Source organism: Tachypleus tridentatus, chromosome 12 (assembly GCF_004210375.1).
Source record: "Tachypleus tridentatus isolate NWPU-2018 chromosome 12, ASM421037v1, whole genome shotgun sequence".
Taxonomy (NCBI): domain Eukaryota; kingdom Metazoa; phylum Arthropoda; class Merostomata; order Xiphosura; family Limulidae; genus Tachypleus; species Tachypleus tridentatus.
Genome location: NC_134836.1, coordinates 130,445,507 through 130,517,595, shown reverse-complemented (window position 1 = coordinate 130,517,595; position 72,089 = coordinate 130,445,507). Strand labels below are relative to the sequence as shown.

General features: G+C 32.9%; 2 protein-coding genes across 2 annotated transcripts in view; both read right to left on the bottom strand.

Moving 5' to 3' along the window:
• Nucleotides 1-3,601, bottom strand: part of LOC143234699 (uncharacterized) — a 20,215-nt gene extending 16,614 nt beyond the window's left edge. The window contains exon 1 of the mRNA XM_076472257.1: nucleotides 3,458-3,601. The gene's annotated coding sequence lies outside the window, so the exon portion shown is untranslated. The remainder of the gene's footprint in view (nucleotides 1-3,457) is intronic.
• Nucleotides 3,602-18,686: 15,085 nt separating this feature from the next.
• On the bottom strand, nucleotides 18,687-70,663 carry LOC143234698 (integrin beta-PS-like). Its single transcript, XM_076472256.1, is given in 23 exon segments — nucleotides 18,687-20,222; nucleotides 21,707-21,873; nucleotides 22,354-22,470; nucleotides 22,618-22,744; nucleotides 22,875-22,973; nucleotides 28,014-28,126; nucleotides 29,660-29,741; nucleotides 31,531-31,603; nucleotides 33,604-33,667; nucleotides 33,670-33,745; nucleotides 34,180-34,335; nucleotides 43,157-43,208; nucleotides 44,240-44,319; nucleotides 50,502-50,765; nucleotides 51,066-51,149; nucleotides 51,404-51,575; nucleotides 52,616-52,844; nucleotides 55,485-55,569; nucleotides 62,085-62,192; nucleotides 65,841-65,882; nucleotides 65,967-66,019; nucleotides 66,826-66,906; nucleotides 70,540-70,663. Coding segments are annotated over 23 exon segments (2,409 nt in total). The 5' UTR covers nucleotides 70,556-70,663; the 3' UTR covers nucleotides 18,687-20,153.
• Between the last annotated feature and the right edge of the window lie 1,426 nt (nucleotides 70,664-72,089).

Below are 72,089 nucleotides of genomic sequence, written 5' to 3'. Positions count from 1 at the left end.
AGTTAGTTGTGGTAGTAGTGTTTAATACATTACAACACTACAGTTAGTTGTGATAGTAGTGTTTAATTCATTACAACAATACAGTTAGTTGTGGTAGTAGTGTTTAATACATTACAACAATACAGTTAGTTCTGGTAGTAGTGTTTAATTCATTACAACAATACAGTTAGTTGTGGTAGTAGTGTTTAATACATTACAACAATACAGTTAGTTGTGATAGTAGTGTTTAATTCATTACAACAATACAGTTAGTTGTGGTAGTAGTGTTTAATACATTACAACAATACAGTTAGTTGTGATAGTAGTGTTTAATTCATTACAACAATACAGTTAGTTGTGGTAGTAGTGTTTAATACATTACAACAATACAGTTAGTTGTGATAGTAGTGTTTAATTCATTATAACAATACAGTTAGTTGTGGTAGTGGTGTTTAGTAAATTGGAACAGTACCATCAGTTGTGGTAGTGGTGTTTAATACATTATAACAATACAGTTAGTTGTGATAGTAGTGTTTAATACATTACAACAATACAGTTAGTTGTGATAGTAGTGTTTAGTACATTACAACAATACAGTTAGTTGTGATAGTAGTGTTTAATTCATTACAACAATACAGTTAGTTGTGGTAGTGGTGTTTAGTAAATTGGAACAGTACCATCAGTTGTGGTAGTGGTGTTTAATACATTACAACAATACAGTTAGTTGTGATAGTAGTGTTTAATACATTACAACAATACAGTTAGTTGTGATAGTAGTGTTTAATTCATTACAACAATACAGATAGTTGTGGTAGTGGTGTTTAGTAAATTGGAACAGTACCATCAGTTGTGTTAGTGGTGTTTAATACATTACAACAATACAGTTAGTTGTGATAGTAGTGTTTAATACATTACAACAATACAGTTAGTTGTGATAGTAGTGTTTAATTCATTACAACAATACAGTTAGTTGTGGTAGTGGTGTTTAGTAAATTAGAACAGTACCATCAGTTGTGGTAGTAGTGTTTAATACATTACAACAGTACAGTTAGTTGTGGTAGTAGTGTTTAATACATTACAACAATACAGTTAGTTGTGATAGTAGTGTTTAATACATTACAAAAATATAGTTAGTTGTGATAGTAGTGTTTAATACATTACAACAATATAGTTAGCTGTGATAGTAGTGTTTAATACATTACAACAATACAGTTAGTTGTGGTAGTGGTTTTTAATACATTACAACAATACAGTTAGTTCTGATAGTAGTGTTTAATTCATTACAACAATACAGTTAGCTGTGGTAGTAGTGTTTAATACATTACAACAATACAGTTAGTTGTGATAGTAGTGTTTAATTCATTACAACAATACAGTTAGTTGTGGTAGTAGTGTTTAATACATTACAACAATACAGTTAGTTGTGATAGTAGTGTTTAATTCATTACAACAATACAGTTAGTTGTGGTAGTGGTGTTTAGTAAATTGGAACAGTACCATCAGTTGTGGTAGTGGTGTTTAATACATTACAACAATACAGTTAGTTGTGATAGTAGTGTTTAATACATTACAACAATACAGTTAGTTGTGATAGTAGTGTTTAGTACATTACAACAATACAGTTAGTTGTGATAGTAGTGTTTAATTCATTACAACAATACAGTTAGTTGTGGTAGTGGTGTTTAGTAAATTGGAACAGTACCATCAGTTGTGGTAGTGGTGTTTAATACATTACAACAATACAGTTAGTTGTGATAGTAGTGTTTAATACATTACAACAATACAGTTAGTTGTGATAGTAGTGTTTAATTCATTACAACAATACAGTTAGTTGTGGTAGTGGTGTTTAGTAAATTGGAACAGTACCATCAGTTGTGGTAGTGGTGTTTAATACATTACAACAATACAGTTAGTTGTGATAGTAGTGTTTAATACATTACAACAATACAGTTAGTTGTGATAGTAGTGTTTAATTCATTACAACAATACAGTTAGTTGTGGTAGTGGTGTTTAGTAAATTAGAACAGTACCATCAGTTGTGGTAGTGGTGTTTAATACATTACAACAATACAGTTAGTTGTGATAGTAGTGTTTAATACATTACAACAATACAGTTAGTTGTGATAGTAGTGTTTAATTCATTACAACAATACAGTTAGTTGTGGTAGTGGTGTTTAATACATTACAACAATACAGTTAGTTGTGGTAGTAGTGTTTAATACATTACAACAATACAGTTAGTTGTGATAGTAGTGTTTAATTCATTACAACAATACAGTTAGTTGTGGTAGTGGTGTTTAGTAAATTAGAACAGTACCATCAGTTGTGGTAGTAGTGTTTAATACATTATAAAAGGACAAGTAGTTGTTATTTTCTATATACACCTTCAACAGTATGTTATTACTATTGTTTTTATACAGTATTCTATTACTATTGTTTGTATATAGTATTTTATTACTGTTGATTATATACAGTATTCTATTACTATTGTTTATATACAGTACTTTATAACTATTGTTTACATACAGTATGCTATTACTATTGTTTATATACAGTATGCTATTACTATTGTTTATATACAGTAGTTTATTACTATTGTTTATATACAGTACTTTATAACTATTGTTTATATACAGTACTTTATAACTATTGTTTACATACAGTATGCTATTACTATTGTTTTTATTCAGTACTTTTTACTATTGTTTATATACACTATGCTATTACTATTGTTTATATACAGTGTGCTATTACCATTGTTTATATACAGTATATGCTATTACTATTGTTTATATACAGTATATGCTATTACTATTATTTATATACAGTATGCTATTACTATTGTTTATGTACAGTATGCTATTTTTGTTTTTTAAAAATGATACGTTTTTGTTTTACTATTAAAGTAACTTTGTTCGCAGCTGGTATCGAACACCGGTCGTGACCTGATTGTTAGTGTACCATTACAGAAGATCCAAACTTCCATTAGACTATATCCTTGTAGTGGATAGTGATTGGCTGCCTTTACTGTAGAAAGTAGTGGAAAATTTGGTCTTTGTTTTAACCCTAAAATCTCTGACCTGGATATGTCGATAGATAACAACACAAAATATTTGCAGTTGTTTCAGACTTTCATACACCCTCTAACTTACTACTAACACATAGTTTAGGGTTTCAGGATGTCCTTGAGGTGTGATAAATTGTTAACTTATGAAGGGGACCGAGAGTGTCTGTTGCTAAACATAATGGGTCATTTATGGTGCGCCCAGCCCAGATTTGGAAGTTATAAAATATAAAGCTGGCCTGACTTTGAAATTGAAAAAGTGAGGCATTATAATAGCAGCGAGTGGAATAAACATACGCGATGAAATAGAGATCTAACATGTTTAGCAAAGCTCAGTGAACAATGATTCGAAAACCAATGAAACACAATAACTGGTACACAATTGCTCAGTTAAATAAAGTAAATTACACTCACCTTTAATAATATAGTAGGTGCTTGTGTACCCCCTGTGTAGCGGCTCTCTCAGCCGGTATAGGATAGAGTCCTTTGGGGTAAGAACATTTCATATGGCAAGGCCGTACTGTGATATGATTGGAAGGCATACTGGTGTGCATCTACTCTAGAGGACAGATGGCCAGTTTTGTGGTATTTTGGGATTAAACGCATTCGGTTTGTCATTGTGTAAACACGAACTCACCGTGCAAAACAACGTCACAAATGGAGTCACACATATATATATATATACACTTACACACTCAATATATATATATACATACATATACTTACTACACATATACACACACATATATAATAACAAAATACAGTTAAAATAAGGAAATATAAGTAACACTAAGATGATATAACTACAGTCATAGTAAGACACAATAAGTTACCCTAAGGTGATATAACTACAGTCAGGGTAAGACACTGTAAGTAACACTGAGGTGATATAAGTACAGTCACAGTAAGACACTGTAAGTAACACTGAGGTGATATAACTACAGTCACAGTAAGACACTGTAAGTAACACTGAGGTGATATAACAACAGAAACAGTAAGACTGTAAGTAACACTGAGGTGATATAACTACAGTCACAGTAAGACACTGTAAGTAACACTGAGGTGATATAACTACAGTCTCAGTAAGACACTGTAAGTAACACTAATGTGATATAACTACAGTCTCAGTAAAGCACTGTAAGTAACACTGAGGTGATATAACTACAGTCATAGTAAGACACAATAAGTTACACTAAGGTGATATAACTACAGTCTCAGTAAGGCACTGGAAGTAACATTAAGGTGATAAAACTACAGTCACAGTAAGACACTGTAAGTAACACTAAAGTGATATAAGTACAGTCACAGTAAGACACTGTAAGTAACACTGAGGTGATATAACTACAGTCGTTGTAAGACACTGTAAGTAACACTAAGGTGATATAACAACAAAAACAGTAAGACACTAAATAATTCTTCGGTTCATGGTATGCCTATATTTTCTCAAGTTTGCAAATTGAACTTTATTGCTGTACATATATGGAGTTAGAGTAGCTTTTAATAGAACAGTGGAATTTGAAGTAGTTTATTGGTTGGCGGATGGCTTTGTTGTGTAATTTTCATCGCCTTTGCCTCCTAGTGAAAAGTCGGGAACGACTACAGCAAATAGTTCTTTTGTTATCTGTTTCTGTATCATATGTTTAAATAAAGTGATTACGGAACGTCAGTGTAAGGGGTAACTGATCTGACCACTATAATGTAACTGTAAGGGGTAACTGATCTAATGATTACAATGTTACTGTAAGAGGTAACTGATCTGCTCATTACAATGTTACTGTAAAAGATAACTGATCTAATCAGTACAATATTACTGTGAGAGGTAACTGATCTAATGACCATAATGTTACTGTTAGAAGGGTAACATGACCTAATAACTATTAATTATCTTTAGGATAACATTTCCCGTAAGTACAATATTACTGTGAGAGGTAACTGATCTAATGTTACTGTTAGAAGGGTAACATGACCTAACAACTATTAATTATCTCTAGGATAACATTGTACACTATACATGACATTTCCTGTAAGTACAATATTACTGTGAGAGGTAACTGATCTAATGTTACTGTTAGAAGGGTAACATGACCTAACAACTGTTAATTATCTCTAGGATAACACTATACATGACATTTCCTGTAAGTACAATATTACTGTGAGAGGTAACTGATCTAATGTTACTGTTAGAAGGGTAACATGACCTAACAACTGTTAATTATCTCTAGGATAACACTATACATGACATTTCCTGTAAGTACAATATTACTGTGAGAGGTAACTGATCTAATGTTACTGTTAGAAGGGTAACTTGACCTAACAACTGTTAATTATCTCTAGGATAACACTATACATGACATTTCCTGTAAGTACAATATTACTGTGAGAGGTAACTGATCTAATGTTACTGTTAGAAGGGTAACGTGACCTAACAACTATTAATTATCTCTAAGATAACACTATACATGACATTTCCGGTAAGTTTATTTACTTGAGAAGGTGTTGCGACTTTTTCGAGATTTGTTCTTTTGTGAATCAACTAGGGTAGTAATTTATAGCAAAATGAAAACGTTTCTTTAGGTATTTTCATTAGTGACAAAGTTAGTTTTACTATAACCAAGTTATGCGATGTTTTCACAGTGATACTTTTGAAGTGGAGCTATTTTGGTTCTCTGTCACAAATACAAAATGTGCGAAAACATTCCAACCGAAACGCCACCTTTCCATCAATCGAAAAAGCTTTTTCGAGTATTACATTCACTTGTGTAAACAACACTACAGCTGCGGAGAATGAAACCTCACCTGTTCCAAGTGTATTTGGGTTATTTTTATCTCGAAGAAGCTGGTTATCCTTAGATCACCTGAAAAGTCCCACATCACGTGTGTTGGGCATAACTATAAACATTCGTGTCTGTTTTTACACCTTACTTTGTTTACCTCCACCTGTGACTAGTCTCGTCTCTTCGTTACTTGGTTCCTAAAAATATCTTTGAAATTTTCTCTATGCATGAACATATTTCAAGAAGTGCATTGTATTTATTAAGATAGGTGTTGTACAGTAGTAAATTATTAAAATAGGTGTTGTACAGTAGTAAATTATTGTTTCGTTAAGAATTTGTATCACGCAAAACCGTTTGTTGAATTATTAAATGTTGTGATTGAAACGAATGGTGTTTAGTTTTTTATTGTTATGTCAGCTCGTTTTGGGTTGTTAAATGAAATATATATAGTTTTATTACAAATCATTCAGGTCAGTGGTAAGTTTACTGGCTTACAACATTAAACTTCGGGATTCGATTATCCGCGATGGACAAAATGCAGATAAGCCATGAACATTCTTTGTAAACAACAAAACACCTTATATTGATAAGTCAAATAATTTTTTAGTATGAAGTTAAATTGTTTTTGTTTGTTGTAACAGCGTTTTATCTCCTCTTTATAAAAGTTTGGTCGAAAGAAGTGATTGTTATGAGATATTTAAGGAAGTTGACTGAAGGTTATGAAACTATCCGTTGTTTTAGGCTATGAAAGTAATTAAAGTGTAAAGAAAGTCGTACATAACCAGAACTTAGAGAGTAAGTAGTCCAAACTGGAACTGAAAAGAATCAAAACAGTCTCAACAATTCCGTTTCCTCATTCAGTCACTGGTTTGGCTTAAAGTTCAAATAAACACCTAAAAGTGTAGTCTCACTGTTTATCTATGAGTAGAACAAATAAGTAAAGATAAGCTTAGATGGAACTGTGATTATTTATAGATAATATCCTGTTTTTATCTCTGAAAGTTGTGCTGTTGCTAATGTAACTTAAGTTGTTCTTTTAGACGGAAGGAAGAGTTGTGTGCTTTGAACATGACAGTCTTACGACTGAGCTTCTTACAAAACTAATTGTTAAGACGCACGATAATGAGATAGAAGAAAGCTGAAAGCGGGCTATAATAATGTTTTATTGTTAGGACGCACGATTATGAAATAGAAGAAAGCTGGAAGCGGGCTATAATAATGTTTTTATTTAATGCACTCGGTCTCCTATCATATTAATTGTCAAGATGCACGGTTATGAGATAGAAGAAAGCTGGAAGCAAGCTATAATAATGTTTTATTGTTAAGGTGCACGATTATGAAATAGAAGAAAGCTGGAAGCGGGCGATAATAATGTTTTATTGTTAAGGTGCACGATTATGAGATAGAAGAAAGCTGGAAGCAAGCTATAATAATGTTTTATTGTTAAGGTGCACGATTATGAGATAGAAGAAAGCTGAAAGCGGACTATAATAATGTTTTTATTTAATGCACTCGGTCTCCTATCATATTAATTGTTAAAACGCACGATTATGAGATAGAATAAAGCTTGAAGCGGGCGATAATAATGTTTTTATTTAATGTACTCGGTCTCCTATCATATTAATTGTTAAGACGCACGATTATGAGACAGAAGAAAGCTGGAAGCAAGCTATAATAATGTTTTATTGTTAAGGTGCACGATTATGAGATAGAAGAAAGCTGGAAGCGGGCGATAATAATGTTTTTATTTAATGTATTCGGTCTCCTATCATATTGATTGTTAAGACGCACGATTATGAGACAGACGAAAGCTGGAAGCAAGCTATAATAATGTTTTATTGTTAAGGTGCACGATTATGAGATAGAAGAAAGCTGAAAGCGTACTATAATAATGTTTTTATTTAATGTACTCGGTCTCTTATCATATTGAACTGGAAATCAGGAGTGTTTAAAAAGTTGTTTTCGAGTGAAAGTATATTTCAGGTGAGATTAGAATCTAATGATCAAAATTCAGATATCTGGACTTTAGAAAATATATATTAAAACAGTCTGAGATTACTGCAGTTCATTCTGAATAAAAACAAACGATTTTTTTTTTTGGCTAATGTTAAAAATCTGTCGAAGCACACGTCGTTTTAAACACGTTTCTGTAGATGTTTATTGGCAGAATGTAGAAACAGTAAAAAGTTATTTATTGATATGGAGTTGTTAAAAACTAATAGGTCAGTGTAAGCACCTGGAAGATCTATATCTAAACTAGCTAATTATTGGTTGTAATTAAGCACAGAGTAACATAATGGGCTATTTGTGCTGTGCCCACCACCATTATTGAAACCTGGTTGATAGCGATGGACGTCCGCAGACATACATCCGTGCCACTGACGGGGGGCATTTTTTACGCATCCTCTCTCTGTTGCAGCAAGAGAATTTTGCCAATATACATAAGCACGACTACCCTTGCTGAGTTTTGAGTTCACCAATATACATAAGCACGGCTACCCTTGCTGAGTTTTGAGTTCACCAATATACATATGCACGGCTACCCTTGCTGAGTTTTGAGTAAACCAATATACATAAGCACGGTTACCCTTGCTTAGTTTTGAGTTCACCAATATACATAAGCACGGCTACCCTTGCTGAGTTTCGAGTTAACCAATATACATAAGCACGGCTACCCTTGCTGAGTTTTGAGTTAACCAATATACATAAGCACGGCTAACCTTGCTGAGTTTTGAGTTAACCAATATGCATAAGCACGGCTACCCTTGCTGAGTTTTGAGTTAACCAATATACATAATCACGGCTACCCTTGCTGAGTTTTGCGTTCACCAATATACATAAGCACGGCTTCCCTTGCTTAGTTTTGAGTTAACCAATAGGCTACCCTTGTTGAGTTTTGAGTTAACCAATAGGCTACCATTGCTGAGTTTTGAGTTAACCAATAGACTACCATTGCTGAGTTTTGAGTTAACCAATAGACTACCCTTACTGAGTTTTGAGTTAATCATAACTTTTTAGTGGCTGAAATATTTCCCTTTCAGACAAACGTGACATGCGCATTGAATGAATCGCTAGTTCGGAATTAGTATGTTACTCATATAAACCAAGTGAATGAATAAATTTCATATTCAGTAGACACTAATCAATAAATAAAAATTACGAACATAAGAAGATAAAAAACAAGAAAAATGGACAAAATATATAGATGCACGTAACGTGACCACTAAAGCAACAATGTTTCTGATCTGGTCCATTACCATCTCACAATTGTGGTGCCTAATCACTCACTGAAGATCCTTAAACAAGTCTCTCTGCATAAGAAACACGGTGGAAGCGAAACAATGTCTAACAACATGTTGCAGACCTTCTTGAAAAAAGGAATGCTACAATTCACATGTGAATCATTTCCCAGTGGCTGCTCAGGTTAACATCAAACTGGGTTAAACGTGGTGACCTGTAACATCAACCACAAGCTATTGAACCATAATGGAGATGGTATTCATAAAATCAACGACTTGGTAAATTTATTTATTTTAAGATACAACAATTTACTAAGTTGTATTTATAGGTCAGTGTTTAACACCGTTTCGATTATGTATTCATCCTGTCAAGTGTTTAGAAACCAGTCTTTAAGAAGATAAAAACTAAAGAAACTACAAATAATAATAGGTTAAAACGTAAGTAAAGTTTAGAAGGTCTTAAAAAATTAAAAACGCAGTTAAGGTGGACGGTGTCACTGTCGCCAATAACACTGCCCGGCGTCAGGGGTGAATCCGTGGTACAAACAAATCAAAAATGGTGTGGTCGTAACAATGGCACAACAGTAATATGTTGTGACACGAGTGTCACAAAGGCCACACTTTAGTGCATCAGCCTCAAATGAGAGAAAACGGTGAGTTAAAAAATTGTGACTAATACATAGCTTAGCCAGAACAACTTCCTCCTGTGACTAATACATAGTCTAGCCAGAACAACTTCCTCCTGTGACTAATACATAGCCTAGCCAGAACAACTTCCTCCTGTGACTAATACATAGTCTAGCCAGAACAACTTCCTCCTGTGACTAATACATAGCCTAGCCAGAACAACTTCCTCCTGTGACTAATACATAGCCTAGCCAGAACAACTTCCTCCTGTGACTAATACATAGCCTAGCCAGAACAACTTCCTCCTGTAACTAATACATAGTCTAGACAGAACAACTTCCTCCTGTAACTAATACATAGCCTAGACAGAACAACTTCCTCCGTCTGATCTTTATGGCCAAAGAGCAACTGGCGCGGAGTCGAGCCTTCAGTATAAAACCACGGTCCGTATATGGGATAGGCACGGCAGTGATAGAACCAGAGCAGGCGGACTTAGCTGCGGTGTCAGCGAGCTCGTTCCCGCGAATACCAACGTGGCCCGGCATCCAGAAAAACTGGATAGAAGTAGATGACAGAGAAATGGGCCAGTCGGTTTTGAATATTGGTGAGAACTAACATGAAACAATTCCAGGGCCAGTAGAGAACTAACAGAATAGTATAAATAGTGCAGTTTGAGTACTGACTAGCTACTATGTGATCCAGGGCAAGAGAAATGGTGCACAGTTCAGCACTGAACACAGAAGTTGTAGAGGGGATTCTGCACACAACCACTGAACCACAACAAACCATGGCAGAGCCCACACAGTTACTGATTTGGAACCATCCGTATCAATAGGAATGGAAAGATGGTTTGAAAGATGTTCAACAAATAACAGACAGCATTTTCAATCAGGAGTGTCTACTTTTTTCAGATGACTTAAAGATAGGTCACATTTGGGGACTGTAAGAAGCCATGGTGGGATGAGCTGACCAGTGGATACAGCAATGTTATCCATGGACATACCCAATTCAGCCAACTGCACCTGGTTAAGAAGGCCAAAAGGAGCATGACAGATCGTCTGTTCTGAACAAGTATGGTCCGCTGGGGAAAGAAAACACAACCCCAGGTGGGATGCTGTGGTAACGATCGAAGTTTTGAAGTATATAATAAGGGCAATTGCAAACGGCGGAGGTTAAGAGGATGTTCATGAGACTCAGTGGACAAACTCTGAACTGGAGTAGTGCAGAAAATCTCCGTGTAGAGCTGAAGCCCCAGATGGTGAACAGGATCCAAAATCTTAAAGGCTGAGGTCCTGGAAAAAACCATAGACCAGAAATCCACAGTCCAGTTTGGATTAAATGAGGCCAAGAGAGATCTTTAGCATAGAACATCAATTTGTTGGTTTACTGTCATCGAAACCCACACTGGGTGAGCGAGAGAAGTTGTTTGATTTGAGGAACCAAACAAGACAAACATTAACCATCCTCTCTAAGGTCTTACAGAGATAGCTCATTAAAGCAATTGAATGGTAGTTTGAAGGAATCTTGGGATCCTTCCCAGGCTTAGAGAAAAGTAGAACAACAGCCTGGCATCAGGCATTAGGATCCTGCCAGATCTGGTTAAAACAACCAGAAGAATAGAAAGAGAGGTAGGAGAGAGATGGCGCAGTATTTCGTAGTGAATATCATCAGGTCTGACCAATGTGCTGCCAGGCCAATGAAGAACAAACTTTAGTTCCACCAGTATAAAGAAATAAGATGATAGGCCTGAAAGGAAAGAGGCGATCACTTTGCCTGAAACTCGATAGCCAAAGAAGGCAGGGGAATGAAACAGAAGTGCTAGATGCACGAGAAAAGCTTTTACCGTGTGTTTGGTGATGTTCTGAGCATCAGCAATTTCTTGGCCATCAAAGCGCAAAATATAAAGGGAGAGAGAGGTATAATGCCCACTCATCTTCCACATTTTGTCCCATATGACTTTGGAACTGGTGGTAGAAAAGATGCTGGTTGTGAAGTTAATCCAAGATTCCTTCTGGCTTTTACATCTTACCAAAATGGCATGTGCACAAGCTCCCTGAAAAGCAATACAGTTTGAAAGTGGGGAATACCTACGAAATGTACCCCAAGCCCGTTTCTGAGCCTTCCGAACAGAACAAGGATACCACAGAAAGCAAGTTGAGGTTTAAGGAATAGATTGAACATCTGCCTCAACAATACAATCAGTCACTGCAGTTGTCTATCAATGGTAGGGTGAAGTTCTGATAGAGCAATGACCGAAAGCTAGTTGGACTGGTACAGCTTCCACCGAGGCACGTTGCATCGACCACAGCCAGTATCCCTCAAATAGACAGGAAAATGAACACTGTCCCGTGGGTCACTGTCAACCCCCAAAAGAAGTAAGAAAAAAGTGAATGGAAACAGATATAGATCATTAGCAGTAATAGACTGACTAATTTCATAAAAATAAGTGTAAGAAAATTTATTGAAGAAAGAAAGGTTGTGATCCGAGAGAATATACTCTATGGTACGACTCTTTCCAATAATATCACCACCACCCCAGAGGAGATTATGTCCATTCAAGTCCCCCAAGATTAAAAAGGGAAGCAGCAACTGCTCAGTGAGAGAATCAAGGTCTAATTGATCATAAGTCTCTCCATGAGACAGGTAGAGAGAATAAACAGTGATGGTATGACTCAAGGAAACACGGATGGCTACGGCCTTGAAGGGTGTATGGAGTGGCAAAGACATGGCAGGCACATGTCAGAAGTACCACCCCTCCCCTCTCCATGCACTCGTCCATCACACAACCTGTTATTCTGGTATAAATAAAACTGCTAAAATGTAACTATATCGACAGGTTTCAAAAAACGTTTACAGTGAGGAGAGACACAAAGGATGACAAGAATCAATCATACCCTTAATGCCATAAAACGAAAACCTCGACAGTTCCACTGTATCAGTAGCCATGTTTACTTACGTGGAGGAAAACTGGGCAGAGAGCCATTCTGTTTCCAACCATTTTTTTGTTGTTGTCAAAGCAGGTCTATCGACCTCCATGGATTGTTTCCTGGGTTGAGTGGGCAGGTCTCTGTCAGTAGACTAAGATTCCAGCGAGTGAGGGCATGGACAAATATTCATTCTGCACCTCGTGTTCAAAAAAGATGGACTCGAGGAAATGTCAGAAGCTGGAGCAAAAGGAAGATGACTCGGGGAGCCACTGAAAAGAATGGTAGGAACAGAAATAGAAGTTGACTCATCAACTTTCTTAACATTGAAGGCAAAATACTTTTCACACGGTTGAAAAACGACTTTGTTGGAGGCATGGAAAGATATGTCTCCATTCCCACAGTGACAATGGAACATATTTCAACAGCACATGTCTGAGATGGAGTGGAGAAATAACTTCTGAGCTTCAGGGTAGGAAATAGTTTTCAGTTTTTAAATGTTGTACCTTCTCCCACACAGAGCAAGAACAAGAGATGTGAACACGTAACACAGTGAGGTTCCAGTTCACACTCACAGGTTTTTACCACCACAACAAACACATGTCAGGGAACCACAACAAGATGCCTTTGAATGAATGAACTGCTGACAGTGGAAACATCAGAGAGGGTGTGGAATATATGGCTATAGCTTACAGTTCAAGTAACCTGTTGTGATAGTGGCAGGTGGGCGTGGTAAAGTAAACGTTAGAATTGGAACATTGGTTGGCAGCATTATATCTCACATATGAATGGAGATAATGCACACTGCAGAAATTCTTGGCTAGAGAAACCAGCAAGGATCTCCGACTCTGGAATGCTCTTTAAATCCCTCTCAACAGTAACTCCTTTTGAGAAATTCAAACTAGCATGAGGAGTAACTCAATGGGTATATCCCCAATGATTTTAGAATTCAAAAATTCAAAAAAAATTCAAGGTGTTTTGGTGTAGATGTTTCCACCAATGTATCTCCAGAGCACAACTTCGTTACTGACTTGGGGAGCCAGCAAGCCCCTCTAACCCCTTTTAAATAATAAAAAGGAGAAATCAACCCTAAGAATTTCTCAGATAAGGAATGATGTAGAACGAAAAATCAGTCTCGTTTAGGTATTCACAATAAAGACTAAATTTCAGTGTCTACTTACCCTACCCACCAAGAAGCCCTACAAGAAGATGCACTACACTGTGAAACGAAAAAACTGCAGCAAAGCAAGGGTATTGTGAACATAATACCCAAACACCAGCATTGCACACACAGTGTCCACAAGACTCGTTGAAATGTTCAACACTGGCACTCAGTTAACCTTAGCCGTTTGATCCTAGGAGCTACCCTAAGGCCGTACATCTTCAAGAATTCAAGGCCCAAGTGGCATTTTAATTTTGGACCCTTCAACCACCAGGATCCTCTCCTCTCCTTCACAGATCGCCAAGCAAGGAAACTTCTCTTGGAGGTCTCCCTCACTACCTAACATGAATCCATCCCGACGGGTATAGACCAGTGTTAAACACAATGTTGATCCTGCCAAAAGTGTTTATAGACAAGAGTTTACCACAATGTTGAGCTTGTCAAGTGTATACAGACCATGGTTTAACACAATGTTCATCCTGTTAAGTTTATAGACCCCTGTTTAACACAGTGTTATTTTTGACAAGTGTTTAACACAATGTTGATTGTTACAAGTGTATACAGACCAGTGTTCAACACAATATTGATTGTGACAAGTGTTTATAGACCAGTGTTCAACACAATATTGATTGTGACAAGTGTTTATAGACCAGTGTTCAAACAATATTGATTGTGACAAGTTTATAGACCAGTGTTCAACACAATATTGATTGTGACAAGTGTTTATAGACCAGTGTTCAACACAATATTGATTGTGACAAGTGTTTATAGACCAGTGTTCAACACAATATTGATTGTGACAAGTGTTTATAGACCAGTGTTCAACACAATATTGATTGTGACAAGTGTATACAGAGCAGTGTTTAACACAATATTGATTGTGACAAGTGTATACAGAGCAGTGTTTAACACAATATTGATTGTGACAAGTGTATATAGACCAGTGTTCAACACAATATTGATTGTGACAAGTGTATATAGACCAGTGTTCAACACAATATTGATTGTGACAAGTGTATACAGAGCAGTGTTTAACACAATGTTGATCCTGTCAAGTGTTTATATGCCCATGTTTAACACCATATTTCTGTTATTTATTCCACCATAATAAAAAATATATATTAGTGGAAATCTTTATTTATCAAAACACATTCAGATTAAAATTCCTTGTTACATATTTCTGCTGAGTGATTTAGTTTCCTCCAAATACTTATTGTTAGTTTTTTAAATAAACAATCAAGCTGTTTCTACTTAATCTCACTTTAAAAGGTTCTTATTACATTGTACAAAGATTACTCGCTGAAACTCAGTTGATTAGAACAGAAAGATGTTTTAATCATGAAATTCACCTATTTTATAAAAGAAACACTGAAAAATGTTAGTAAAATTATCTTTTGTTCAAATATAAACTTCACAGAGGTTACCACTATCAGTACAAACAAGCTGAGCAGTAAATCTGATTCACAGAGACACATAAAGAGTCCCACAGGTTATAACACAACCACTTTCCCTCTAAACACACAATAACCAGTGAATCTGACCAGTAAAGACACTCATGTTACACGTGCATATGAGCAGGTAGTGTCCATTTATAAAAATAACAAAACAACCCAGTGTTTGTCACAACAATCTTTTGTGTTGGAAAAAAGGTTCAGATCTGGTAAAAAAAAAAACAAGGGAAAAACTGAGGATGGCATGGGAAAAACTGTTTCAGATACCATAAAATAACACAGGACAAACTGAAGATGGCATGGGAAAAACTGTTTCAGATCTGGTAAAATAACACAGGACAAACTGAGAATGGCATGGGAAAAACTGTTTCAGATCTGGTTAAAATAACACAGAACAAACTGAGAATGGCATGGGAAAAACTGTTTCAGATCTGGTAAAATAACACAGAACAAACTGAGAATGGCATGGGAAAAACTGTTTCAGATCTGGTAAAATAACACAGAACAAACTGAAAATGGCATGGGAAAAACTGTTTCAGATCTGGTAAAATAACACAGAACAAACTGAAAATGGCATGGGAAAAACTGTTTCAGATACCATAAAATAACACAGGACAAACTGAGAATGGCATGGGAAAAACTGTTTCAGATACCATAAAATAACACAGGACAAACTGAAGATGGCATGGGAAAAACTGTTTCAGATCTGGTAAAATAACACAGGACAAACTGAGAATGGCATGGGAAAAACTGTTTCAGATCTGGTTAAAATAACACAGAACAAACTGAGAATGGCATGGGAAAAACTGTTTCAGATCTGGTAAAATAACACAGAACAAACTGAGAATGGCATGGGAAAAACTGTTTCAGATCTGGTAAAATAACACAGAACAAACTGAGAATGGCATGGGAAAAACTGTTTCAGATCTGGTAAAATAACACAGAACAAACTGAGAATGGCATGGGAAAAACTGTTTCAGATCTGGTAAAATAACACAGAACAAACTGAAAATGGCATGGGAAAAACTGTTTCAGATACCATAAAATAACACAGGACAAACTGAGAATGGCATGGGAAAAACTGTTTCAGATACCATAAAATAACACAGGACAAACTGAAGATGGCATGGGAAAAACTGTTTCAGATCTGGTTAAAATAACACAGAACAAACTAAGAATGGCATGGGAAAAACTGTTTCAGATCTGGTTAAAATAACACAGAACAAACTGAGAATGGCATGGGAAAAACTGTTTCAGATCTGGTAAAATAACACAGAACAAACTGAGAATGGCATGGGAAAAACTGTTTCAGATCTGGTAAAATAACACAGAACAAACTGAGAATGGCATGGGAAAAACTGTTTCAGATCTGGTAAAATAACACAGAACAAACTGAGAATGGCATGGGAAAAACTGTTTCAGATACCATAAAATAACGCAGAACAAACTGAGAATGGCATGGGAAAACTGTTTCAGATACCATAAAATAACACAGGACAAACTGAGAATGGCATGGGAAAAACTGTTTCAGATACCATAAAATAACAGGACAAACTGAGAATGGCATGGGAAAAACTGTTTCAGATCTGGTTAAAATAACACAGAACAAACTGAGAATGGCATGGGAAAAACTGTTTCAGATACCATAAAATAACACAGGACAAACTGAGAATGGCATGGGAAGAACTGTTTCAAATACCGTAAAATAACAGAACAAACTGAGGATGGTATGGGAAAAACTGTTTCAGATACCGTAAAATAACACAGGACAAACTGAAGATGGCATGAGGAAAAACTGTTTCAGATCTGGTTAAAATAACACAGAACAAACTGAGAATGGCATGGGAAAAACTGTTTCAGATACCATAAAGTAACACAGGACAAACTGAGAATGGCATGGGAAAAACTGTTTCAGATCTGGTTAAAATAACACAGAACAAACTGAGGATGGCATAGGAAAAACTGTTTCAGATCTGGTTAAAATAACACAGAACAAACTGAGAATGGCATGGGAAAAACTGTTTCAGATGTGGTTAAAATAACACAGAACAAACTGAGAATGGCATGGGAAAAACTGTTTCAGATCTGGTTAAAATAACACAGAACAAACTGAGAATGGCATGGGAAAAACTGTTTCAGATACCATAAAATAACACAGGACAAACTGAGAATGGCATGGGAAGAACTGTTTCAGATACCGTAAAATAACACAGGACAAACTGAGAATGGCATGGGAAAAACTGTTTCAGATACCGTAAAATAACAGAACAAACTGAGGATGGTATGGGAAAAACTGTTTCAGATACCGTAAAATAACACAGGTCAAACTGAAGATGGCGTGGGAAAAACTGTTTCAGATACCGTAAAATAACACAGGACAAACTGAGAATGGCATGGGAAAAACTGTTTCAGATACCGTAAAATAACACAGGACAAATTGAGGATGGCATGGGAAGAACTGTTTCAGATACCGTAAAATAACAGAACAAACTGAGGATGGTATGGGAAAAACTGTTTCAGATACCGTAAAATAACACAGGACAAACTGAAGATGGCATGGGAAAAACTGTTTCAGATACCGTAAAATAACACAAAACAAACTGAGGATGGCATGGGAAGAACTGTTTCAGATCTGGTTAAAATAACACAGGACAAACTGAGGATGGCATGGAAAGAACTGTTTCACATCTGGTTAAAATAACACAGAACAAACTGAGGATGGCATGGGAAGAACTGTTTCAAATCTGGTAAAATAACACAGGACAAACTGAGGATGGCATGGGAAGAACTGTTTCAAATCTGGTAAAATAACACAGGACAAACTGAGGATGGCATGGGAAGAACTGTTTCAAATCTGGTAAAATAACACAGGACAAACTGAGGATGGCATGGGAAGAACTGTTTCACATCTGGTTAAAATAACACAGGACAAACTGATGATGGCATGGGAAGAACTGTTTCACATCTGGTTAAAATAACACAGGACAAACTGAGGATGGCATGGGAAGAACTGTTTCAAATCTGGTAAAATAACACAGGACAAACTGAGGATGGCATAGGAAGAACTGTTTCAAATCTGGTAAAATAACACAGGACAAACTGAAGATGGCATGGGAAGAACTGTTTCAAATCTGGTAAAATAAAACAGGACAAACTGAGGATGGCATGGGAAGAAGTGTTGCATATACGGTAAAATAACACAGGAAAAACTGAATATATCACAGGAAGAAGTAAAGATAATGTGGGAAAATTCACACACACACACACACAATCATGAACACAGATTTTCTAGATAAATGTTGTTAAACAAATAAAAACATTAATAGTAATAATAAAAAATTCCATAAAAACGTCAGCTTATATAAAAATCTCATCATAGCTGCAGAGAACAGTAAAAATCACTTTAAGAGTTAATGGCACTTGGGTAGATGCTAAATAAAAGAGTTAATGTTTCTACCACCTCATAAATATTAATACCTTGACATGAATGTAGGTTTAATAAAACATGCAATATTTTTGTACAAATATCCATGCAGTGTACAAGTGATCTACACTAAAATATAGCTACAAAGAGCAGAGTTGGAAAAATCTATGCTGGTTAAAAGCTAACTTGTTTAAATACAGTAAAGTTAAATATAATATGCACATTAATTGAAAAAAATATTCAAATGTCAGTAAAATTACAACCTAATAAATAAGACATGATTTTTGAAGTCAACCTGCTGATTATAATATCATTAGTTTCAGGTTTAAAAAAGATAAAACAACACAATGATATAATCAACCTCTAACAATAGAACACAACATACAAGATATGAAGAAACTCTTCAAGTATTGTTAAAATTAACTCAACGCCAATGAAATACAAACCACGTGACTGATGAAAAGGTACATACTTTAGAAATATAAAATCAACATAAGCAACATGGTACTTATGAGTTGTTAAATCACACACCTTCAGAACATTTTAAGATATACCATTTAAAATATTAGCTACTTTTAATTTACTGTTTCAGCAACACTAACTTGTATTTTAATAATTTTAGTATTTGAAAATCATAAAACAAAGTTAAATGGTTACCATAATCACATCTGCTCAATAATATAATACTGAAATTAGGCTAACAGACACTAGCACAAAATTTAACTTTCAAAGAAGAAAAATATTCAAATTAACAAGCACGTCCGAAGCACAACATAACAAACACAGTTGATATCACTACAGTAATATTCTACATGTCCAGTTGAGATTATTTACTTTAGGTTTTCACCTTTATTTAAATACATCAATCAGTATAAGATACTTGAAGATTGGTCAACCTCAAAATAATACTCAACACTTCCATCTTAATATGCTGCCATTTTTAAACCCTTATAAAATTCTTTATAAAACACTCATACCAAAGAAAGGTGAATTTAAAATACTACATATAATATCTTGTCTCTCTTAAAATGCTATATCAAATTTTCCATACAGGTCCATTTTAGTATCACAAGAATTGATACTATGGTTAACAATTTTATATACAAAAACAGTCATGGGATAAAAATAAATGTTTCAGGAAAACCTTAAGAAGTACAGTAACTGATACCAAAAACTTGTTATAATAATAATAATATCTGTCAATGTTAGTTAATAGAAAAATATTCAGATCAAACAACTCACAACTGTTATATTCCACCTGAAGTTAATTACTTGTTAATTAGAGGAAGAACCTTGTGGTAGTCAGACAACACAACTGTTACATTCCACCTGACAGTTAACTACTACTTAATTAAAGGAAGAACCTTGTGACAGTCAGACAACACAACTGTTACATTCCACCTGACAGTTAATTACTTGTTTATTAAAGCAATATTCACAAAACATTAACTGAGCTACAGAGGTAAAATTTTGTGGCAGTAAAGTAGTAGAAAGCACTGGCTTGTCCTCTCACTGTTTTCCACCATAAGTAGGGTTCTTGAAAGTTGTTGTTGCTTGTTTATAAATAGGATTTTCTCCCTACAAGTAAAGAACAAAGTTTATATCATACAAGATGTTCATGAACCATGCAATAAATTAACAGACTTTTGTTTACTTTCAAAGGAAACAAAACCCACTTTTTGTTTGGCAGCACAACTCCATCCACCTTCTGTCCAGTTATACAACTCTACCTAATAATACAACTTACCCATCCACCTATCTTCTGGCCAGTTATACAACTCTACCTAATAACACAACTCCATCAAACTTCTGTCCAGTTATACAACTCTACCTAATAACACAACTCCATCCACCTATCTTCTGGCCAGTAATAAAACTTCACCTAATAGTACAACTCCACCCACCTTCTGTCCAATAATACAACTCCACCTAATAGTTCAACTTCACCCATCCACCTTCTGTCCAATAATACAACTCCACCTAATAGTTCAACTTCACCCATCCACCTTCTGTCCAATAATACAACTCCACCTAATAGTTCAACTTCACCCACCCACCTTCTGTCCAATAATACAACTCCACCTAATAGTTCAACTTCACCCATCCACCTTCTGTCCAATAATACAACTCCACCTAATAGTTCAACTTCACCCACCCACCTTCTGTCCAATAATACAACTCCACCTAATAGTTCAACTTCACCCATCCACCTTCTGTCCAATAATACAACTCCACCTAATAGTTCAACTTCACCCACCCACCTTCTGTCCAATAATACAACTCCACCTAATAGTTCAACTTCACCCACCCACCTTCTGTCCAATAATACAATTCCACTTAATAGTAGAACTCCAGGCCCGGCATGGCCAGGAGGGTTAAGGCATGCGACTCGTAATCTGAGGGTCGCGGGTTTGCATCCCCATGGCATCAAACATGCTCGCCTTTACAGTCATGGGGGCATTATAATGTGACAGTCAATCTCACTATTTATTGGTAAAAGAGTAGCCCAAGAGTTGGCAGTGGGTGGTGATAACTAGCTGCCTTCCCTCTAGTCTTACGCTACTAAATTAGGGATGGCTAGAGCAGATAGCCCTCGAGTAGCTTTGCGAGAAACTAAAAAAGAAACAAGTACAACTCCACCCACCCACCTTGTGTCCAGTAATACAACTTCACCTAATAGTGCAAGTCCACCCACCCACCTTCTGTCCAGTAATACAACTTCACCTAATAGTGCAAGTCCACTCACCCACCTTCTGTCCAGTAATACAACTTCACCTAATAGTACAAGTCCACTCACCCACCTTCTGTCCAGTAATACAACTACCTTCTTTTAAACCCTACCTTTCCACATACTTTCTAAGATCTTTATACAGTACTAGTGTATAAAGTAAATTTAAACAACACTTAAAAAACAAAGTAATAAAGTATGTCATGTCAGGTTCTAGTCAACTGCCAAGGTTTAGACATCTGACAGTTTTAAACATTTCAAATACAGTTATTTTATGGACTGTAGTGGCATTATAATACAATATAACTGTATCACTGTGAGGCCTGTTACTTACAGTATCCCACTTTGCCATCTGTCTTTCCTTCTCAAACTTGGCAAATTCTCTGCGGTCATGAATAGTAGTGAGAAGTTTCCAGATGAGTAGAAGTGCTAGTCCCACCAAGACAATCCCACCAATAACACCAAGCACAATTGCCAAAATGTTAATTGGTTCTGGACAGTCTGTAGATTGAATTCAAACGAGAAACGAGTCACACAAAACATGTAATTCCATAATACAAAATAATATAGTTCTTTAATAAAGATGCAAAATTCCAGCACTCCAAACTCGAGAACACAATGAAGTCTTAGGTTGTAGTTACAACTATAACAATTCTAAACAGACAGCTCAAAGCAACTCATCCTATTAAAAATTAGAGAGAAGAAACCAACTGCAGCTGGTCGGATATTATACAAAATTTAAGGAACGTTATAATCTGTCATTACTACACAAACTTTTCATAAAGTTTATTTTCTAGTTTTGTAAAAATATAGATAAAGTAAGAAGAATATAGAATATATATTTACAAAGATTTCTTTATATTACACAGTTAATTTTTAAATGACAGAGGTTTGTTTCTTTTTATACATAGAGGTTGGTTTGATCAAACTGTTCTTTCACTTAGAAAAATATACGTTAGTTTATTCACAGACAATTTTTACCTTTTGTCCTCTGTGCCCAAACATAAGGCTTGTTGTTCTTGTCGAGTTTGTAAACAAACTTGAACTTACAGTCGTCATCATCACGGAAGACACACATTCTCTGCTCTGGTTCTTTCACTACAGAATGATGACAGTCAACATTTTCACTAGTAAATTATGACAGTCAATAAATGTACTACTGGCTGCAGTAGTATCTAAATAGTGTTTAATAATTATGGATACACAAAACTACAAGTGTCACGTATTACCACAAACAATACTAACCTTCAGCCTCGCTAACTTCTTCAGGAATAAAAGAACAATTGTGACATTCCTCAACGGTCAAAGGGCCAGATTCAAACATCTTACATTGAACACACTCTTTTAGGTCTTCACAGAGTCCAGGACAGGTCTGAAATGTTAGACAGCAGAACAAACTTCTCTCTCACTCTTGTCAGAGTAAAACACAGTATCAAAACCTAGTCTATTACATTCAACATATTTTAACACAAAGAACACTTAAATGTCTAAAGTTTACTCACGGGGCACTCCTCGCAGTAGCGTCCAGTGTATCTTTGATCTTCTGATTCGTAACATTCACAAACACCGCACTTGCATTCACCATGGCCACTACAGATGTCCTGCAGTAAAATTCGTTTTTATCAATAAACTACATTGAGTGCTTTGTTGTTTTCAACAGAAAAATTTACATTATAATTTATGTTAGTACATCAGAAAATTTGACAACCTAACTTCAAACTTACAACACTACACTTCAAACCACTTACATCACGATACAGTAGTGTGCTGACTGTCAGTCAGTCAGTAGAATCTAAAATGGCATCACTTCACTAAAATATGTGTATGCCACAATATATGAAAAGAATTATACACTCACGAGAATACAACATTGAGCGAGAAAATACAAAAATAGAAATATTTGTTAATCTTAAAAATTAGTTTTATTTATTTTTCAAACAAAACAGTTACTAGGATATGATTACCACAGAACAGATACTGGGATATGATTACCACTATTAACTTACAGGGCAACCAAATAAAGATGTTTCATTATGTAAACCTGTTGAAAACAAACCAATTACATTCATGGTAAAAACAAACAAATGTATACATGTCAATAATCAGATTAAATCAAACTCTGGACCAAGTTTAGAAAACTTAAATTGTTTATTAATTAAGACTTTTATTTATTAAAAGCATAAACAAAATTAGTTCAGAGAGTTCCCAAAAAATAATAAAAAATTTAACATTAACAATGTGGCCATAGTTGATCATGCCGTTTCGAACAGTTTCACTAAAAAACTCTGAAACATGAATTAACTCAGAACAAACTTTATCAAGATAAAAACAAAGATATGAAAATGTCTTGAGTTGATTAAATACTCCACTTTTCTATAAATTCATGAATGGCAACGTTCTGCCATAAAAAATCACTTCTCCATCACTCACTCTATTCTGTTCCTATCACAATTTAGGTCACATGTAGTCCATATGAGAATCAGTTGGACCAATAATAATAGCTGTTACATTTCAAACTAGTACCACTTCACTCTCTTGTCACAACCATGTAAAAGTGGGAACGTAATCACCACGTGTCAACAATCTTCTTCGTAGCACCAAGATGACAGTACAAGTTACAGCTTGTGTCACTTCTCTTACCGCTACATATTACACTGATTCATACTGCACACAGAGTCAAGCCCTTTGTTAAATATATACACTTCTACGTGTCAATATTTTAACACAATTAGTTCTCTGATGAAAACTCTATTAGTTCTATAAAACTCTGAATAAAATATTGTAAACAGAGAATTGATGAGTGAAGAGTTGTAGACACTACTTAAATTTAAAAATATTATACATGTACCAGAAACTGGTCTTACAGTAACAGTTACTGTTTACAGTTTAACACCTAACCTGACAAATAGGATATCCTTCTGCTTATCTAACAGTAACAGTTACTGTTTACAGTTTAACACCTAACCTGACAAATAGGATATCCTTCTGCTTATCTAACAGTAACAGTTACTATTTACAGTTTAACACCTAACCTGACAAATAGGATATCCTTCTGCTTATCTAACAGTAACAGTTACTGTTTACAGTTTAACACCTAACCTGACAAATAGGATATCCTTCTGCTTATCTAACAGTAACAGTTACTGTTTACAGTTTAACAATCAATGTGACATAACGTGTATCCAGTTATGTGCTTCAAGGAAATGTGTCAAGCACACCAAAAGAATTTTATCACTGACTAGAACAGCGTTACTTTGTGCTAACTGTATTAATATAGGTTGTGTGTGTAACAAGTTTATTTATAATTGATATGGCTATACTGTATTAATATAGGGTGTGTGTGTAACAAGTTTATTTATAATTGATATCGCTATACTGTATTAATATAGGTTGTGTGTGTAACAAGTTTATTTATAATTGATATGGCTATACTGTATTAACATAGGTTGTGTGTGTGACAAGTTTATTTATAATTGATGTGGCTATACTGTATTAACATAGGTTGTGTGTGTAACAAGTTTATTTATAATTGATGTGGCTATACTGTATTAACATAGGTTGTGTGTGTAACAAGTTTATTTATAATTGATGTGGCTATACTGTATTAACATAGGTTGTGTGTGTAACAAGTTTATTTATAATTGATGTGGCTATACTGTATTAACATAGGTTGTGTGTGTAACAAGTTTATTTATAATTGATGTGGCTATACTGTATTAACATAGGTTGTGTGTGTAACAAGTTTATTTATAATTGATGTGGCTATACTGTATTAACATAGGTTGTGTGTGTGACAAGTTTATTTATAATTGATGTGGCTATACTGTATTAACATAGGTTGTGTGTGTGACAAGTTTATTTATAATTGATGTGGCTATACTGTATTAACATAGGTTGTGTGTGTGACAAGTTTATTTATAATTGATGTGGCTATACTGTATTAACATAGGTTGTGTGTGTAACAAGTTTATTTATAATTGATGTGGCTATACTGTATTAACATAGGTTGTGTGTGTAACAAGTTTATTTATAATTGATGTGGCTATACTGTATTAACATAGGTTGTGTGTGTAACAAGTTTATTTATAATTGATGTGGCTATACTGTATTAACATAGGTTGTGTGTGTGACAAGTTTATTTATAATTGATGTGGCTATACTGTATTAACATAGGTTGTGTGTGTGACAAGTTTATTTATAATTGATGTGGCTATACTGTATTAACATAGGTTGTGTGTGTGACAAGTTTATTTATAATTGATGTGGCTATACTGTATTAACATAGGTTGTGTGTGTAACAAGTTTATTTATAATTGATGTGGCTATACTGTATTAACATAGGTTGTGTGTGTAACAAGTTTATTTATAACTGATGTGGCTATACTGTATTAATATAGGTTGTGTGTGTAACAAGTTTATTTATAATTGATGTGGCTATACTGTATTAACATAGGTTGTGTGTGTAACAAGTTTATTTATAATTGATGTGGCTATACTGTATTAACATAGGTTGTGTGTGTAACAAGTTTATTTATAATTGATGTGGCTATACTGTATTAACATAGGTTGTGTGTGTAACAAGTTTATTTATAATTGATGTGGCTATACTGTATTAACATAGGTTGTGTGTGTAACAAGTTTATTTATAATTGATGTGGCTATACTGTATTAACATAGGTTGTGTGTGTAACAAGTTTATTTATAATTGATGTGGCTATACTGTATTAACATAGGTTGTGTGTGTAACAAGTTTATTTATAATTGATGTGGCTATACTGTATTAACATAGGTTGTGTGTGTAACAAGTTTATTTATAATTGATGTGGCTATACTGTATTAACATAGGTTGTGTGTGTAACAAGTTTATTTATAATTGATGTGGCTATACTGTATTAACATAGGTTGTGTGTGTAACAAGTTTATTTATAATTGATGTGGCTATACTGTATTAACATAGGTTGTGTGTGTAACAAGTTTATTTATAATTGATGTGGCTATACTGTATTAACATAGGTTGTGTGTGTAACAAGTTTATTTATAATTGATGTGGCTATACTGTATTAACATAGGTTGTGTGTGTAACAAGTTTATTTATAATTGATGTGGCTATACTGTATTAACATAGGTTGTGTGTGTAACAAGTTTATTTATAATTGATGTGGCTATACTGTATTAACATAGGTTGTGTGTGTAACAAGTTTATAATTGATGTGGCTATACTGTATTAACATAGGTTGTGTGTGTAACAAGTTTATTTATAATTGATATGGCTATACTGTATTAACATAGGTTGTGTGTGTAACAAGTTTATTTATAATTGATATGGCTATACTGTATTAACATAGGTTGTGTGTGTAACAAGTTTATTTATAATTGATATGGCTATACTGTATTAACATAGGTTGTGTGTGTAACAAGTTTATTTATAATTGATATGGCTATACTGTATTAACATAGGTTGTGTGTGTAACAAGTTTATTTATAATTGATATGGCTATACTGTATTAACATAGGTTGTGTGTGTAACAAGTTTATTTATAATTGATGTGGCTATACTGTATTAATATAGGTTGTGTGTGTAACAAGTTTATTTATAATTGATGTGGCTATACTGTATTAATATAGGTTGTGTGTGTAACAAGTTTATTTATAATTGATGTGGCTATACTGTATTAATATAGGTTGTGTGTGTAACAAGTTTATTTATAATTGATGTGGCTATACTGTATTAATATAGGTTGTGTGTGTAACAAGTTTATTTATAATTGATGTGGCTATACTGTATTAATATAGGTTGTGTGTGTAACAAGTTTATTTATAATTGATGTGGCTATACTGTATTAATATAGGTTGTGTGTGTAACAAGTTTATTTATAATTGATATGGCTATACTGTATTAATATAGGTTGTGTGTGTGTGTGTAACAAGTTTATTTATAATTGATATGGCTATAGTGTATTAATATAGGTTGTGTGTGTAACAAGTTTATTTATAATTGATATGGCTATACTGTATTAATATAGGTTGTGTGTGTAACAAGTTTATTTATAATTGATATGGCTATACTGTATTAATATAGGTTGTGTGTGTAACAAGTTTATTTATAATTGATGTGGCTATACTGTATTAATATAGGTTGTGTGTGTAACAAGTTTATGTATAATTGATATGGCTATACTGTATTAATATAGGTTGTGTGTGTAACAAGTTTATTTATAATTGATGTGGCTATACTGTATTAATATAGGTTGTGTGTGTAACAAGTTTATTTATAATTGATATGGCTATACTGTATTAATATAGGTTGCATGTGTAACAAGTTTATTTATAATTGATATGGCTATACTGTATTAATATAGGTTGCATGTGTAACAAGTTTATTTATAATTGATATGGCTATACTGTATTAATATAGGTTGCATGTGTAACAAGTTTATTTATAATTGATATGGCTATACTGTATTAATATAGGTTGTGTGTGTAACAAGTTTATTTATAATTGATATGGCTATTTAACAAAACATACCTATAGAAATTTCACTTTTGTTAGTAAATGTTTTAATTCCTCATAAAATGTTATTGTACTGAAAAGTACATGTTCAATCATATTAGCAAAACCTACACACATAAACCACACTTACGTCGCTCTTCGGAGCGATGCAAGTTTCGTTGGTGTCTCTACATTCGCATGCGTTACCTTTCCAGCCAGGTTGACACTGACATTCTCCACACTCACACTTCCCATGTTCAGGTCCTGCAATAACAGTGAAAGTCATGTATTTATCTAATCCTGAATACATCATACGTGAAGAAAATTATAAAGTGATTTACCAACAATATGTCTTTCTAATATATGACTGAATCATGTTCAATGTTTCATTTCTAGCTTTCAATCTTTATTATGGAGGTGGTATATATTTTATATTTTTAAATAACAGTAATACTGATTTAAATATCAGTACTAAGCTGTTCAATGTTCACATTATTTAATTAAACCATTCAGTTCCAAGTCTGTGTATGACGTTTAAAACAGTTCTACCACACTAGATAACAGTTTCAGTTCCAAGTCAGTGTACAGAGTTTAGAACTGTTCCACCACACAAGATAACAGTTTCAGTTCCAAGTCAGTGTACAGAGTTTAGAACTGTTCCACCACACAAGATAACAGTTTCAGTTCCAAGTCAGTATACAAAGTTTAGAACAGTTCCACCACACAAAATAACAGTTTCAGTTCCAAGTCAGTGTACAGAATTTAGAACAGTTCTACCACACAAGATAACAGTTTCAGTTCCAAGTCAGTGTACAGAGTTTAGAACAGTTCTACCACACAAGATAACAGTTTCAGTTCCAAGTCAGTATACAAAGTTTAGAACTGTTCCACCACACAAGATAACAGTTTCAGTTCCAAGTCAGTGCACAGAGTTTAGAACTCTTCCACCACACAAGATAACAGTTTCAGTTCCAAGTCAGTGTACAGAGTTTAGAACTGTTCCACCACACAAGATAACAGTTTCAGTTCCAAGTCAGTGTACAGAGTTTAGAACTGTTCCACCACACAAGATAACAGTTTCAGTTCCAAGTCAGTGTACAGAGTTAAGAACTGTTCTTCCAACTCAGAGCTGGGAGTTAGAGAAACTTGTAGCAACTTGTGGACGATCAATTTGGGTGTACAAAAAGACACATTCTAGCATTAGTAATATGAATGAGAAGAAATCCATCTGGTACTTTTTGTGGTTTATAAAACATTTTAAAATATCAATATGGCCTCACTGTTTAGAAACTTTATGTCACTACTACAAAAATATAAATATATTTCACATCAGTACAATATAAAATATGATTCACACCTTGTGAGAAAGGGAAGCATGGCAAATGATGCATTAACACACAATATGTATGTTACCACTGTAGTACTATTTTTAACTTTAAATACAAGACATATTCTCACTTCCACACCAACTTCACCCTTTGATCATATTAAAACAAACCAGCAAAGGAATGGACAATTTTACCAACACAGAACATGATTTTAATACCAAAAGTTTGGCAGATATGAAGGACACGTGGTGAAACACATTTGATACGTTATGTATAAATCACATTTTACAAATGTATTATCTTGTCTTTCATATTTTTAAGAAAAAAGAATAACTACGTTATTCGTAACAGCTGTACCTTAAAATTGACAACTACGTTATTCGTAACAGATTTAACCTTTTCTCACTGGTTGTTGGTCATGATATTTTCTCGGTTGGAGTGAGAAACATGAACAGAGAAAGTCACTCACCACTACAGATATCCCCTTCGTGCCGATCACACGAAAAGTTATCACACTCACAGAACTTTCCCGTCACTTCTTCTTCTGGATTCTGTGAAACATTCACATGAATTATGACTACACATCTTCTTTAGCACATTCCATACAGAAAGTACAATATTCATTTTGAGAATCAGTTGAATTCAAAGCAAATGGTATATTTTTTTGCTACCTAGATTTTTACGCAATGTTTTACTATAAATTATCTGTTCTTTTGGCACTCATTCCACGACTTTTACAAATTTATGTTCAATGTGCAACATTGTATGTTACATTAACCTTTAACACTTTGATTCTAAAAATAACATGTTAACCTTATAACTAAGGGTCACTGGTCAAATGCCGTGTCATATAGCATTTGTCTACTTGCATTAAAAATTATATTCAACTATTATCTATAAATGTACATCAATAAATTTGGTATCAAATTGTAGATTATAATTAAAATTGTAGTAATAAAGATTTAATAATTTTAAATATTACAAAATAATAATCTAAATATCAAACGTTTGTGTGTCATGCAGCATTATAGAATAGGTTCAAATTAGATGTTTGTGATCTCAAAATACTAAGTCTGTAGTTTTGTACAAATTAGGAACTCAAACTACCAATACTGACAACATAGAATATAAAATAAGAACATCATATCTTGCTGAGATATGGTTTATGAACTGAATCAAACACAGTGAACCTATTAACCTCTTTTTTTTTTTTTATTATGGAAACAGTCCCTTATATGGACTTACATTAATATGTGATGTGAATATCCAATCAACAGCTCATAATTTCCCCCAAATGGCTTTCTCAGCCATTTTAAAGTATTTGGAAGCCATTATTTCAAAGAGGTAGGTTGTGTCTCTAGTCTGCTTAAAATTTCATATCCTTTCTCAGACCTAAATACAGCTTAGTTAGTAAGTTTGTTAACTTATAGTGGAATTCTATGGTATCAATATAGTTGTGAATTTTTGTTATTTCAACTGTATATATGAAATTATTTTTCATCACAAAAATCTCAAACTTCCTTTGTATTCCCTGAGACCTCTTATTTAAAATCACCCTGTTATCTTTCTAGAATGACTTCAAGAAACTACACTTATTTATCCTACATTGCTCTAAACTTGTAACAGTATACACATGTAAATTTTGTTGTTTTATTTCCCTGTTGAACTACTGTTCTTACCATTACAGGTTTTAAATCACTCGGGTCAAGTGCAGCTCACTTTATGCTGTTGAATTACATTACCTACAAACTACTACAAGCAGTTCGCATACCCCGTGAAACATTTTTATTATATTATTATTTACTTTACTTAGTTTACATTTTACAGTATTAATTTTTATTTAATCAAATAATGTACCAAGCAATGTAGGTTAACAACATGCAAAAAGTAAAGAGATTCCCTTACCTGTCAGAGTTTTCCTATCTTTCTAACTATGTGATACAAATTCACTCGTGGGTACATTAGGTGACATTGACATTTAACTGTACAGAACAAAATGTTATGTCATTTGATAGATGAAAACTTTGAGTTTCTATTTGTTATATTTAATATAAAGTTAAGAGAGAACTACTAATGAATTACGAAAGAGAGAGTGTGACAGGTGGGTAACTAACAGATGTGTATACTTAATTTAAAAATCTGATATTCTGTGCACAAGAGCTTTGATGTGTTCATGAGTAATTCTCAAAATTTGTAACACATGAAAAATATCATTACTTTTGGGATTATGAGTAGATTCAACCCAACTTGTAATGGACAAGTTAAAGACTTAATGCCAAATATTTTATAAAAATAAATATTTCTTTTACTAAAACAAAATGAACAAAAATGTCAACTTGCTTGTCTAGTGAAACATTCACAAACTCCACAATGACAAATTCCACGTCCAGAACAGGGTTTAGTGTCCTTGTCACTGGAAAACAGACGAAAGAAAAAAGTAAAACATACATGAAAACACATGAAACTTGCATGTTTCACAAGTTGTGGTGTGAACTGTAATTATACACTTGTTATGACCTGTTTCACAAGTTGTGGTGTGAACTTTAATTATACACTTGTTATGACCTGTTTCACAAGTTGTGGTGTGAACTTTAATTATACACTTGTCATTACCTGTTTCACAAGTTGTGGTGTGAACTTTAATTATACACTTGTTATGACCTGTTTCACAAGTTGTGGTGTGAACTGTAATTATACACTTGTTATGACCTGTTTCACAAGTTGTGGTGTGAACTGTAATTATACACTTGTTATGACCTGTTTCACAAGTTGTGGTGTGAACTTTAATTATACACTTGTTATGACCTGTTTCACAAGTTGTGGTGTGAACTTTAATTATACACTTGTTATGACCTGTTTCACAAGTTGTGGTGTGAACTTTAATTATACACTTGTTATGACCTGTTTCACAAGTTGTGGTGTGAACTGTAATTATACACTTGTTATGACCTGTTTCACAAGTTGTGGTGTGAACTGTAATTATACACTTGTTATGACCTGTTTCACAAGTTGTGGTGTGAACTTTAATTATACACTTGTTATGACCTGTTACACAAGTTGTGGTGTAAACTTTAATTATACACTTGTTATAACCTGTTTCAAAAGTTGTGGTGTAAACTTTAATTATACACTTGTTATAACCTGTTTCACAAGTTGTGGTGTAAACTTTAATTATACACTTGTTATAACCTGTTTCACAAGTTGTGGTGTAAACTTTAATTATACACTTGTTATAACCTGTTTCACAAGTTGTGGTGTAAACTTTAATTATACACTTGTTATGACCTGTTTCACAAGTTGTGGTGTAAACTTTAATTATACACTTGTTATGACCTGTTTCACAAGTTGTGGTGTAAACTTTAATTATACACTTGTTATGACCTGTTTCACAAGTTGTGGTGTAAACTTTAATTATACACTTGTTATGACCTGTTTCAAGTTGTGGTGTAAACTTTAATTATACACTTGTTATGACCTGTTTCGCAAGTTGTGGTGTAAACTTTAATTATACACTTGTTATGACCTGTTTCACAAGTTGTGGTGTAAACTTTAATTATACACTTGTTATAACCTGTTTCACACGTTGTGGTGTAAACTTTAATTATACACTTGTTATAACCTGTTTCACAAGTTGTGGTGTAAACTTTAATTATACACTTGTTATGACCTGTTTCACAAGTTGTGGTGTAAACTTCACTCTGATACACACATTAACACTGTTCATACTTAACCTATTGGTTATAAACAGTATAATATTACATGCAAGACAACTAATAGTAATATGCAAAACAGACGATGTTAGAAGTTGGTGTTTCAAGTGTGTTTGGTTTTCTAGTTTATGACTTTGTAACCAAATAAAATTGAAGTCTGTGAAAGTTGTGTGTAATAACATTAAACCCATACTTCGGAGATAGGTGGTACAATATTAGAGAGAAAGAAACACCAAGTGAATAAATGTCACAGTTCTCACACTAGGGAGAAACTGAGAATTCTAAACAATGAAATTACAAATTTAAAACTTATGGTCATTAGGTTTTGATATTTGGAATATAATAAACAAATATTTAGTAAAACATAAGTCATAATGAAATGCCTTATTAGTAATAAGAACTTTTCCTGCACCCTAAAGTTACTGATCTTTAATACAACTCACTACTGATGGTGTTACCAGAGTGATTCATACAAACTGTATCCTTCAAATTTGTTATAAAACTTACTGTAAAAACTAACATAAGTAAGGTTAGGATGTTTTCCAGATAAAGTAAACAGGGAACCTCTGCTGTAATCTTCATTAATATATCATTATTCTTGATCAAAGAGACACAGTTCTAAAACCTGTCTTTAAAGAGTCAGCTGCTGATAAGAGATCATGACACACATTATAAATTATTAAAAAACAACTTCAGTACTAACAAAATACACTTTGCTTCATCTGCAGTGAGATCAGAGTCCTTGGAATCGCATTCACACTTGTTTCGTACGCCCTTCAGTAACACTTACACATCCCACATTTGTATGTTCCGTTACCATAAGTACACTTGTCACTGCTCTTCTCCTGGAAAATAACAAATATAACGTCAGCATAGCCATGAAAAATAGTTACCCATGTTTTACAATCAGGTCAGTCAAGTGACCATGCCCATGTTTCATGACCAGATTGTTCAGGTTTGAAAACACAGTCATGCAAATTGTATGAGTAAGTTTAGTCAGTCACCTAAACTTATGTAACATTTTCAAACAACAATATCCGAGTTACTGAGCATTAAAACATTGTTCATAAAAAGTACACTTCTGAAAAGCCAAGATTACACTAAGAGAAAATACTAAAAACTGTTTACATCATTATAATTTCACACACCAGTCTGTTCAGTAGTATCACATACTTTGTAATAAAACTGTTTACATCATTATAATTTCACACAACAGTCTCATCAGTAGTATTACTTATATGCTTTGTAAGAACATGTGTTTGTAAAACAAGCTATATACCTCATTCCAAGGTTTTTCGCACATACATTCACAGATGATCTCCAGATCAATAATGAGAGCTTCGTTCAGACCAATTGGATAAATCTGAATAGTCTGGTTCCATGTGGTTTGATTCTCTGGGCATTTCTTGACCTCAATTCGTGCTTCAAATGTCACCTGACAATGGATAACATGAATAGGTACATTTTGTGTGATGTACAAACATGGCCTTACATAACTCACTGATGACATTACAATAACCGCTAACTTGCACAACTCACTGATGACATTACAATAACTGCTAACTTGCACAACTCACTGATGACATTACAATAACTGCTAACTTGCGCAACTCACTGATAGCATTATACTGACAACTATTATATATTTAATGATCAGTCTTGGAATTCAGTGAATCACTGAAAAACAAGATAAAAATATCTTTCTATTTAAACAAGCACTAATCATTGAAGTCTCAAAGTAATGTTTCAATTAACCCTTTCACAATAGATTTGGTGTAACATGCACAATTCATCTGCACATTTACACACTAAGTATTTGCACCATAACTTATGATACAGTATGTGTTATCTTAAAAAGATTTGGTAGACTTTTAGTAAAGATTACAACTATTTTCTAAACAAATAATCAGATATTTTAATGATATATTTTTATTAAAGATTTGTTTCTGAAATTAGAGTCTGTTTCATTACTAGTCTGAGTGCAAATTGATTTTGTGTTTGAAAAATTATTCTTCATCTCAAAAATCTCAAATATTATTTGTATAATCTCTAAAAACCTCATAAATATACTTCAAACATTTGTTTTCAGTAGGACTTTATTTTCTATGGGGTCTATCACTTAGCCAACCCTATAGTATTTACTACTACAAAAAACTAGTATTTACTAGTGTAATAGACATTTCAACTGTTTTATATACACACACATATTAGATTATTACTATTTAGAAATAATTCAATCATTTTTTTATTATTATAGAACAATAAATCAAGAAGTAAAACAAACAATTATCTCTTCTCTCTGTGACCTTTGTACTCGGTTGTTGCTGGACATCTTTTTCTAAGCTTTTAGAAATTTTTACATGGAGGATATCAAATTGTTTTTTTAGGTTCAATACATACAATTGAATAACAAAAGAATCATACATAACTACGCTGATACTACAGAATTCCACTATGATTTATTAACATTAGTAACTGAGATCTATTTATATTTAAAAAAATATGAAACTTCAAGCAAACTAAAAGACACAACATACCTTACTGAAATCTTGAATCAAAAATATTGTAGGTTTTTCAAAGATTAAAATTGTAGAGAAAACCACTCTGGAGACATTCTAAGCTGTTTATTGGTTACTTACATGTCTTATGTTGAAGTAAGTGAAAAAGAGGTGAATGGGGCCACTGTTTGATTCAGTACACAAGCCATACCTCAGTAAAATAAAAAGATATGAGGTTCTTACTTTATATTTTAGCTTGTCAACATTAGTAATTTGAGTTACTAATTTGTACAAGTTGTAAACTTAGATGTTTGTGATGTCAGAATACTAATCTTAAACAATGCTGCATTCAACATAACAACTCACTAAAAGCTATATTTAGATGTGTTCTTTTATTATTTACTTTTAAATTAAGAAATTAATCCATATATAATATTAAAGTATGTTTTATAACCTACAACTTGATTCCAAACTTATTGACATAAAATAGTAGCCCAATAAAATTTTGAATACAAGTCAACAAACATGATGACATGGCCTTTGATCAGTGATCCGACACAAAAGGGTTGAACAATACATTTTAGACTTGAATGATTTTGGCATGTTTTTTTTGTTTATGTAAATTACTTCACTAAAATTCAGAAATGTAAAATAAATAAAAATGAGAAACTGCTTCAATCTTTGTGTTAAAATAAAACTGTTAATTAGTTCTTGTAATTATAAACACCCTCAAGATGGCAGTAACAAAAAACATGTACAGACTTCATGGATACATAAAATAGTACGGATAACGATCACAAACTGACAAGTAGGGTGTACATTTTAAATTACAAGTTTTATTACAGTTAACAAGTAGGGTGTGCATTTTAAATTACAAGTTTTATTACAGTTAACAAGTAGGGTGTACATTTTAAATTACAAGTTTTATTACAGTTAACAAGTAGGGTGTACATTTTAAATTACAAGTTTTATTTCAGTTGACAAGTAGGGTGTACATTTTAAATTACAAGTTTTATTACAGTTCACAAGTAGGGTGTACATTTTAAATTACAAGTTTTATTACAGTTGACAAGTAGGGTGTACATTTTAAATTACAAGTTTTATTACAGTTAACAAGTAGGGTGTACATTTTAAATTACGAGTTTTATTACAGTTAACAAGTAGGGTGTACATTTTAAATTACAAGTTTTATTATAGTTAATAAGTGGGGTGTACATTTTAAATTACAAGTTTTATTATAGTTAATAAGTAGGGTATACATTTTAAATTACAAGTTTAAAAATTATTATAGTTAACAAGTAGGGTGTACATTTTAAATTACAAGTTTAAAAATTATTATAGTTAACAAGTAGGGTGTACATTTTAAATTACAAGTTTTATTATAGTTAATAAGTAGGGTGTACATTTTAAATTACAAGTTTTATTATAGTTAATAAGTAGGGTATACATTTTAAATTACAAGTTTAAAAATTATTATAGTTAACAAGTAGGGTGTACATTTTAAATTACAAGTTTTATTATAGTTAATAAGTAGGGTGTACATTTTAAATTACAAGTTTAAAAATTATTATAGTTAACAAGTAGGGTGTACATTTTAAATTACAAGTTTAAAAATTATTATAGTTAACAAGTAGGGTGTACATTTTAAATTACAAGTTTAAAAATTATTATAGTTAACAAGTAGGGTGTACATTTTAAATTACAAGTTTAAAAATTATTATAGTTAACAAGTAGGGTGTACATTTTAAATTACAAGTTTAAAAATTATTATAAATAACAAGTAGGGTGTACATTTTAAATTACAAGTTTTATTATAGTTAATAATTAGGGTGTAATTTTAAATTACAAGTTTAAAAATTATTATAGTTAACAAGTAGGGTGTACATTTTAAATTACAAGTTTAAAAATTATTATAGTTAACAAGTAGGGTGTACATTTTAAATTACAAGTTTAAAAATTATTATAGTTAACAAGTAGGGTGTACATTTTAAATTACAAGTTTAAAAATTATTATAGTTAACAAGTAGGGTGTACATTTTAAATTATAAGTTTAAAAATTACTATAGTTAACAAGTAGGGTGTACATTTTAAATTACAAGTTTAAAAATTATTATAAATAACAAGTAGGGTGTACATTTTAAATTACAAGTTTAAAAATTATTATACTTGTTTCAAATTTACTCAGAGCGTAGAGCCCGAGGTCCTTCTAAACTGTTTACTTGACTCTTTGCACCTGAGACCATAGTCTTAAAGAATTACCTTCCTGAGAAATACAACGAATAATGTGTGTCTCGTAAATGACATTTACACTCTCATGTTCATGATTTGGAACTGAATGGCAGTTAACCCTTTCACAATAGGCTTGATATAAGATACACAACTTAAGTATTTATTTACACTATAATTCTTAATGCTATATGTATATCCTTACAAAATTTGGGACAGTTTTAGTAAACCTTACACCTTTTTGTAAACAAAAATCTGATTTTTTAGTGTAACATTTCTATGGAGGATTTATGTATGGAAATATTGACAATTTTGTTACTAGTCCAAGTGTGATTTTCATGTTATGCTTATATAACTTGTCCTCAAACATTATTTGTATAGTACATAAAACCTCAAACATCATTTGTATAGTACATAAAACCTCAAACATTATTTGTATAGTACATAAAACCTCAAACATTATTTGTATAGTACATAAAACCTCAAACATTATTTGTATAGTACATGAAACCTCAAACATTATTTGTATAGTACATGAAACCTCAAACATTATTTGTATAGTACATGAAACCTCAAACATTATTTGTATAGTACATGAAACCTCAAACATTATTTGTATAGTACATAAAACCTCAAACATTATTTGTATAGTACATGAAACCTCAAACATTATTTGTATAGTACATGAAACCTCAAACATTATTTGTATAGTACATGAAACCTCAAACATTATTTGTATAGTACAGAAAACCTCAAACATTATTTGTATAGTACATAAAACCTCAAACATTATTTGTATAGTACATAAAACCTCAAACATTATTTGTATAGTACAGAAAACCTCAAACATTATTTGTATAGTACAGAAAACCTCAAACATTATTTGTATAGTACAGAAAACCTCAAACATTATTTGTATAGTACAGAAAACCTCAAACATTATTTGTATAGTACAGAAAACCTCAAACATTATTTGTATAGTACAGAAAACCTCAAACATTATTTGTATAGTACAGAAAACCTCAAACATTATTTGTATAGTACAGAAAACCTCAAACATTATTTGTATAGTACAGAAAACCTCAAACATTATTTGTATAGTACAGAAAACCTCAAACATTATTTGTATAGTACAGAAAACCTCAAACATTATTTGTATAGTACAGAAAACCTCAAACATTATTTGTATAGTACATAAAACCTCAAACATTATTTGTATAGTACATAAACCTCAAACATTATTTGTATAGTACAGAAAACCTCAAACATTATTTGTATAGTACATAAAACCTCAAACATTATTTGTATAGTACAGAAAACCTCAAACATTATTTGTATAGTACATAAACCTCAAACATTATTTGTATAGTACATAAAACCTCAAACATTATTTGTATAGTACATAAACCTCAAACATTATTTGTATAGTACATAAAACCTCAAACATTATTTGTATAGTACATAAAACCTCAAACATTATTTGTATAGTACATAAAACCTCAAACATTATTTGTATAGTACATAAACCTCAAACATTATTTGTATAGTACATAAAACCTCAAACATTATTTGTATAGTACATAAACCTCAAACATTATTTGTATAGTACATAAAACCTCAAACATTATTTGTATAGTACATGAAACCTCAAACATTATTTGTATAGTACATGAAACCTCAAACATTATTTGTATAGTATATAAAACCTCAAACATTATTTGTATAGTATATAAAACCTCAAACATTATTTGTATAGTACATAAAACCTCAAACATTATTTGTATAGTACATAAAACCTCAAACATTATTTGTATAGTACATAAACCTCAAACATTATTTGTATAGTACATAAAACCTCAAACATTATTTGTATAGTACATAAAACCTCAAACATTATTTGTATAGTACATAAAACCTCAAACATTATTTGTATAGTACATAAAACCTCAAACATTATTTGTATAGTACATAAAACCTCAAACATTATTTGTATAGTACATGAAACCTCAAACATTATTTGTATAGTACATGAAACCTCAAACATTATTTGTATAGTACATGAAACCTCAAACATTATTTGTATAGTATATAAAACCTCAAACATTATTTGTATAGTATATAAAACCTCAAACATTATTTGTATAGTATATAAAACCTGAAACATTATTTGTATAGTATATAAAACCTCAAACATTATTTGTGTAGTATATAAAACCTCAAACATTATTTGTATAGTATATAAAACCTCAAACATTATTTGTATAATATATAAAACCTCAAATATATTTCAAATGTTTGTTTTCATTATTACTACATTTTATCTGTTGGTTTTTCTATCCTAACTATAGGGTGTCTGTCAATTTGACTGACCTCATAATTACCATAAAAAAATGTAGTCAAGAAATACAAGTTATGCTTTTATCATTCTAGAATGACTACAAATTATTTTACAAAAGTATAAATGTGTGGTATAAATTGTTTAAATTTCATAACATGATACATTTATATATATATGTATAATTCAAATTTTATTATTATGCATTATTTAATTTCTTAATTTAAAATAAGTATTAAAATAACACCTGAATATTGATTTTAATGAGTTACGTGGTATGTTGAATACAGCAGTGGTTCAAATTAGATGTTTGTGATCTCAAAATACTAAGTCTGTAGTTTTGTACAAATTAGGAACTCAAACTACCAATACTGACAACATAGAATATAAAATAAGAACATCATATCTTGCTGAGATATGGTTTATGAACTGAATGAAACACAGTGAACCTATTAACCTCTTCTTTTTTTTTATTATGGAAACAGTCCCTTATATGGACTTACATTAATATGTGATGTGAATATCCAATCAACAGCTCATAATTTCCCCCAAATGGTTTTCTCAGCCATTTTAAAGTATTTGGAAGCCATTATATCAAAGAGGTAGGTTGTCTCTAGTCTGCTTAAAATTTCATATCCTTTCTCAGACCTAAATACAGCTTAGTTAGAAAGTTTGTTAACTTATAGTGGAATTCTATGGTATCGATATAGTTGTGAATTTTTGTTATTTCAACTGTATATATGAAATTATTTTGTTTCACATCCTCAACGTGTGAAATTTGAAAAGGCTTAGCAATCTTTATCAAGCAGCAACTAAATACAATAGTTCTTATAACTAGAAGATATAATTGTTTTCTATACTTGTTAATTAGCTGTTCTGTGTTTTGAGTAAATTGAGTTTAAGACTTTATTTGTAAATAATAATAATAATAATATATGAATTGCGACTGTAGTTTACAAAATAATAGTAACTAAAACACATTCAAAACTGTAAATGTTGGTGTTATATTCTTGGATACAGTGGACATACACTGTGTCATTATAACAATTAGATGGTCAGTGATATATATACAAATCGTAAGATTGAACTTTCCATATGAATGGTACTTAATGTGAAATTACTATTGAATTCAAACATTGTCCAAAGGTTTCTCTTAATAGGATGAAGAAAAGAAGGGATAACACACTATCTTTGAATTTTTAGAACTATCTAGTAATTAGAAAACAAACCATCCAATGTAGGCCTATGTACAGTTGTTGTATAGTAGCTACTACACATTTCTTAAAAATACCATTATTTTAAAATATCTACTGAAGTTAATAGTTTCAACTACTGGACTGTGTTCTAAAATATCTATACATTTATTATAACATTACTTACAAACAATATTAAAATTGAATATTTTAAAACATAGAGTCACTGGAGTTACTTAATCACATCTTAGTACTTACACTGTTACTTTAGAGTTAGTTACTCACATCTTGGTACTACAACTGTTCCCAACTTTCAAACCTTTAGAGTTACTTAATCACATCTTGGTACTTACACTGTTACTTTAGAGTTAGTTACTCACATCTTGGTACTACAACTGTTCCCAACTTTCAAACCTTTAGAGTTACTTAATCACATCTTAGTACTTACACTGTTACTTTAGAGTTACTTAATCACATCTTGGTACTTACACTGTTCCCAACTTTCAAACCTTTAGAGTTACTTAATCACATCTTGGTACTTACACTGTTACTTTAGAGTTACTTAATCACATCTTGGTACTTACACTGTCCTTTAGAGTTACTTAATCACATCTTGGTACTTACACTGTTCCCAACTTTCAAACCTTTAGAGTTACTTAATCACATCTTGGTACTTACACTGTTACTTTAGAGTTACTTAATCACATCTTGGTACTTACACTGTTACTTTAGAGTTACTTAATCACATCTTGGTACTTACACTGTCCTTTAGAGTTACTTAATCACATCTTGGTACTTACACTGTTACTTTAGAGTTACTTAATCACATCTTGGTACTTACACTGTCCTTTAGAGTTACTTAATCACATCTTGGTACTTACACTGTTCCCAACTTTCACACCTTTAGAGTTACTTAATCACATCTTGGTACTTACACTGTTCCCAACTTTCAAACCTTTAGAGTTACTTAATCACATCTTGGTACTTACACTGTTCCCAACTTTCAAACCTTTAGAGTTACTTAATCACATCTTGGTACTTACACTGTCCTTTAGAGTTACTTAATCACATCTTGGTACTTACACTGTTACTTTAGAGTTACTTAATCACATCTTGGTACTTACACTGTCCTTTAGAGTTACTTAATCACATCTTGGTACTTACACTGTTACTTTAGAGTTACTTAATCACTTCTTGGTACTTACACTGTTACTTTATAGTTACTTAATCACATCTTGGTACTTACACTGTTCCCAACTTTCAAACCTTTAGAGTTACTTAATCACATCTTGGTACTTACACTGTTACTTTAGAGTTACTTAATCACATCTTGGTACTTACACTGTTACTTTAGAGTTACTTAATCACATCTTGGTACTTACACTGTCCTTTAGAGTTACTTAATCACATCTTGGTACTTACACTGTTACTTTAGAGTTACTTAATCACATCTTGGTACTTACACTGTCCTTTAGAGTTACTTAATCACATCTTGGTACTTACACTGTTCCCAACTTTCACACCTTTAGAGTTACTTAATCACATCTTGGTACTTACACTGTTCCCAACTTTCAAACCTTTAGAGTTACTTAATCACATCTTGGTACTTACACTGTTCCCAACTTTCAAACCTTTAGAGTTACTTAATCACATCTTGGTACTTACACTGTCCTTTAGAGTTACTTAATCACATCTTGGTACTTACACTGTTACTTTAGAGTTACTTAATCACATCTTGGTACTTACACTGTCCTTTAGAGTTACTTAATCACATCTTGGTACTTACACTGTTACTTTAGAGTTACTTAATCACTTCTTGGTACTTACACTGTTACTTTATAGTTACTTAATCACATCTTGGTACTTACACTGTTCCCAACTTTCAAACCTTTAGAGTTACTTAATCACATCTTGGTACTTACACTGTTACTTTAGAGTTACTTAATCACATCTTGGTACTTACACTGTTACTTTAGAGTTACTTAATCACATCTTGGTACTTACACTGTTCCCAACTTTCAAACCCTTACATTCATTGGTCTTTTCTCGTTTTTCTCTGAGGAAATAAATAAAACATAACACATTTAGTTTTTATCCAAGTATATGCCTGTTCGTTTTACACTGGACTAGCTGCAGTAAACCAAACATTGAATGTCCATAATCTACTGCTGATATGTACATACACTGGTATCAATGTTACATGTTGTTCTCTGTATGCAGTCACACATGGATTGAAGACAATGTAAAACAAAGAAATTTAAAAACTATTATTTATAGTCTAATACAATTCGTGAAACTTGTATTTCTGAATAAAAGTTAAACTCACTCCAAGTTCATGTGGTGCAATCTGAGTACATGTGGTGAAGTGTGTGTACAAGTCCATTACTAAATTAAATTAGAATATTACATTCAAATAAATGACTTTCCTTCTTCAAGATATATTAAAGTAAATCATCAATCTATAAAGCTGTATTGAATAACAATCTATGTTAACACAGTTCTTCAGTTAGATAAATTGTTTATATTTTAATTTCACTAATCACAGTTATAATTCACTCACAAACAAGAGAACCAAGTCTGTTCAGTAGCACTAACTACTATTTAGAAGTCATACAGTGATACATGGAGTGAACCATAGGAAAAGAAGAACAGGTTTCAGTTATTCCAGACAAAACTGGGGAGAGGGAAGTATGTCAAAAACATAAACTTTGTGTTTGATAAGTTTGTAAACCAAACAATAAACCTTTCTAATAGAAAAATGTTCAGTTTACAGTAAAAAGTTCACACATTCTAAAAGATAGTTCACTCATTCAAACAATAATTAGAAACACTTGAACTTGTCAACAAGATGTTTTATGTTCAACAACTAAATGATGGGCTGTACACAATCCACTACCGGAAGAAAATTGAACCCTGGATCTTAGCATCGTAAATCCATAAATATACTGCCTTTCTACTGAGAAACCAGAAAATAAGAGGGTAAAAACTATATTCCAACTTTAAGTGTGAGTATAAACAATATTTTTCAATTTTCATTTCAGGAAAAAAAAATAATATTCACCTCAAAATCATTAAAATCACACTCACCCAAGGCAAGATGAGTAATATTTGATTTCAACAAAATCGCTGTTCACGTTGTCTTGCAATTTGACACTCGACGTAATTTTCTGTAAAAGAGAAAGAATTCTAAGTATCTTACCAAGTTGGAGTTCATACGTGAAGAAAGGTTCATAGTCCAGATGTTCCACGTGTACGACATACACAATACATTTTGATTCCTTCTAACTAAAGCAATTAACTTGTTCTGGTGAAATAAGTACGAGTTTGTTTGGAAGAGAAACTTATTTTAAATAACAAATCAGGCAGGAGACAATTTTATAGTTATATTTGTGGGTTATCACCTACAGTATTGTTCTGTAGAATACTTGTATATGTCCAAGTTACTGTAGTAATACTTACAAGTATTAACTCACAAAAATGTATACAAAATATCACTTGATAAAATACTGCTACAGTATACAAAATATCACTTGATAAAATACTGCTACAGTATACAAAATATCACTTGATAAAATACTACTACAGTATACAAAATATCACTTAATAAAATACTACTACAGTATACAAAATATCACTTGATAAAATACTACTACAGTATACAAAATATCACTTGATAAAATACTACTACAGTATACAAAATATCACTTGATAAAATACTGCTACAGTATACAAAATATCACTTGATAAAATACTGCTACAGTATACAAAATATCACTTGATAAAATACTACTACAGTATACAAAATATCACTTGATAAAATACTGCTACAGTATACAAAATATCACTTGATAAAATACTGCTACAGTATACAAAATATCACTTGATAAAATACTGCTACAGTATACAAAATATCACTTGATAAAATACTGCTACAGTATACAAAATATCACTTGATAAAATACTGCTACAGTATACAAAATATCACTTGATAAAATACTGCTACAGTATACAAAATATCACTTGATAAAATACTGCTACAGTATACAAAATATCACTTGATAAAATACTGCTACAGTATACAAAATATCACTTGATAAAATACTGCTACAGTATACAAAATATCACTTGATAAAATACTGCTACAGTATACAAAATATCCCTTGATAAAATACTGCTACAGTATACAAAATATCACTTGATAAAATACTACTACAGTATACAAAATATCACTTGATAAAATACTGCTACAGTATACAAAATATCACTTGATAAAATACTGCTACATTTCATAATTTTAAAAGCTATAATTTCATCTACTTACAAGTTTAGCTTTTCTCATTTTTTGCTGTCCTCCATTTAAGAACATTTTTTGCCATAAGCCTTTAACACTCTCTCTGTTGGAATCCAAAGTTCCAACACATCTCATGTAAATCACTTTGCACCACCTATTCACTAATAGGTGAGCACCAGAATACAGTTGGGAGGAAAGATGAGAAATGTGATCAGAGCAAAATACCTATCAGAAATGCATTTTCAATTAGAAAATCATAACTTCTCATATGGTATTGTCCCTCCAGTAACAAGATTAGCTTGGATTCCACATTGAGATAAAGAAGGGACACCAATGCATGGAAAGCACAGGTGTATCCCTACAGAATTGTCTGAAGGACATTCCATTAATTGACAGGAACAGGTCCAATGATCTGAGAGAAGCATCACAGCCATTTTGAGCAAGATACCTGTTAACTGTGAACAATTAGAGGGTCATGAGGTCCAGACATGGTGGACCAAGAATAGAACATATCCATGAGGGAGAGGATGGTGCAACAAAGGGGCATAAAAGAAGTAGAATTACTCAATCCCATGATGGAAGGTGGGTAAGAGATAATATGCCTCAAGGTGTAGAGTGGTTAAAGGCATACCAGATGTACTCAGCAAGTCAACTACATCCAAAATCTCACTCGCTTTGTACTAACATCCTCATAGGGTAGGATAAGGATCTACACCATCTTTATCTAAAGTCTTAAGTTCAAAGGAAACCTATCAGAAGACTCTAGGAACACACAGAGTGGCTTAATGCCAGGGCCCCAGGAATGTTTAACTCAGAATCTGAAGAAAATCTATCTCATGCAATCAGCCCCCGTAACTATGAACAAGCTCAAAATTACCTATGTCATTAACAACCTCGTCATGAAGGAAAACCCAGGATACAAGCAAAAACATCTTATGAAGACCTTTTCAAACCTACTACACAGAAGAGCCATTTTTGTGAAATCTGTCAAGCAGGGTGGTCCGTCATCAACCACAAAAGTACCTTGGAACTGGTAAGTAGGAAGTATTCACACTCCAACAGAAGAAGAGGGTAAAATGTGCATTGGGAAGTCTGGAAGGAATGCGACACCTGAAACAATGCAATGGGTGATCACAAAACCCTATTGGTAAAGGCAGACCACAGATTTATTCAATCTAGGTATGGCAGGGACAGACACCAATTCCCTTCTGCTTTATCCATGCAGTTCATAGTTGATAGTCCAGGATGAGCATCTTATGAGGAAAGTATCATTAGGAATTTACATTTAACTGATTTTGTGAAACACCCCATCTCAAGGGTGAGTGTACACAGCCATGCAGGTCTGATGTCCACGCCCCATCTCAAGGGTGAGTGTACACAGCCATGCAGGTCTGATGTCCACGCCCCATCTCAAGGGTGAGTGTACACAGCCATGCAGGTCTGATGTCCATGCCCCATCTCAAGGGTGAGTGCACACAGCCATGCATGTCTGTTGTCCATGAATGGTCACAGCCATCTAAGATGATCTCATTCAGAGTACAGGCAAAATACTTAGCCACATACCATTAGCCACTTAATACAACATTGAAGCAAGTGTCCCTGAATGAAATAAAAAAAACATTAATAAAGACATACCTTGTGTCACAGCCTCACCAAAGTCAAGAAAATAGCTAGAGGTGGTAGACATTACCCCAAGGAAGCAGAAACAGCTATGTGGTGTAGGTAGTGAGAAATGACCATGTGCATACCCTATAGTAGAATCTCCTTTGATGCTGATGAAGCTGATGTAGTTGACGGGAGAGAACATTATAGAGATCACGTCAGTAAGGAGACAAGGAGGAAATGGAAGGTGATGTAGTTGACGGGAGAGAACATTAGAGAGATCACGTCAGTAAGGAGACAAGGAGGAAATGGAAGGTGATGTAGTTGACGGGAGAGAACATTAGAGAGATCACGTCAGTAAGGAGACAAGGAGGAAATGGAAGGTGATGTAGTTGACGGGAGAAAACATTAGAGAGATCATGTCAGTAAGGAGACAAGGAGAAATGGAAGGTGATATAGCTGACGGAGAGAACATTAGAGATCATGTCAGTAAGGAGACAAGGAGAAAATAGAAGTTGATGTAGGTGAAGGAGAAAACATTAGAGAGATCAACGTCAGCAAGGAGACAAGGAGGAAATGGAAGGTGATGTAGCTGGACGGAGAAGAACATTAGAGAGATCATGTCAGTAAGAGACAAGGAGGAAATGGAAGGTGATGTAGTTGACGGGAGAAAACATTAGAGAGATCATGTCAGTAAGGAGACAAGGAGGAAATGGAAGGTGATGTAGTTGACGGGAGAAAACATTAGAGAGATCACGTCAGCAAGGAGACAAGGAGGAAATGGAAGGTGATGTAGTTGACGGGAGAAAACATTAGAGAGATCACGTCAGTAAGGAGACAAGGAGGATATGGAAGGTGATGTAGTTGACGGGAGAGAACATTAGAGAGATCATGTCAGTAAGGAGACAAGGAGGAAATGGAAGGTGATGTAGTTGACGGGAGAGAACATTAGAGAGATCACGTCAGTAAGGAGACAAGGAGGAAATAAGCCAACTGTATCAAACATTCAAATCCAATTAATTTGGGTAGCTGGATGAAGGTAATACAAAGAGGAACATTACAAAGGGAGAAACAAGGAGGAATGAGGATCCCAGAAATAATCCATGTAAACATTATAACAATGGAGGGCACAGAGTACAGAGTCCATTCAGATCAGGAGGAAAGCAAAATTACATATTGAAGATTGGTAGAAAAGGAGATCTGAACATTACAAGTCACAGAGGCTGTAGGAAGGATAAACCAATCCAGATAATGGATAAGGAGCACTATAAGCAGTATTGAAAGCAAAATAAGCCAAACCTATGACAACTGTAGATTGAGAAGAGAAAGAAATGTGCCATCAAACAGATGTGTAATGTATTGACAGAGTATGGTGAGGTGGGTCATGAGAATGTTCCACACCAGGAACTATGTACACTACAATGGCCAACATGGAAAGGATAAGGAAAAGAATGGAAAAAAAATAAAGGCATGTAATAATACTTCCTGACACTCCAAATCAAGGAGACTTAAGAACTGAAACACTCGAAGATCAGACAACCATTGAGAGAGGAGCCTGGAAGACCAGGAGTGGCAATTGCTGAACAAAACATACTGATATATAAAGAATTAGGGAAGATGAAGGAATGACTTCTACAAAGTGACCAACCATCTTACTCAAAGAACTTTGAGAAAGAATTGAGGAGAGAAACTGGTTGAGTTGGAAATAGCAAGAAAAAGCCAGATGCCCATGTATGTGTGGTAGTGCAGTCCCCATCATTTGAAAAAGCTGACTAAGGTGACAAACCTCTAAACATACAGCATGGGTTGATTGACTGATTGATTGATTTAGTGTTTTATGGCACAAAGCAGCGAGGCTATCTGCGCCAGACATTCGGTAAAAATGTAAAAAAAATAAATAAATGTAGTAATAGACATAAATGGAAATGAAGGTAAAATAAAAAAGTGTAAAACCAATGTTGACACCTAGTCTACAATGTTAAGATAGAAGGCAGAGTATAAGAAGTTGTAAGGTATTTACTCTAGCAAAAAGGTAATGATCATAACCCGCCAGGAAGACTAACAGGTAAGTTCAAGAACCACCGTCAATCACCTGAAGTTGGCCTTTCCAGTCCTGGTTCCGGGTTATGTGTCATAGCAGCTATTATCAAAATGTAAAAGAATAAAAGTTTTAAAAGACACTCCACAAAATCGTAATAATGAGTAGCCAAATGTCCAGTAAAAAGAAAGTCAAGTAAATGGAGTAAAATTTGTAAAAGTAAATGAAGATAAAAGCAAAACGGCAATTAAAACAGAAAATGGCGTAAAAGCCAATGTTGACATCCAGTTAACAAAGTTGTAAAGAACTACCTGTAGCAGAATGGTAATGATCGTAACCCGCCAGGAAGACTAACAGGTAAGTATAAAAACCACCATCAGTCACCTGAAGTTGGTCTTTCCAGTCCTGGTTCCGGGTTATGAGTCAATATGGCCAGTACTAAAAAGTAAAGTAGTAAAAGTGTGAAATGATATGCAGCAAAAGTATAATAACAACTCGCCAGGATGACTAACGAGTAGTTCAAACGGATAGTTCAAACAGGAGCGTTAGTCACCTGAAGTTGGTCTTTCCAGTCCTGGTGTTGAGTTATTTAATGTCCTGGTCATTGTCCAATGTCAAATTGGAGAGAGATTAAAACTGTAAAAAAGGAACCACAATTAAAAAGGTGTAATGAATAAATATGCAACACTTAAATGAGATTAAAAAGGTTAATGGCCATTAAAAAATTAAAAACATTATCAAGGTGGACAGAGTCACCATCACCAATAACTCTGTCCAATGTTACAGATTGACCCTGGAAAAAAATATGTTTAAAATATTGTCGTCGTTGAGAATTGTAACGATGGCAAGAAAGTAAAACGTGGCTGATAGTGATTTGAGTGTTACACAAACTACACATTGGTGCATCAGTTCCAGATAAAAGAAAATGATGAGTTAAAAAACTGTGACCAATGCGTAGCCTAGTGAGAACAACTTCCTCCTTCCAAACTTTACGGAAGCTAGATGGCCAAAGTCCAATTTTGGGTTTGATTTGAAAAAGTTTGTTGTCACGTTGCTCATTCCAAGTGGACTGCCAGCTTTTAATTGGTGCAAAAACAAAGTAAAGGCTACCTTTCGACATTCTCTCATTCTCTTATATATTCTAAATCAACAGCAGTAACTGTTGAAGTAACCACGAAAACTAACATTACGTCCTAATAGAAATTAAGTAAAAACCTTATAAACAGAGTGCTTTTGAAAGGTGAATCTTTCTTCTTTAGTGACCCCTGAAAATAAAAGGTCCACTTTTTAAAAGCACTTGGGTTATAAGGTTTTGATTTTATTTCTACCAAGACTTATTGAACCTACGTGTTTTACTAACATCACGAATGCTACGTCCTGTATATTTTAAACCAATAACAGCAACTGTAAATACTGACACTATACTGGTCTTTCACAAGTTCAACCACATTAGAAGAATCATTTTCCAGTTTCCCTGCAGTAGAACCCTCCAGTTGATCACTTAGACGCTTGTAGATAGGCAGTTGGTCGCTAGTAACTGCAAAGATGACATTCACTTTGTGTTTCTTAACCTCCACGTTTATCTGGCTGAGGGATGGATAGTCTTGATAAATGCTCATGTTGTAATTGCCTTTTTCGTCCAAGTGACAGATACCATCGTTGGGCTTCACAATTCCTCCCAACTATAAAAAATAAAACAACGTTTCACACAAGAATAATTTCTTTACAAGCTGTAATTAAGTTATACAATATTAATCACTTTCAATAGATTTGGTGTTTTTGTTCATTTTATTGAATATAAATTGTGCTACTGTAATTTCAATCATCATATGTTAACATTATAATTGCTCTTCTATTACAAACTAAACAGATGACCCATGTTATTAAAAACAATAAACCCATGAACTTGAAAATTAATATAGATTTAATGCAATTTGTGGAGGATATACAGCACAATTCTCCATGAAACAAGACAGTCTAACCTTTCCATCCCCAGCATAATGAAACCCACTGTCTGATGAAAACACCAACATCTTTCTTGACTTCTGTCTCCATTCAATGGCATCCTATTAACACAAGTATAAACATACAAATGTTATAACTGGAAAAATTTTACAAAAACACAAGCATAATATCACGGAATGACCAACAAAAATATAATCAAGAAATCAGACACGTGTATCGTCAGTAATATCAGGGAATGACCATCGAGAACACGGTGGTGACTTACCCGACAAGAAACAAGTTGACTATCGAGAACATGATAGTAACTTACATAACAAGTAATAAGTTGACCACTGAGAACATGATAGTAACTTACATGACAAACAATAGCTTGCATTATTGCATCAAAGCCACCTTCTGGAGCATCCAGGTTTCCCGAGACACTAGCGGCCTTAACCTGCCTTTCAAATTCTTCGGTGTTCAGGCTGAGAGGCATGTGATTCTTAAAGCCGTATGGAGGAGCACATCCTGTACAAGGTTCTTTGAGCCTTGCAAATGATCAAGAGAAGTTACTTATACAACTTTCTTTCTAACTGATAATCAAGAGAAGTTATTTACAAAACTTTCTTTCTAACTGATAATCAAGAGAAGTTACTTATACAACTTTCTTTCTAACTGATAATCAAGAGAAGTTACTTATACAACTTTCTTTCTAACTGATAATCAAGAGAAGTTACTTATACAACTTTCTTTCTGACTGATAATCAAGAGAAGTTACTTATACAACTTTCTTTCTAACTGATAATCAAGAGAAGTTACTTATACAACTTTCTTTCTAACTGATAATCAAGAGAAGTTACATATACAACTTTCTTTCTAACTGATAATCAAGAGAAGTTACTTATACAACTTTCTTTCTGACTGATAATCAAGAGAAGTTACTTATACAACTTTCTTTCTAACTGATAATCAAGAGAAGTTACTTATACAACTTTCTTTCTAACTGATAATCAAGAGAAGTTACTTATAAAACTTTCTTTCTAATTGATAATCCTATACAAACACCATTGAAAATTATATAGGTCTGATTACTTTCTGGTTTAAAATTTTACAGAATAAAAAAAAAAACTGATGGAAAATAGTGTTCAAAGCTACAGACTAAAACCTACAGTAACTTTAGTATGCTCACATGACCTTTATAATTGAAGTTAGACAAACGAAGCCAAAGTGGTCTCTACCTTAATTTTTTAAAGCTGCAAAACATCACTCCAAGTGTTTTAGGTTCCATACAATATTTAACAAAGATCCATAAATGTACGTCCTTGATATATATACATTATATTAAATTACACATGATGAGTAAACGTTTTAATTAAATGTCAGTGTCCTAAAAGTGAAGACTATATGTTACAATAAAGCTTTTAACATATTACTTGAAATTGAGAAACTAACCCTAACCTGTGCTAACCCTACTAACCATAAAGAAGTTAGTATACATTTTAAATCAAAGTGTATTGCACTTTGTATGTATATCAGATAACTCAAGTGTCAGAGAAATAAAGAAGTGAACTTGGAAACTTTTACACACTTTTGCGGTACAGTGCTGACATACGGCATCACCACCTTATCCACAAAAGAGCCAAAACCAAGACGAAAATTGCTGGTGATGTTCTGCATGGTAGTTGCCAGCAAGTTACCAAGAGCTGCAAGTTTGTCTTTATCATCTTCCATTGATTTTGACAGGTCCATCAAATAATACAGATCTACCGGATAGTCCACTGCTTGTCGGAACTCCACGTTCAACGAAAATGGACTTCCTATGATAATTAGAACATCCAATAATTATTTTTCTTCTTTACCTGATCTTCTAATTAATACAAATCTAACTTAAACAGTTTCAAACCAAATGTAATGAACACTAACAACTTCTAATTAAATCAAACAGATACCTTAGAAGTACTTTTTTTTTTTTTAATAGTTTCCATTAGTGGCAAAAGTTAAACTTAATTTAAGTTTTATTTATCCTATGGTTGTTACAGCATACAGTTACTGGAAATGTCTTAGTTAAATAGAATATACAGTGCAGAAAATAATTATGAAATAATGGGAAAAAGTGAAATTAAAAGCAAATGCTATGATAATTTAGTTTTTAACATATTGTTTTAGGGATCACTTACTAAGTTATCTAAAAGGCTTTAATAAGCCTTTTAATAATTTATTTCTAAATAGTAATAATCTATATATATATAATGTATAACAATTGAAATGTGGCTTTATATCACAAAATACTAGTCGACTAAAACACAGCTAAGATGAAGACGACTAAATGCCAGTTTTATATTACTGGATACATAAGTGCACATGAATGTCATGTATTGTCAGCATATCTGGAAGGTCAATATAACAACAAATAATAAATACATGGTGTACTTAGACTTAACGTTTGTATTTTTGAAGTTGGTCAAGCAACAGACCCCAGACAGAGTATAGAAAATAAAAATAAAATAAACAATCAAACTGTATTTAGGAAGTTCTAGAAATTAGAAATTCAAATAAAGAATATCATAACATGAAATCAATTTGCACTCAGGCTGGTAACAAAACAGATTTAATATTTTCACAACAAATCTTTAGAAACAATATTATGTAAAAATCAGGTTTTTTTTGTGTATGAAATATTTGTAATCTTTACTAAAGTCTACCAATCTTGTAATGATACACATGCTGTATCAAACATCATCGTACAAATACTTAATGTGTGTAAATATGTAGATAAACTTACGTGCATTACTTTTTCCCAAGCCTGTAGCAAAAAGATTAATTTTATCTATAAAAAGATCCCAAAAATATATCTAGTTCAAAGGGTTAATCTAATTACTTTTGTATCTCTGGCTTAATGTTTTCTTTCACTTAAATCACTGATAAATAAAACCTATAGATGTTTAATAACAAGTACTCTTACATTTTGAAAAATCTAGTGTTGTATGACAAACAAATATTATTATAGATGAATCAGTTTTCTTCTTTAAAATCTTAGAAGCTTGGGTGATTTTTCATCTCATAAATATAGAACTTTTATAATAAATAGAATACTAATAAAGGCCTCTTGAATCACATACTCGAAGAAGGGGTTTCGTACTAAAGTGAACTTCAGTTTATCTTGTGTTTACTTGAGGAGACAAATTTTGTTCAATGTTCTACCTTTCTGTCTTACACTTAAATCCTATTAATCAATCCTTGTGCCAAGTTTACTTAATGTTTTACTTTCCAATAAAGTACATTATCTGCCAGTGGAGAATAAAATAACCAATGATGTGATAACCTCAATTCTGGTAGAGAAATCATGAGTAAAAGCCATAACTGCTTCCAACTAATTGGGTTATATAAAGTGTATAACAATGAACACTGTAAAAGCCCAACAATCTCACAAATCCAAATGATTCATAAAAGAAAAGGAGTAGGATCCATGTTGGGCTCTTGAGAAGCTAACATAGTAAAGAAAAACAAAATCCAACTTCCACCTAGCCTCAACAAAAAAGCAACTTCAAAAGCCTAGGAGGAAACACCCCAAACGAATGTTTCCATCTCTCAGAGGATAAACACATGAACAGCTCTAACTGAAAGTACCCCCTTACCACAGAGAGACACTAGAAAACAAAGGAGGGGCATGCAAAGTCTGATTAACCACGTTGCTGACAACAGTAATATGAGAATTCATACCTATAAAAATCACACCTAACACTTTGGTGAGAAAATGTGATTATATATATAAGGTGCTTATATACAAGATAGAGGGCACAATGACAAGTGTGGCGAGCATGGTAAATAGCAGTAGTGTTAGCAGATGATAAGGAAGTTGTGGAAAGTATATAAACACTACATCCTGTGAGGAAGCAGATAAGCAGATAACTGGTGTTCCCAGTGAGCAACCAAACAAGGATGAACCACTATTTCCATGGATTGATATATTAAAGCTTGTTTACTCATGGTTTATAAAGGATTTTAATTGTCTAAATAACATGTGACTAACCTTTAATAATTAATTATTAATAATATTTTTATCAGACTAAATTATAAATTAGTTATAAATCACATGAAGTATTTTACTTTGTGTCTAACCCTAATTTAGTATTTTACTTTGTGATGACTTTGTGTCTAACCCTAATTTAGTATTACATCATCATAAGAGACCTTATCTAGTTGTTCAGTTGGCTCTACAAAGGATGACCTGAGAATTCAGTGAAACTAGTCTACTCCAGAGGAGGTAACAAAATATAGATAGCATGTTCTTTATTGATGTTACACATATTATTGAAGGAAAATGTAGAATCCATATTTCTACTTCAACATACACTACAATAGTATTTTGCAATGTTCTGTGTGAGTACATTGTACTAATTATAAATCTAATATCATATCTTCTGTACATAACAATATAGAAATAAACAGAATCTCACTCGGTTTCAGCTTCAGCTTAATTTTTTGTGGTTTGATCTGAACGGCATCTTCCTCACTTGCTCCTGTGTCACTCAGTTCTTTATCCTAGTAACAAAACACAGAATTAGGTTTTCTTCAACTCTGATAGATTGCTATTATACATGGAATGTTTTTCATGTACTACACAAGAACATTAGAAGTCACCACCTCTGTCAAAAACATCCACTTTCTCTACAACATATAGCTGATTATTACAATAGCAGCTTTGAAATTATAAAAATGCAACAATAAAACTTTTCCAAACTTATATAACATAAAATTACACCATTAGTACAATTTAACAACACAAAGTTTGAACATCATCTCGGTGTATTTTGTGTTGTCCCCTCTTCTTTTCCATGGTAACATTAACCCCAAATATATTGTGGTCAGCCAAATGTATTTTAAGTCATCATAAAATTTCACACTTGGTCAGCTGTCCCAATCACCAGTCATGTAGAACAAGCATGCTTGGTAACTGGGATTCAGACTTATGACAGTCAGGTTGCGAACCAAACATTCTAACCACTATGATGTATTTTATCTCTCCTAAGACTTCTTATATTATTCATCTGTTTTTGGGTTATCCCAGAAAGTGGTTCTTAACCACAGATAAGTAAAATCTGAGTCAGTCTGAAAGAGAGTTGAAACATAGCTATTGAAGTATGTTGCTTTACAGTGTAATATAAATCTGAGTCAGTCTGAGAGACAGTTGAAACATAGCTATTGAAGTATGCTGCTTCACAGTGTAATATAAATCTGAGTCGGTCTGAGAGACAGTTGAAACATAGCTATTGAAGTATGCTGCTTCACAATGTAATATAAATCTGAGTCAGTCTGAGAGACAGTTGAAACATAGCTATTGAAGTATGCTGCTTTACAGTGCAATATAAATCTGAGTCAGTCTGAGAGACAGTTGAAACATAGCTATTGAAGTATGCTGCTTTACAGTGTAATATAAATCTGAGTCAGTCTGAGAGACAGTTGAAACATAGCTATTGAAGTATGCTGCTTTACAATGTAATATAAATCTGAGTCAGTCTGAGAGACAGTTGAAACATAGCTATTGAAGTATGCTGCTTTACAGTGTAATATAAATCTGAGTCAGTCTGAGAGACAGTTGAAACATAGCTATTGAAGTATGCTGCTTTACAGTGTAATATAAATCTGAGTCAGTCTGAGAGACAGTTGAAACATAGCTATTGAAGTATGCTGCTTTACAGTGCAATATAAATCTGAGTCAGTCTGAGAGACAGTTGAAACATAGCTATTGAAGTATGCTGCTTTACAGTGTAATATAAATCTGAGTCAGTCTGAGAGACATGGAAACATAGCTATTGAAGTATGCTGCTTTACAGTGTAATATAAATCTGAGTCAGTCTGAGAGACAGTTGAAACATAGCTATTGAAGTATGCTGCTTTACAGTGCAATATAAATCTGAGTCAGTCTGAGAGACAGTTGAAACATAGCTATTGAAGCATGCTGCTTTACAGTGTAATATAAATCTGAGTCAGTCTGAGAGACAGTTGAAACATAGCTATTGAAGTATGCTGCTTTACAGTGTAACATACAACTTTTAAAACTTCATTTTGTGTGAAGTACTGCATGAAATTTTAATTCAGAAATAATTGGTTCATAAAGGTTAGCAATCACTGGTCTAAGAGACCATTTCTTCACAAACAATTTACCAAATTAATGAGAATGTAAAGGAAAGGTAATGTGTGGATTTTTAAATGTAGAACCCACATACCAGAAAGAAGAAAACACAAGATACTGAGTAGTTAAGTTCATAGATACAAGACACTCTACAGTATTATTTATTATCTACAAATTATGTTTCAACAAACCAAAAACAGCAGAAATCTAAAAAAGAGGAAAATACAAATTTTCAAATGTTAAACATGAGGTAATAATAGTTTTTGTATGTAAGTCCTGCTTGTACAATTAGGAACATGTTTTAATAAATTTAGAATGACATAATGCTTGTTATTAAAAACAAACAAGGCTATTACTAAGTAACAAAATGGTGACATATACAACCAAGAGACTTCTAGTACAAGCAAGCCTACTGTTGAATGTAGAGAATCAGGTAAAGTTCTATCTTTTACCCCTCAGTTCTACAATGGGAGAGGATATATTTCAATGACCTACTAAATGACTACCAAATATGGAAAGTTTTATATTTTCAGTGTTGTCATTGGAAAAACAAACATCATTGATCTACTAACATAAATAACCTACAAACAAGTATTGGCTACAAAGATTAATATATAATAATAAAGGATTAGAAGAAAAATTATATTAAATCAATCAGCTTTTTATTTACAAGGTGGGTTGATTTGACCCATCTTAGTTAGAGGTCTAAAACTGTACATTCTGCAACTCTGAACTTATTCTCTTCACTAAAATTGTAAACAATGTAAGTGTTAATGGGGTTTTTATGTCCTTTTCAACAACCAATAAAGAAACAAAAATAATCTAAGTGTTCAAACAATCTTACAGTTTGTGCCTAAATTGTTATTCCATGTTGTACATTAAACCAGACATTTAATGATTACATACATGCCTAAATCGTTATTCCATGTTGTACATTGGACCAGACATTTAATGATTACATGCATGCCTAAATCGTTATTCCATGTTGTATATTCTTCCAGGTAAAAGAAGTAAAATGGTTTTTTTTTTCAGAATTGTGTAGTTATTTAGATAATAGTCTATACTAACATTAATGTACATAAACTATTTTTAAGAAGATTTATGAACTTAATCATCCCAAAATAAAAGAATTAACTAATGTAATAAATAAATTAAATATAACTTTCAAACTGACCCTACACAACACACTTACTTACAGACATTATAAAATATTGATTAAAAGTTTATAATGTTTCAAGTTTTGAGAAACAAAAAGTAAAATATTTGATAATTAATTTTAGACATAAAATATTCAATGATTTACATATTTCTAAAATTATTCGTCACTCTATAAACAATAACAATTTTCCTTGTAAAAGCTTAACACCTACTGTCACTTATAAATATGAAAGTTCAAATTGTTCCATTAATATATAAAAGTTTTTTAACCAATTTAAATGTAGATGATGTTAATAATTTACCTTGTCAATGTGAAAATACTTTATTTGTTGATACTTTTCATAAACATATTACTGGTAATTTAGATATTATAACAAATAAAATATTATGCAAGATAATCAAACTAAATACAGAATAGCTACAAAATTTAATAAAAATAATATTCTAAAATCACTTGAAAATACTGATGAATATATTTTAAAACTTTATTATATTACAGCTTATCCATTCAGATGACTTTTGGAATGAAAGTTATAGAAACTTAAATAAAATTATTCTACATACATTTAAAAAAATACCATACAGATTTATCATTTAAACAGCTAACAATAACATTAAAAAACTGCAAGAACAATATGTTGTAACTTCAAGAGGTAAGTTTTATCTCTTATGGTACTAACTTATTTTCCTTATTTTATGTTTATTTTTTTCTTATTGTTATTTTAACTTGGGAGAACAGTCACCTTCCCACAACTGTCTTTAGGCAGTGAAGGATGATGTAGATATGGGACGTTGTCACCTAGAGTACCCACATCTTGCCACAACTGTCTTTAGGCAGTGAAGGGTGATGTAGATATGGGACGTTGTCACCTAGAGTACCCACATCTTGCCACAACTGTCTTTAGGCAGTGAAGGGTGATGTAGATATGGGACGTTGTCACCTAGAGTATCCACATCTTGCCACAACTATCTTTAGGCAGTGAAGAGTGATGTAGATACGTGACGTTGTCACCTAGAGTATCCACATCTTGCCACAACTATCTTTAGGCAGTGAAGAGTGATGTAGATATGTGACGTTGTCACCTTGAGTACTCACATCTTGCCACAATTGTCTTTAGGCAGTGAATGGTGATATAGATATGGGACGTTGTTACCTTGAGTACACACATCTTGCTCTCTTAATTTCTATTATTCTTATGAGAGACTACTGAATTGGACATTAAGACTGATAAATGGTGTATCCCCACCACAATGTGGGTCCTACTTCTTCAGTCACCTCCAAAACCTAGGATACATTTTATAATCCCGCATCATAGCTTGTTCCCTAGGGTTCCTTTTTTAAGAAAAATGTGCAGCATAGTTTAAAAATTTCATGTTAAAGTTTTTTGGTTTATGGCTCAAATATTTTATGGTTATAATGTGTGCATGTGTGTGTTGTAGATTTCTTTTAAATTTCACTAAAGGTAAATAAGAATATAAAACAAAATGTTGAATGTGGACATCTTTAGTTTTAGTGAAAATCCACCAAAGTGTGATAAAAGATATAGGAATATGGGAAATCCCCAAACAACAAATGAGACGGGTCATATCAATCACAGGGCTCCAATCTACATTGAGAATAATTGAAGTATAGTTCAATGTGGTAGTGGTAAACAATAGAAAGGTGCCAGACATTGGTCATTGTATTATTTGTTTCAATGACCAAAGAGACAACTGAGCAAATGTAGCAAACCAGATACCCACATTATGTTAATGTCACAAGAGTAAAAATCCCCATAAAATGTGTCAGAAGAGAGCCATGTGCACGTCTAAATTAGAATAGGAAGAAAAACAAACTTGGTACAAAAGAATATCCCATCCTACAAGATCCCTTTGTCACATTTGAAACAAAAGATCCAAAGACTGTAATTATTTCAACATGGAGATAAGGAGGAAGGTAATATCCAATGGATAAATAGAACACCTGAGAAAGAAATTGCATGCCAGTCAATACTAGTAGGAGATGCAATAGGGAAAGATAAAAGCAAGAATACTTGGCTAAGTGAAAAGGAATAATACTAACTAATTCTGCCCTCCATACAAGAAACAGATATTTAAAGTGCAAAGAACTAAGAAAACAAGCTGCCTGATGATAAACTAAGGAAAAATGAACCAAAGCCCACAGCATGCCAGCACTATTTTTAAAATGAGTGACAAAAAAACCAACATGAACTAAAAATAAAACATCTGGAAAAGGAGAGAAAACAAGAAAAACATTAATAAAAATGGCTGCAGTAGGTGAAGCAGACTCTGCTGTAAAGACCAATTCAAAATAGACATTGTCTCAAACAAACCAGGTAAAGAAGGAAGGCTAGCAATAGTGGAAGAAAGCTGGGTAGACACCCTGGATCCAGGGGTTGTCAATATTAACTGTAAAATGCACAAAAATTTATGAAAATAAAAACACTGTGTAAACTTAAGTAAGTGTATTTTGACAATAAATATTTAGTGGATGGTATTTGTTGAAGAAACAATGCATTTAACCTAATTTATGATTTACAAGTAAGATTAATGACAAATAAGCCTAAAATTACAAATACACACAGTAAGCCTAAAATCAACATTATGGTACAAAAGGATATGTATATAAACTGTACAATAATTAAGAAAACCGGATTCATACAAGAAGTAGTTAAAAATCTAATTAAACATACGTTATCAAAACAAACTAAATACAGATAATAATATTAATATCAAAATATTCAAAAATATATACAAGTTCTAAGAGCTTATGCATCTAAAGCTGGCAAACTCAAATATATGGGCCACCAAATTCAAGGCCAGGGGGCAATTATGTCACCTTTTTGGAATTGTCATAATTTCATGGATAAGGAATTTTTCTGTTGGGCACCAGCCAAATGTGTTGAGAATTAACATTTTTTGGACAAAAAGGTATTTTATGAGGGAAAGCAGTACTGCGATTTTTCATTAAGTATATTATGAAAATGTGAATACATTATTCTTTATTCCATACTTCCCAGGAACTGTAGCCCCCCACTGACCTCCCCTCTCCTCAGGCCTGCTCAAGGACCAATGAAGGTGAACTCATATGATGATAAATCTCCTTACATAATCAGTCAAGGACCACCACCTGAAGCCCAGGTAATCATGCTGGAAGTTAGTAATAACAGTTTAGAGGTGGAGACATAAGCTTGTGACATGCAAACAAATTCTGCATGCAGAGGGCAGCACTTAACAAGAATAGCTATTCATGTGAGTGGAAGTATTGTACCACATCAGAAATTTGAATTTCAAACAAAAAAATACAAAATAAGAAGAATAAATTGTATATATTAATTCCACTTCATACTTATATACAAGGAAACATTATTTAGTGGACAATGCGAAGTACAATGTAATGGCTATGTGGTACTGGTCAGAGGCTAACTTAACACTTCACCAATAATTCTACTGGACAAATAACTATGTAATATGGCCATTAAATACATCTAGAATGACATATTGTTGACAGTATACTGTGTAATGTTAACACCACCTTTCAGAAAAAAATGTCCACAAATAAGTGTGTTGTATGTGAAGCTGTGAAAATAATTATGATGCACTAATGCCACCTATTGCCTGAGATCATAACTAAACTTTAGCCAATGGCCTTTTTAATAACCTGTAAAATTAACACATTTTAATAAAGAACTTATGTGAACTTCATGGGATATTTTTTTTAATGATGAACTAAATATATTAATTGACATAAAAATCTTGTACTCACTACAAGTTTTTCCATTTTGCTATTTGGGTGAACAATTTCTCCACGTGAACACTTCCCAATCAAGTTCCCAATTGTGTCACATCTCCGGTTTCCACCATTTTCAAAATCCTAAAGGAAGATAAGTGACCATTATTTCTTTATTTAATCTGATCACAATTTAATGTCGTACTTATGCTATCAGGATGTAATATGGTACATACAGAAATTACCTTATGGTATTTTAAAACTGTCTATGATGCTACACTAATAAGCCAGTGTTCAACATACTTAACAGAACTTAAACAGCAGAATCCATGTTAACCATGATATTAATAACATACAATATAATAAAGAGTGTTTTAATCTTTGTGTTGTACGTAGAAGATGTCATTACATACAACTTAACATAAGAATGATTGTTACTAAATACTTTTATACAGCAACAAGTGATATATTTAACACTTCAGTGTTGTTAGTGTACCAAAACAAATAAGAATGGCTCATCCAACGCTGAGATGGTTTCTTTTTGTACACCAAAACTGTTGGACGAGACCATTTCTTTTGATGAACTGATACTGTTAATGAGACCGTCAACACGTACCATTGGTGTACCAAAAACAAATCTTAAGTAATATTACCATGTACTTTGACAGACTTACAAACTGGTTGCATGTTAGAAGAATATAGCTTCTAAAGGAAAGTTCCTGATTCACACTATCAACTAGTGGTTTTTCATTTGCCTTCACACAACGATTTGGGAAAATTAAAAGTACACCAAATCATGACAGTCACTGAATTATGCTGAATATAGTAAAAACACTGTCCAATTTAACTATTAATAGATATATTAGAGGAAGATATAAAGCTGATGTATTATACCTGTGATATGTGTATACCTTTAAAACCTGTGATATGTGTATACCTTTAAAACCAGAGTAAACAGAAAACAATCTAGTAACTAACTTCAATTTTGTGATGTATGTATAACTTGGCATACAACAGTGTGAAGCATAAACTTAGAGGTTCAAATTATTACATTCCAAATGTTGATACTGAATGGTTATTTTCCACATCACATCTACTTCTAAATTATTAAAAGTGTCATACACACTAGATCATAATCTCTGTTCACATTCTTCATTATATTATTGTATTAGCCCCCCCCCAACAAAACACTTTACAATATCATTACACAGAGACACTTTACAATATCATTACACAGAGTAAAAGATATTTGCAAGTAGTATTACCTTGTCTTTAAAAAATTTTTCTAACACTAAACAAGTTCATGAATTCAGTTTGCACTTGTTAAACTACACTATTCCTTTAAGCCTAATAAAAACATTTCAATTAACGTCTGAATACTGCAACTAAGCAGACCCAAAGAACACAAGTAATATACAAAACCTTTCTCAGAGAACAGTAAAAACAGTATAAAAATAATTATTTGATGGATAGCTAGTCAGAATATTCATACTGAGTTCACTGTGGAATGAGTAGCAACTACCTGTGGAAATATGCTGGCAACTATACAACATACCTACACAGACACAGTGTAGTCACTAATACAAGAGTGTCTCTCTAATAGGTTAATGTCACCCATTTCACAGCTGGCCACTATACAACATACCTACACAGATTCAATGTAGTCACTAATATACCAGTGTCTCTCTAATAGGTTAATGTCACCCATTTCACAACTGGCCACTATACAACATACCTACACAGATTCAGCATAGTCACTAATATACCAGTGTCTCTCTAATAGGTTAATGTCACCCATTTCACAGCTGGCCACTATACAACATACTTACACAGATTCAGCGTAGTCACTAATATACCAGTGTCTCTCTAATAGGTTAATGTCACCCATTTCACAGCTGGCCACTATACAACATACCTACACAGATTCAGTGTAGTCACTAATATACCAGTGTCTCTCTAATAGGTTAATGTTACCCATTTCACAGCTGGCCACTATACAACATACCTACATAGATTCAGTGTAGTCACTAATATACCAGTGTCTCTCTAATAGGTTAATGTCACCCATTTCACAGCTGGAAACTATACAACATACCTACACAGATTCAGCATAGTCACTAATATACCAGTGTCTCTCTAATAGGTTAATGTCACCCATTTCACAGCTGGCCCCTATACAACATACCTACACAGATTCAGTGTAGTCACTAATATACCAGTGTCTCTCTAATAGGTTAATGTCACCCATTTCACAGCTGGCCACTATACAACATACCTACACAGATTCAATGTAGTCACTAATATACCAGTGTCTCTCTAATAGGTTAATGTCACTCATTTCACAGCTGGCTACTATACAACATACCTACACAGATTCAGTGTAGTCACTAATATACCAGTGTCTCTCTAATAGGTTAATGTTACCCATTTCACAGCTGGCCACTATACAACATACCTACATAGATTCAGTGTAGTCACTAATATACCAGTGTCTCTCTAATAGGTTAATGTCACCCATTTCACAGCTGGCCCCTATACAACATACCTACACAGATTCAGTGTAGTCATTAATATACCAGTGTCTCTCTAATAGGTTACTGTCACCCATTTCACAGCTAACTCAACATGTAAAGTGTTGATGAAATTATATTACAGTCTTGTAACAGTTTCTAAACATTCATGTTACTTTATATCGCAAGATTTTTTGTTGTTTCCTAACTGCTAGTATAGAAAAATATAATACAATAATAAAATCAGTTAAATCTATTTAGTAAATATTTTCTTATTTCACAGATTAAGTGTTCAGAGACTTAATAATATGTCAGGAAGTAACTCTTAACTCTGTAACAGTAAAGAAATTGATCAACAACTCAGGTGCTACATTGATAAAATGTGATAGCCTAAGATATTATTGTAACTGTTTGAATATTTGTACTGATAATATATAAAATGTGTATTTTGTGATCATGTAGAAAACATAAATATATAATATTAAGAGGAGCCTACAGAAACTGTCTGGTTTTTGTTTGTGTAGTGGCTTCTTACTAAATACATAAAAGTTCTAAAAACTTAACAATATTTTAGATTTATAGTTCAAAAGCCACCAAGAAAGATAATACCCATTTAATACAATGAAAGACTAAAGTAAAACAGATGATACATCCACTTGGACACCTCAGGTTTTACATTAGAGAAAAATTGGCTGAAAAATAATTTATTGTACCTTTTCCAATGTCTCAACATGTTGGTATGATGTTAAAAACTCCGAATCTTCAAAGTAACACTTAAGACCCAAGTTTTATTGAATGAGTAAGTTTGAGGCTTGTCTAGTTTATAACTTTGTCCTCAATTAGAATATCGTCAACAATTATATGTACAAGTAACTTTAAAACTTTATTTTTTATTATTTTCCTTGTGTATATCATTCAGGTATTCAAAACAATTAACAACAAATTCTCACCTCTTCAGAGCACCAGGCACACTCAGGATGAAACGTAATGCACTCACCACAAGATTTTTTAACAATTAACAACAAATTCTCACCTCTTCAGAGCACTAGGCACACTCAGGATGAGACGTAATGCACTCGCCACAAGATTTTTTAACAATTATCAATAAATTCTCACCTCTTCAGAGCACCAGGCACACTCAGGATGAGACATAATGCACTCGCCACAAGATTTTTTAACAATTAACAACAAATTCTCACCTCTTCAGAGCACCAGGCACACTCAGGATGACACGTAATACACTCACCACAAGATTTTTTAACAATTAACAACAAATTCTCACCTCTTCAGAGCACCAGGCACACTCAGGATGAGACGTAATGCACTCGCCACAAGATTTTTTAACAATTAACAATAAATTCTCACCTCTTCAGAGCACCAGGCACACTCAGGATGAGGCGTAATGCACTTCGCCACAAGATTTTTTTGATATACATTGACTGGATGTCAGTTTTTCTGCAACTATAAATAAATTAGAGGAAAAAATATAAATTAATAGTGATAAAATACACCAGCTATTACAAGTGTGCCATAAGAAACATACAGATAAACATATCATGTGTCATAAACAAAAAACACACAAATATAATAATTCTGATAAAAGAAACACCAAATGTGTCATGAATCACAATAGCAGGCTTTACACACCTATTTCCTTGTTTTAATATAATTTTGGGTTGTTTGACACATTTCTTGTAAATGCCTGAATTTCTCATAGTTCTATGGAAACACAAGACATTTACTTTAATGTTCTGTATTAACCTGACAGTGTACCACTGACTTTATGGACTGTAGAGAAGGTTTATTACACAGTCTTACCATTAACCCATACCTTACACAGTAGAATAAGAAATCAGAATTAGACATTTAATAATTTCTCATACATGTACAAATAATAGGAATGATGTATCACACCTGTTACTTTGATGCTTGAAATAGAGTGAAATATTCAAACAAGAGTATCCTAATCTCTAAATTACTAACTAAATATCTTTCAACTTATTCATAAATACTTTTAATAATTTACATATAACTACAACATTCTCTACTTCACATATGGTGAGTGTTATGGGAAGTTTACACCATAAGCTAACAAAATATCACAAACCTCACATATATGAAACAATCTTAAACAGTAATATAAAAGTATCTGAAAGCATAAAAAGATAGAAAGCCACTCACCAGACTGACCACTGTCCAGTCAAATCAAGTTACAGAATACAATTTTATGGAACTCTTTACTGAATAAATAATCAAATCTCACTTACCTTGGCTATGTGCTACATGTAGTATTATTATTACTGAACTTAAAACTGTAAAGTGTCTTCGAAGTTCCATTTTTCTGAATCCTAGAAGTCATGTTAAAATACGAAAGTTAAGGACTACACAGAACAACAATACACATACATTCAACATCCTGTCACTAGAACAGTTACAAACATCCAATTCTATAGATAATTCCTGTTTGTTTATACCATATCCTGGTGAAACCTCTTAAGGTCTTTTGTGTTAAGTGTTGGTTCCTTTATAACATGTTGTGATACAGATATAGGCCAGGCATGTAATTTCCAGTCAACATATGAAACTATCCTTCACTCTATTTGCTTTATAACAAATACAAACAAATTGTAAAAATTCACTCTTTAGTAAACTGGTACCTTTCAAAGATTAACCAAAAGTAATAATCAGTAAACTACTTTCCATGTGATTACATGGACACTGGTAAGGTTAAACTACTTTCCATGTGATTACATGGACACTGGTAAGGTTAAACTACTTTCCATATGATTACATGGACACTGGTAAGGTTAAACTACTTTCCATGTGATTACATGGACACTGGTAAGGTTAAACTACTTTCCATGTGATTACATGGACACTGGTAAGGTTAAACTACTTTCCATATGATTACATGGACACTGGTAAGGTTAAACTACTTTCCATATGATTACATGGACACTGGTAAGGTTAAACTACTTTCCATGTGATTACATGGACACTGGTAAGGTTAAACTACTTTCCATATGATTACATGGACACTGGTAAGGTTAAACTACTTTCCATGTGATTACATGGACACTGGTAAGGTTAAACTACTTTCCATGTGATTACATGGACACTGGTAAGGTTAAACTACTTTCCATGTGATTACACGGACACTGGTAAGGTTAAACTACTTTCCATATGATTACATGGACACTGGTAAGGTTACAAACAAACCACATTACACATTATTCTCTTTTGTTGTCTCAATATATTTTATAGACTGTAGTTTCTGTTTTTAGTTTTGATTTTATCATTCATGTATTTTCTCTTCTATCAATTATCCTTTCTACTGCACATTAAACAAGTAATTTTTATATTACTATACAAACACAAAGATTTACTAAAGTGATATTGGGATACTAGGTTCATGATTAATTATGCCAAATATATGTTAAATAGTTAGACACTGACATCAAAACTATATGCTTTGGCAAGACAACAGAAACCACTTAATAGTTGGAGTCAGAGGGCTGATGACAAAAGGTGTTAAAGATTTGCGATACGTCAGATATTTTATTTCTTAAGACACCACTGTAGATTCTGGTTTCATATTTTATATGCACCACTGTAGATTCTGGTTTCATCTTTTATACGCACCACTGCAGATTCTGGTTTCATCTTTTATACGCACCACTGCAGATTCTGATTTCATCTTTTATACGCACCACTGCAGATTCTGATTTCATCTTTTATACGCACCACTGCAGATTCTGGTTTCATCTTTTATACGCACCACTGCAGATTCTGGTTTCATCTTTTATAACGCACCACTGCAGATTCTGGTTTCATCTTTTATACGCTTTCACTGCAGATTCTGGTTTCATCTTTATACGCATTCACTGCAGATTCTGGTTTCATCTTTTATACTTTTCACTGCAGATTCTGGTTTCATCTTTTATACTGCACCACTGCAGATTCTGGTTTCATCTTTTATATGCACCACTGCAGATTCTGGTTTCATCTTTTATACGCACCACTGCAGATTCTGGTTTCATCTTTTATACGCACCACTGCAGATTCTGGTTTCATCTTTTATACGCACCACTGCAGATTCTGGTTTCATCTTTTATACGCACCACTGCAGATTCTGGTTTCATCTTTTATACGCACCACTGCAGATTCTGGTTTCATCTTTTATACGCACCACTGCAGATTCTGGTTTCATCTTTTATACGCACCACTGCAGATTCTGATTTCATCTTTTATACGCACCACTGTAGACTCTGGTTTCATCTTTTATACGCACCACTGTAGATTCTGGTTTCATCTTTTATACGCACTACTGTAGATTCTGGTTTCATCTTTTATACGCACTACTGTAGATTCTGGTTTCATCTTTTATATGCACTACTGTAGATTCTGGTTTCATCTTTTATATGCACTACTGTAAATTCTGGTTTCATCTTTTATATGCAACTTTTGTTTTTTTTTCCAACTTTGTTATTACTCTTTCAATTACTTCTTGGTATTAAAAACATTGTTTATCTTTTTATTATTGGTGTTTTTAAATGAAGACTTGAGTTTTTTTGTTTATTTACAAAGTTCTGGTCAAGAAATCTTTTCCAGTGTTTAACATTTGCATCACAATGTAGTGTCCATCACCAAAACACTTTATCCCACCTGTTTTTGTATGATGGAGATTAACGATATGATGCGCTAGTGATATCCCATCCAGGGGTAAGTTGTCACATGGAAAGTCGCAATAAAACATGTAGGAGGGTACAAACGCAGATTAGTCGCACTTGCCTGGTGACATACTTTGAGGTATTAGTTTATATTTTCTTGTTAAAATTTACTTAACTTTCTATATAAACCAAATGATAAGTGGCTTTCAAAACCTTGCCTCTTTTTCTAATCTTAAATTATAATTGAACCTCTTCATAAAGTTTCTCAGATAATGAAAAACAAGATATTCATTTTCACCACATATACATCTGATAATGTCTTTAAATGCAGTAAACTGTTTTCTTAGAACTCCATGTATATCTGAACAATTCACTGAAATAATGCAACCATAATTAGGTAATTATAAGACTATCATTAATGAAAACTGTCTTATTGTATGTAATTCATGTTCTGTAGCAATTACTGTTAATTTCAAGTTAACATTAACAAAATACTCCTTTACAAATATGTATACAGACTACAAGTGGTTATGACAAATGACTCCAATCAGCTAAATAGGTTACATTTCATTTGACCAGAAATGGTATATAACTTACAAGAACAAGTAAGCACGCTAGTGTAAGAAGTTAGACTTTGTGATTATCTGTTTAGATGTAAAAGGCAATTTCTAAAATGTTTTAACTACAGAAATTAAAATATCTCTCCCTCTACAGTAAAGTACAAGTTACAGTCTATAGTATAAGGTTAAGCTTTCCAGACAAGTTATTAAAAAATGCTGTAAAAAGTTTGTAAATGTTCCTCAGAAGAAAGTTTACAGTTTCTGACAGAAAAATTTCAGCAGTGATACAGAGAAAATGTGGAAAAAATGTGAAAACTTGGCTAGAACAAGTAGACAGAATCTTTACTAAAATTTAAAAACTAGAAACTCTGATGACAATTGTTTTTCATAGTTTTAGCCATAACATAATCTTCAAGATGAATTTCTGTGGGACAAATTTAACAAAATTTGTACCTTCAATAACTTAGTTTAACTGTAGGAGTCATCTACCAAACTCAATTTTTAACAATGAATCATGCAATATGTTAATAAATGAAACCCAAAACTTATCTCTGATAGTAACTAAACATTTGTGTCAATAAAATCTGTATTTCAAATTAAAAAGATAATAAAATCGAGTTCTTAACAAAATGGCGATTTTTGTTTTCAAAGAATTAAAGAATAGTTTCTAGTTTTACACAATCACTTTAACGTAAATTAGAAGAAAACTATCAGAACGAAACTGTATGTTGAAAACAGCACCTAAACCTACCTCTATATGACAGCATTTTCAATCCAACAAAAAGAGCGAATTAACACTATAATAACAGCAACAACCAAACATACATCTTAGAAATATAGAATTTATTCTGATATTTTTATTTGCAAAACATTAAAACCCCCTGTAATTTTACAAATGTACTCAACATCAGGGTGTGACTGATGGTACTGTTAGTAACCTTAAGTAGGTTTAACATGATGCGGGGGCGACCTAAATACACATGTTACTTTTATGTCGTTTAACTTCATATCTAAAACAAAACTTTCTAAAATAGCTCCTAATAATTAACAAATATAAATTAAACACCTGAAATATACATATATATGCATGTATATTATTATATGTTATTTACCTTCGATTTTCCAACAACATGAAACCCAACTACAAGGCTTCCCCTCCAGGCTGACCTCTATTTCTTTTTTATATAACTATGACTATATCTGTGTATGTGTATATATATATAAATATAACTTTGAAACTTTTTACACTAATTTGTCAAATTAATAAATTTCACTTTTTTGTGTTATAATTGTTTGCGAGAAAAATTTTTGTTGTTGTTGATGATAATGCTTTCACATTTTGATTTTATTAATTTAGGCTGCATTATTAAATTCTAGTTTTCATGTGAGATTTGTTAATAATATTGTAATATATATGCAAAAATGTTAAGAGACGTTTTCCTGTAAAGCAGTGGTAAAATTCTAAATTTACAACGTTAAAATCAGGGATTTAATTCATCGTGGTTGATACAGTGCACGTAGCTAATTGTGTAGCTGTGTGGTAAAGTAAACAAACAATTTTAACATTTTGTTGTTGTTGTCATTACAGTAGCTGGTGTTAAGTATATATCTAAAAAGTCCTTCCCCAGTTGCACAGCAGTATGTCTGCGGGCTTACAACACTAGAAACCTGGTTTCGATACACTTACTGGACGAAGCACAAATAGCTCACTGTCTAGCTTTGTGATTAACTTCAAACAAGTAATATATTAAAAGTTTAATAACTTAATTTCATATTTGCTTGTTTAGAACTAAGCACAAAGCTACACAATGGGCTATCTGTGCTCTGTCCACCACAGGTATCGAAACCCGGTTTAAAGCGGTGTAAGTTCGCAAATATACCGCTGTTCCACTGGGGGGCAACTTTATATTATACGCCATTCAATACATGATAATTTATCAACTTCTACCGTTTTATGTCTAAAAGATGTATTTTTATTCCAAGATATTTCATGTCTAGTCTTCCGGTAAGACACTAAGTCTACAGATTTACAGCGCTAAAATCAAGAGTCCGATTCCCCTTAGTAGACACAACAGATAGCCAGATGTGGCTTTTGCTATGAGAAAACACACATTTTATGACTGTATAAATATGCATCAATATTTTATTATTTACGGATATGATTTGTATTTCTTTCACAATATAAGTAGTCATAACATTTCTTAATCTGTGCCATAGGTTAAGGGTTTGTATTACAGTTACCATTACTAAAGCTAATACTCACTGAAGTGATTTGCTGTAAGTTCAGGTCATACCTAGAAG